Source organism: Pinus tabuliformis, chromosome 1_1, assembly GCF_031772625.1.
Source record: "Pinus tabuliformis cultivar Carrire ecotype Pingquan chromosome 1_1, CPIR1, whole genome shotgun sequence".
In the NCBI taxonomy this organism is placed as follows: Eukaryota; Viridiplantae; Streptophyta; class Pinopsida; order Pinales; family Pinaceae; genus Pinus; species Pinus tabuliformis.
Window position 1 is genome coordinate 541,026,165 of NC_142297.1, and position 72,089 is coordinate 541,098,253.

The following is a 72,089-nucleotide window of genomic DNA, read 5'->3' on the forward strand; positions in this document are numbered from 1 at the left end:
ACACTCCTCCACGTGAGTTATGTCTTACAACCATCTCTAACACTATGATCTCATCTCTTGCATCGTCAAGATATTTTTGCAAGTTCAAGATATCTGCCAGACTTTGATCCCTCACTTCTCCAATCTCCTTGACTTCATCTTCAAGTTGTGTACACTTAAGATCATTTTACTCGTGTCGAGTCTGGAGTTCATTGAGCTCTTCCCTCATCTACACATTAGCCTCTAGTTCCTTCGTGACAAGAGTCATCTTTGTAGTCCAGTAAGATTCCAATTCCTCCATTCTCTCTAGTATCCTTTCTATGAAAGCCTCAGTCGCACTATGGCTAGATTCACCCGATACATCATGAATTTCACCTGCCATCTCTAATTCCTCTTTCCTTCTTTGCGATCTAGTATAGATCATCCACCAGCTTCACCAGTTCCCTACAAACCGAACCAGTTCTTGTTTCACTTGTATGTGAAACCAACTTCCTTCACCTGCAAGTACCTATTTCCACTATCACTTCATCACGACCAACCCTACTCTTGATCACTGGCTTCAACTGTCAGTTCTGATACCAACTACACTTTATAGCGTAGTTGTGTAGCAGCTTCAACCTTCAATGCTCGAATCAGCTGCTCTGATACCAATTGTCATGCCCCTACACTTGCTGTAGTCTTTCAACCAATTATAGCGAGGTCCGACACCACTGAACATTTTCTTTTCACCAATAATTACGTTCATGGACTATGCCCTAACATTCGATATTTAGTTTTATTTTTCTTCACCAAGTATTATTATTAGCCTTTATACTAATGAACACCCATACACATTCATTATCCACAACAATTATAAATATACGACACAATTGCAACAATATAAAGGGAGGGGCAACTCCCTGAATATTAGTCTTGCCCGAATTCAATATATTTTCAATCCTTCATAAAATACAAGTATACCTTGGAAACCCCAAGTTTTATACTTAGCCAAAATTTCGACTTCGTGTCTTGCCAATGAGTTGCCCACCTTGTGCACGCCTTGCACGGTGGTCACTCTTGTATTCCAAACTTAGCCAAATTTTCCAACTGGCAACACCTCTGTGCAACCTCACACGAAACTCCAACTGTGGGCGAGCGTCTTCATTTCACCTGTACCCGAGTTCACTGTCTCACCTTCACACTATCGGGTGGGCTCCTTCATTCACCCTCCACCTGAGTTTGCCAATCGATAGGCGGGTACCTTCGTCCAGCCCTCCACCCATCTACACAATGGACTGGAAGTGGGTGCCTTCATGCAGCCCTCCACCCACACTCTTAACCAACGGGTGGGAACCTTCGTGCACCCTCCACCTGTGTCACAACCGATGGGTGGGTGCACCTTCATGCAGCCCTCCACCTGTGCTGTCAACCAAACCGTTCAACCTTGTGCAGCTCATGCAGTCTGCCTAGCGGGCAGGCGCATGTGCCTCCATGCGACCTATGCCTCAAGCCTCCTCCTCCTCGATCAAACTTACACCTTCGCACCTCGAGCGCGTCCCTTGACTCGTCCAAATGATTGTTGATTGATTTGCTTGATCGTTTTTGCTCCCCAACCGTGCCATCCATATATATGGCAGGTGGGTGAGTCGTGCCACCCAACCGACTCATCCAACTCTTCCAAGCAACGCCCTCCATACTCGCAAACTCATCTAGCTTTGTTGGTTGGCTCACCTATCACCCGGGACCACCCACCAACCTTTGCCCACAACACAAGTTTATGAGGTTGGCCCGTGAGTGACTCGCCAACATGTCCCCACGGTATAAACTCGCCCAGCCAAGACTCTCCACGCTCATTATCACATGCTCGCTCTTTTGCCTTAGCCATAGCTCACCTCTTCACACTGGATGTGCATCCTGCCCATTGCATGGACTGCAGGTCCATACATCCTCCTCCACCTGAAGTCATTGTCGTCCTAGAAAATAAGCCATCTCTGTAACCATCCTACCACCAAGATCATCATCTCATCAAGATAATCATCTCATCCTCGGTCCATGATATCAGCCAGTCGATACACTACAAACATCCCTACAACATATGTAAAACAACTGTCTCCTTATGTCATCCCATTTTGTGAACTGTCGTCAGATACTCCAACATAATGACAACTTCTCTCTGCACACTTCCCGACCTCATGATTCGAACTAGTCGGGTGATAAGTCCAACTGTCATGCTCAAACCATAAGAATGCACATCCTTATGCCTACACCAGTCTTTCTCAGACTCTGCCACATCCTGGACTCACCAAGAATCTCTGCCATGCTCAGGTCCATGGAAGCTCCATCCCATTTACAACATGTCATGATGCTAATGCCAAACCATTCCTACACCATCTAGCATACCTGCTCAACTTGTTTTAAGGACTCACTACCATGAGCAGCTAACAATGAGCCCCATCTTCTATGTCATCTAAGAAGATGTAGAGGGAGTAGAGCCTGCAGGCTCACCCTCACTAATGAGCTCAATCCATCTGTGAGGATCCTCTATCCCCATCCTCTGCAGATATACCACCCGATCCTCCTCATAGACATTCGGTCTCACATAAACATCCTCGTCATCATCATCCTCGACCTCCTCTGGCCTTCTTGACAAATCCAAGATACTATCAGATAGTGTCTTGATAACCAATGACTGCTCAGTAAGCTTTGCCTCAGCAGTAGACAACTGGTTACATACATCATCCAATCACTTCTCATCCTCCATCTACATCACTGCTAGTTTACATTCTGGCCTTGTCACACCAACGGTTGGAACACCAATGGGTACATCTTCCCTTCCATCGTAAATGTACAACTTCTTCAAATGTGGAACAATCATAGCATCATATTGCTTCAAGAATTCCATCCCCAGCACAACCTCATAGTCATCAATCCACACTATAGTGATGTTGACTTTCCCGGTCCACTCACCTAGTGTTGTGTCCACCCTTTCAGCTACACCAAGTATAGAATCAGGAGGAGAATTCACCATCTTCATTTGTGCCTTCACCGGTACAAATTTCAGCCTAATCCTTCTCGCAACATCTTCACTCATGAAGTTATGAGTAGCTCCACTATCTACCATAGTGAGTACCTCCATACCTCCAATCTTCATCAGAACATACTCCAAACTGTTCCTTTCAGGATCTCTCCGAGAGACCACTTTTGTAGCAGTAGCAGCTCCAAGAATCTACATCATCCCCACAAAAGGTTCTTCTTTCTTCGTATTAGATTGTGCAATAGCAGCCACTTTCGGTCTAGAAGGGCAATTCTTCACCGTATGTGGTTCAACACAAATCCAACACTTCAATGGTTTCTTTGTCTTCGTCTTCTCATCCGATTTCGAAGCATCATATTTCTTATTCTCTTTCGGGTTATCGAACTTCTTCTTTTTCTCATCAGAAGCTTCGTTATAATGCTCCACCAATCGATCCACAACAACAAAATCTTCTTCAAGCCTCTTTATTTTCTGCCTCTTCACTTCATTGCATGCCCAAGGTTTCAATCCAATAATGAAGTTGAACACCTTGTCCCTCTCCGCCATGTCAGGAAGTTCCAGAACCACACTTGCAAACTCCCACTGATATGTCTGTAGGTTCCCTATCTACTTAATAAATCTAATCTTCATCCTTGCTTCGCACATTTCATCCTGAGGACTGAAATGAGCCTCCAAAGCTTTCTTCATATCATCCCAAGAAGTAATGTCATCAACACTACCATTAGCAATTTTATCCATTCTCCTTCTCCACCATAGCTTGGCATCCTTCGTCAAGAATTGAGCAGCCACTTTCACCTTTGTCTCATCATCGGATAGACCCAAGCATTCCAAGTATTGCTCCATATCCCAGAGAAAGTTACCAAGAGTCTTCGCACTTCTTGTACCATCATAAGATTCTGGTTCATTGACTTTCACATGAGACACTCCTCCACCTCAGTTATGTCTCACGACCTTCTTCAACACCACGATCTCATCTCTTGCATCGTCAAGAGATTTCTGCAAGTTTAAGAGCCATACCAGACCTCGATCCCTCGCTTCTCTAATCTCCTTGACTTCATCTTCAAGTTGTGTACACTTAAGATCAATGTACTCATGCCGAGTCCGGAGTTCATCGAATTCTTCCCTCATCTTCTCATTAGCCTCTAGTTCCTTCATGACCAGAGTCATCTTTGTAGACCAGTAAGATTCCAATTCCTCCATTCTCTCTAGTAACCTTTCTATGAAAGCCTCGGTCGCATTGTGGCTAGATTCACCTGATACATCATGAGTTTCACCTGCCATCTCTACTTCCTCTTTCCTTCCTTATGATCAAGTATAGACCATCCACCAGCTTCACTAGTTCCCTACAAACCGAACCAGTTCTTGTTTCACTTGTATGTGAAACCAACTTCCTTCACCTGCAAGTACCTGTTTCCACTATCACTTCGTCATGAGCAACCCTGCTCTCGATCATTAGCTTCAACCATGAGATCTGATACCAACTGCACTTTATAGTGTAGTTGTGTAGCAGCTTCAACCTTCAATGCCTGAATCAGCTGCTCTAATACCAACTGTCACGCCACTACACCTGTGGTAGCCTTTCAACCACTTACAGCGAGGTGTGTCACCACCGAGCACTTTCTTTTCACCAATACTTATGTTCATGGACTACGCCTTAACATTCGATACTTAGTTTTATTTTTCTTCACCAAGTATTATTATTAGCCTTTATACTAATGAACACCTATACACATTCATTATCCACATCAATTATAAATATACAACACAATTGAAACTGTATAAAGTGAGGGGAAACTCCCTGAATATGAATCTTGCCCGAATTCAATATATTTTCAATCTTTCATAAAATACAAGTATACCTTGGAAACCCCAAGTTTTATACTTAGCCAAAATTCTGACTTCGTGTCTTGACTACGAGTTGCCCACCTCGGGCATGCTTTGCATGATGGTTAGTCTTACATTCCACACTTAGCCAAATTTTCCAACCTGCAACACCTCCGTGCAACCTCACACAAAACTCCAACCGCGGGCGGGCGTCTTCATTTCACCCCTACCCAAGTTCACTGTCTCCCCTTCGCACTATCGGGTGGGCGTCTTCGTTCACCCTCCACCCGATTTCGCCAACCGACGGGCGGGTGCTTTCGTGCAGCCATCCACCCGTGCACACAACCGATCGGCGAGCAAACGCCTTCGTGCAGCCCTCCATCCACGCTCTTAATCGATGGGCGGGCGCCTTGGTGCACCCTCTACTCGTGTCACAACCGACGGGCGAGTGCACTTCGTGCAACCTTCTACTCGTGCTGTCAACCGAACCATTCAACCTCGTGCAGTCTGCGCGGCAGGTGGGCGCATGTGCCTCCATGCCTGCACCTCAAGCCTGCTCCTCCATGCTCAAACTTGCACCTTTGCACCTTTGATCGTTTTTGCTCCTCAACTCTGCCATCCATATATATGCCGGGTGGGCGAGTCGTGCTACCCGGCCGACTTGTCCAACTCGTTCGGCCGACGCCCTCCATACTTGCAAACTTGTCTAGCTTTGTTGGTCGGCCCGCCTCTCACCCGGGACCACCCAGCAATCTTCGCCCACATGGAAAATTTATGAGGTCGGCCTGTGGGTGACTTGCCAACTCATCCCCATGGTATAAACTCGCCCAGCCAAGACTCTCCATGCGCATTATCACATGCTCGCTCGTTTGCCTTAGCCGTAACTTGCCTCTTCGCACGGATGTGCGTCCTGCCCGTCGCATAGACCGCAAGTCCTTACACAAGGGGTGGAGGGGAAGGATTGAAGAGGGACGAGAGTCGATTTCGAGGGAGGAAGGCCAATTAACCACGGATGCAATAGCAGGTCCATCTGACAGCGGATTAGAGAAATCTCCACTAGTTAGAATGCTCTTATCAATGCGAGATACCGCCCTACAGATTTCTGATTCCAAGGAATTTTCAATGAGAGATCCACGGACAGAGAAGTTTGCTACTGGGGATGAGGGAGAGATGAAATCTGATGGAGCTTTTGACAAGTTCTAAAGAAATAAATAAATTAGGAAAGTTTGAGATCATTATTCACTAGGATTTCACTCACATTGTTTTAGCAAGAAAGCGTTGTTGCACAGTTGCATAGATGTACCACTTGGTAGACATTATTCTACTATATAAACAACTCAGGAACAATACGTATCTATAATCAAAGTGTTCTCGCTGTTCACAAATCACCCAAAGTTTGTATTTTTGCCATGAGCTTAAGTAGATTGCAGATTCTTCGAATATTTGGGAATTGGACGGACATAGACGTAGTAAAAAAATTGATAGTTCCCATGTCTATCCGATTCCAAAATATTTGGAGAATCTGCAATCAACCTAAAAATACCCGTATTTTTGTAATTGTATTGGAAATGATCAACGTATTTTTCAAAGTCAAAATCTCATAAGTCCTCATATTCCTTTTTAGATCTAGTATTTGACATCATGCATCTCCCTTCATGCTCGTGACATGAAATTCTTCGATGGCAAAATCTATATCTATATCTATCTATACTATGTTCTCTCCGCACATCAACAATTTTATGATTTAAATGAGAGCATGTTAAACTTTTCTTGATAAAGGAAGCTCCATTCTGAAATTCTCAAATATCTCCCTTCCTTCCTAAATTCACTAAAAATAAGTGGAAAGAAGGAAACCTTCTATCTCATGATTGTTAAAATACCAATTAAAATTTCAACATGAAATTTAGAGAATAGATCCTCTATTTAAATTATTAACTGAATTGAGCAAGCAAGTGCGATAGTAATAAGATTTCCATGAAAACTCCCAAAGTTGAAATTCCCCGAAAATAATGTGGCAAAGTTTCCCCTCATAGCAGCAAATCAAGAAACTGTCCCCTTCTTGCTTTTTTTTTTCCTTTCGAAAACTGCTTCAAAATCATGCTTATTATTTGTTTAAATATATTTTATCTACTCATTTATACCACTAAATACTATTTTGAATTATTTTGTTAATGTTTTTTTATATTTATATATGTGTTTATTTTGAAATAAGATTTTCAGAATTTTAATTTGAATTTATTTTTCTTATATTTATATATGCATTTATTTTGAAATAATATTTTAAGAATTTTTTTTAATTATTAATTAGATGGTACAGATTTAATATTCATAAAATATTATAAAATATTTTGAATAATAGTCTTAAATTAATAGTTTATATTTATTTATAAAGTATTTATAATTTTTTTGTTTTTTAATCAAATTAAATAATTAAAAATATATCATAATAAACCATGGTATTATAACAGAATTTATTTACAAGTTAAAAATTTCCATAATAATGTGATTACTAATATGATTATAATAGAAATTTTATTACAAATTTTAAAATATATATATACTTAACTTATATATTAATTTTTTTTAATAATAATGATAAAAATTTAAAAAAAAAGAAAATTTAACTTACTATTTTTTAAAATTTGATAAAGTGTGATAATTAGATAAGTGTTTTGAGATATGTTGACATAATAATTTAATTTATAGGGCTGATGTACTATAAACTAAATGAAACACTCATTAATGAGTTAAATGTCTTTTAACTTTTAACTAAAAACTTTGTTTATTGTATGTATTTGCTGAATTACGTGATAATCTGAAAAGAAATACGATTTGTTTCCACATATGATCCAGATGCAATAACCGCCTGCGATTTTTAGAAATTTTAAATTATAAGATGATTTAAATGGTCACGGATACAATGAACAACGGTGAAGTAACAAGAGTGTAAACGTGCAAAATGGTAATATTAAATAAATTAACGGGATTAAATGATAATCGAAAATGAGTTAGGTTGAGTAAACGTTAGGATATTTAGGAATACAAGGAAGTTAAATAAGCCGCACTTGCGCACGCCGGACTAAACCGAATGATCTCCCATCAAACTATTTGTCCAATTACATGACAGAGATGGCACGCCAAATTTTCTGGAAACCTTCAATGAGGATGAGAAAATTCCTAATATTTCGTTGAAGCCAGGAATTTGCATTCAATTTAGGATCGGAAAATCACAGAGAATTCTTATGCTTATGCGACCATGTCAAATTTTCCAAATTCAAAATCAAACGTGCGTGTTTCTGCAAATTATCATATCCACACAGCACCACGATCTAATCTATGTTATATATAGCCACATGATCTGTGTATACATACCTACTTGCACATAAGATTGCAAATCTCTCTAGTATGTAAAACTGATGAAGCTAAGCCCTCGTTAGGCCCCCTGGTCTTCACTTGATCACGACATTGCAATTCAGAAATCTTATAACTGTGGTTGAAACTCAGAAATTGTTAGAATGTTATATCAGATGATGCACCCGTATAGGATGAGGGTAATTCCTTCATGTTTGACAACTTCAAGCTTCGATGGTACTCTTCTGCATGAAGAATTCCGGGCACCAAAACCAATCAAAATCAATTCGAGTGGGATTCATCAAACCGGACTACTTGCCGATATGTGGAATGGGTTATTAAATCCAATCAATGGGAAACACGAGATACTTAGATATGGTGATGCATTCGATAGTAAAGTTTGCATGAGTTCTTATGGTGGGTGTAAATACAGCCCTGATGAAATATTTTATAGTAATTATAACGTGGCCGGTAATTGGCAAGCTTACTACGGGTATCGAGTCACCAAGTATTTGTATACTGAGACTGATATTATATTGGGGAGGCAGACAGAGCAATCTATTTGGATTGGCTTTATTGCGGTCTGCACAGATGCTCAACAAATACGAAGAGCCGGCCGGAGAGATATTATAATAGCGTGGAGAGGAACCCAAACATCTCAAGAATGGATACAAGATCTCACAGATTTTTTAGTTCCTGCTCGATTATCAACTACTAAATGTCTCAAGGAGAAGGGCGTCCGAGTAGAGAAGAGATTTCTAAATTGTTATAATTCTACAGGAGAAACTGCTCGTTCAGAAGTTATAAGACTCTTAGATAAATACAAGGACGAGGCCTTGAGTGTTACTTTAACTGGGCACAGTTTAGGAGCTGCTCTCGCAACCTTATGCTCATATGATGTTAAACAAATTCTGAACTTACATTCACCAGCACGCCCTATACCTGTTACTGTGTTTGCATTCGCCTCTCCACGCGTAGGGAATAGAGCATTCGCCCAAAGAATGGAAGAACTTGGTGTTAAGGCGCTTCGTTTGGTGAATAAGAACGATATTGTTCCCAAATTTCCTGGACTTGTTGTGAATGAGAACTCATGGGGATGGTTCAGAAATTTGTTGAGTTGGCTTCCCTGGACATATTTTCATGTTGGGGTCGAAGTTGTTGTTGAAAATGTAATTTCAACGCATCTGGAAACATTGCCAGAAACCGGTCAACAAACCCGCCGGAGAGTTCTCGGGTCGCTTTCCGTCAAATGGATTTTCCGTATGTTTGAACCCAAGAAATTTTGGAGCTGACTCGTGGTTCACCCCTGACGTAAGCCAGCCAACGTAATTTTCTCGGGTGGTAAAGCTCTGCAACAAAGTGCCTTCCGATATCGTTATCCACCGTCGGATCTGCTCCACCTTTTTCATCGGTTGATTGTCCGAAGCTGCTCCAAACCTGCATACGGAAAATATTAATTTCATTGCGTGGAGTAAATCTAAGTTTTGGTTGACCATGCGTTTTAAATTAATGAAACGCCATAGTGGTAGGTAGAAAATTGAAGTTTCTTATGTAAAGCACGTAAGTTTTTTTTTTTTATGTCAAGGTATGGTGCATTTAAACATAGGTATGGGCACGTTTTAATAGATGTCTATGTTGTTTTTACGGCATGTATTAAAAAATACAAAAATCGTATGTAATATGTTCATGTTTGTGTGTTGACTTATTATTATGTGTATGGCACACGGGAGGAAATATAGAGATGTATTCACAGCAGCGTAAAAGGATGATGGTGCAGTAAAAGGAAAAACACACAGCAGTGTGTAAAAAGACAAGAACAGGTTTGCAATGTTTTGTATGGCATTTTTGTAAAACAGAGGTGTAAGAAAAACCATGTGTGGTTTTGCACAGCAGTGCATAAAGAAAATGGTGGAGCGCATTTTTGAATGCATATGTAAATTTTTATTACAACAGTAAGTTGTTTTTCACAGCGGTGAATATAAAAAGGATTTTACAGTGGTAAATCCCTCTCAGAAAAAGAGGATGAAGTTTGTAAATGGTGGAGCGCATTTTTGAATGCATATGTAAATTTTTATTACAGCAGTAAGTTGTTTTTCACAACGGTGAATATAAAAAGGATTTTACAGTGGTAAATCCCTCTCAGAAAAAGAGGATGAAGTTTGTATCAATTTTTTTTAATAGAAATGTTTTTATGGTGGTGAAATACTCTGTTACTCAGTGAATTTTTTTAAAAAGGCTTCCCTGTGCAAAGATCCTGGAGTAAAAGAAACAGAACATTGCCTCTGTGTGTTTGAACATTTGGTTTTTGGTATTTTCCCCATTAAAAATACCCAACAGTGGTATCGGAGCCAGTCCAGGCTCTTTAAAGAAGTTAAAGAAGCTGAAGGGAGAAGGTTGTTGCTGCAGCAAAACTTCTCAGGCAGATAGAAGACTCAGACAACGAAGGATTCAGGTATTCTTCATAGCTATCTTGTTTGTTATTGAAGAGAGTCAGTGTTTTAAATACACAGTCAAGGAATGGCTAGCACAAGCACTGGTATGGGTATGTTTAATACCCAGCTCCCACAGTTTAATGCGAAGAACTATGACTACTGGTCAATAACTATGAAAGCCTTGCTTGCTTCCCAAGACTTATGGGAAATAGTTGAAGATGGTTTTGAAGAACCAGCAGATGAAACTGAGTTCAATGCATTAACTCAGGGAGAGAAGGATCTGTTGAAGAGCAATAGGAAGAAGGATTCAAAAGCCCGTGTGTTGTTGTATCTAGCAGTAGACCAGAGTATATTTCCAAGGTTAGCAGCAGCTAAGACAGCAAATGAATCATGGGAAACCCTTAAGACAGCCTATCAAGGCATGGAGAGAGTGAAGACAGCAAAACTACAATTGCTGAGAAAGGATTTTGAGAATCTGTGCATGAAGGAGTCAGATAACATTGACTCATTCTTCACTCATGTGATTGGTGTAATCACACAAATGAGAACTCATGGAGAAACCATTGAAGACAGAAGGATTGTGGAGAAAATATTGAGGGTCTTACCCTCAAAGTTTGATGCCATAGTCACCACCATTGAAGAGACAAAGGATCTCTCAAACTATTCAGTTGATGAGCTACATGCATCACTAATAACACATGAGCAGAGGTTGAGTAGAAATGAAAACTCATCTCTTGAGCAAGCCTTCAAGACCCAGATGTCCTTTGGAAGAGGAAGAGGTCAAGGCAGAGGAAACAGAAGAGGAAGAGGCAGAAGCCAGAACAGAGGTGGAAGGAACAACCCATCAAATGCACAAGGAAGAGGCAGCAATTAAAATCAGAACCAAGGCCAAGGCAGCAGCCAACAAGGAGGACAACATCATGCTCAAGGACAAAGGTATGATAAATCTAATGTTCAATGCTATTATTGCAAAAAGTATGGACATTATGCAAGTGATTGTAGAAAGAAACAGCATGATATGAACAGTAGACAAAATGAAAATGTTACAAGAGAAAACAACAGTCAAAATAATGTCCTGTTAGCTTGTAACATGGCTGAAACACATAGTGAAGACATATGGTTTTTAGACTCAGGTTGCAGCAACCATATGACAGGAAACATTGCCCTCTTCTCAGCCTTAAATCAAAACTTGAAGTCAGAGGTCACACTAGGAACTGATAGTAAAGTGTCTGTTATGGGAAAAGGAGAGGTAAAAATATTTACAAAACAAGGAGAAAGGAAAACCATAGCAGATGTCTACTATGTCCCCGGAATGAGATGTAACCTCTTGAGTGTTGGACATCTTGTCCAAAAGGGTTACAATGTTTACTTTGTAAACGATGTGTGCACCATCATTGATATACCACCCAGCAAAAGATGCATTGCTGAAGTGAAGATTACAAGGAACAGGATGTTCCCTCTCCGGATCCGAGCAGACTTGAAGAACAAGAAGGAAATGGCAGCAGTTACCCAAGAGGCCTTCCAAAGTGTGCCAAAGGATGAAAATTGGTTATGGCACTTGAGATTCGGGCATCTAAATTTTGGAGGTCTAAAATTATTGAGCAGAAAATGAATGGTAAAGGGATTACCATTAATAGAGAAGCCGGACAGCCTTTGTGAAGGTTGTATATTGGGCAAACAACATAGAGAAAGTTTTCCATCAGGGAAAAGCATAAGGGCAAAGACACCCTTAGAGATTATCCACTCAGATTTGTGTGGACCAATGCAAGCTCCATCATTAGCTGGAAGCCTATATTTCTTGACATTCATTGATGATTTTACAAGAAAGACTTGGATATATTTCCTCAAGAACAAAAGTGAAGTCTTTGAGAAATTCCAAAATTTCAAAGCACTTGTGGAGAACCAAAGCGGGCTGCACATTAAAGTTTTGAGAACTGATAGAGGAGGTGAGTATATCTCCAAGGAATTCCTAAGATTTTGCAGAGAAAATGGAATTCACAAACAGTTTACAGCAAGGTACACTCCGCAGCAAAATGGAGTTGCTGAAAGGAAGAACAGAACCATCATGGATATGGCGAGGAGCATGCTGAAGGCAAAGCATTTGCCGAATGAGTATTGGGCTGAAGCTGTAAATTGTGCAGTGTATATTTTGAACAGGTGTCCTACAAAAGCAGTGATGAACAAAGTGCCGGAAGAAGCATGGAGTGGGAGAAAGCAAGGTGTCACCCACTTGAGAGTTTTTGGATGTGTGGCCTATGCACACATTCCAGATCAGCTAAGGAGGAAGTTGGACAGCAAAGGGGAGAAATGTCTATTCATTGGATACAGTGAGGAATCCAAAGCCTACATGTTGTATATCCCATCTACCAAGAAGTTTTTTGTCAGCAGAGATGTTCAATTCATTGAGGAGGAAGCTTGGGATGGAAGCATAGAGAAAACAGTAAATGTCAAGAACTGTTTGTCTCATGATGAAGATGAAGAGGAAGTGGCTGAAATGCATCCCCAAACAGCAGCGCCAACACAAGGACAGCAAGGGACACCATTGAGGATAAATGAGAGTGCTTCTCCAAGCACACCACAAGGAGGAAATTCAAGTGCATCTTCAAGCACTTGCACACCAAATGAAAGAGGTAAGAAATTTAGAAATCTAAGTGAAATTTATGAAGAAGGAATGAATTCCTTATTTGCCTTGTTTTGTCATGTTGATGATCCTATCCATTTTGAAGAAGCAATTAAAGATAGGAAATGGATAGAAGCTATGGATGAGGAGATCAATGCCATAGAGAGAAACAAAACATGGGATTTGGTTGAACTACCAAAAGGCAAAGAAGTCATTGGTGTGAAATGGGTTTACAAGACCAAGAGCAATGCTAAAGGCAAGATTGAAAGACATAAGGCAAGGCTGGTTGTCAAAGGCTACAAGCAGCAGTATGGAAGAGATTATGAGGAGACTTTCGCACCGGTTGCAAGAATGGAAACCGTGAGAGTAGTGCTGTCCATAGCAGCTCAAAACAAATGGAAAGTCTACCAAATGGACGTGAAGTCAACATTCCTAAATGGAGTGTTAAAAGAAGAGGTGTACATTGAACAGCCTCTTGGCTATGAGAAGAAAGGTGAAGAGCACAAAGTGTGCAAATTGAAGAAGGCTCTTTATGGGCTGAAGCAAGCGCCAAGCGCATGGTACAGCAGGATAGATTCATATCTATTGGATAATGAATTTGACAATTGTGAAGGAGAACCCACCGTCTACATCAAAGAAAAATATGGTAAAATTTTAATTGTTGTCTTGTATGTTGATGATGTGATTTTCACAGGTAATGATGATCAGCTCATTAAGAATTTTAAATCAGTCATGAAGGATGAATTTGAAATGACTGACATGGGTTTGTTGAGATACTTCTTAGGCATAGAAGTAGATCAAAATGAAAAAGGAATTTTTATATCTCAAGCAAGATATGTAAATCAAGTTTTGGACAGATTTAACATGCAAGAATGCAAGGCAGCAATCACTCCCACAGTGATGGGATTAAAGCTCAGCAGAGAGGACAACAACAAGGATTTTGATCCTAGTTTGTATAAAAGCATTGTGGGCAGCCTTATGTATTTAACAGCAACTAGGCCTGATATTATGTATGCTGTTAGTTTAATTTCCAGATTTATGGAGAGGCCAAAGGAGGCACATTGGCAGGCAACAAAGAGAATTTTGAGGTATGTCAAAGGTACCAAAATGTTTGGAATTCTATATCATGCCTCAGAACATTCAGATTTGGTTGGATACACTGATAGCGATTGGGCTGGAAGTGTAGATGATCGGAAAAGCACTTCCAGTTATGTCTTTCATATGGGTTCAGGAACCATTTCATGGGCTTCTAAGAAGTAGTCCATTGTAGCATTGTCTACAACAGAGGTTGAATATGTGGCAGCTACAGCAGCAGCATGTCAAGCAGTGTGGATGAGAAGAATGTTGAGAAGCTTAGGCCAAGAGCAGGCAAAAGCGGCAATGATCTTTTGTGACAATAGCTCAACTATTGCGTTGTCAAAGAATTCAGTGTTTCATAAGAGAATGAAACACATTGATACAAGGTTTCACTACATCAGAGAATTGGTGAACAATGGAGAAATTGTCCTAGAACATTGCAGGACTCAAGAACAGGTTGCAGACATCTTGACAAAACCACTTGATCAGAAGAGCTTTGAATTTTTGAGAAAGTGTCTTGGTATGACCGAATGCCCAGCTGTTGAAATTAAAGGGGAGTGTTGAAAATGTAATTTCAACGCAGCTGGAAACATTGCCAGAAACCGGTCAACAAACCCGCCGGAGAGTTCTCGGGTCGCTTTCCGTCAAAGGGATTTTCCGTATGTTTGAACCCGAGAAATTTTGGAGCTGACGCGTGGTTCACCCCTGACGTAAGCCAACGTAATTTTCTCGGGTGGTAAAGCTCTGCAACAAAGTGCCTTCCGATATCGTTATCCACCGTTGGATCTGCTCCACCTTTTTCATCCGTTGATTGTCCGAAGCTGCTCCAAACCTGCATACGGCAAATATTAATTTCATTGCGTGGAGTAAATCTAAGTTTTGGTTGACCATGCGTTTTAAATTAATGAAACGTCATAGTGGTAGGTAGAAAATTGAAGTTTCTTATGTAGAGCACGTAAGTTTTTTTTTATGTCAAGGTATGGTGCATTTAAACATAGGTATGGGCACGTTTTAATAGATGTCTATGTTGTTTTTACGGCATGTATTAAAAAATACAAAAATCGTATGTAATATGTTCATGTTTTTGTGTTGACTTATTATTATGTGTATGGCACACGGGAGGAAATATAGAGATGTATTCACAGCAGCGTAAAAGGATGATGGTGCAGTAAAAGGAAAAACACACAGCAGTGTGTAAAAAGACAAGAACAGGTTTGCAATGTTTTGTGTGGCATTTTTGTAAAACAGAGGTGTAAGAAAAACCATGTGTGGTTTTGCACAGCAGTGCATAAAGAAAATGGTGGAGTGCATTTTTGAATGCATATGTAAATTTTTATTACAGCAGTAAGTTGTTTTTCACAGCGGTGAATATAAAAAGGATTTTACAGTGGTAAATCCCTCTCAGAAAAAGAGGATGAAGTTTGTATCAGTTTTTTTTAATAGAAATGTTTTTATGGTGGTGAAATACTCTGTTACTCAGTGAATTTTTTTTAAAAGGCTTCCCTGTGCAAAGATCCTGGAGTAAAAGAAACAGAGCATTGCCTCTGTGTGTTTGAACATTTGGTTTCTGGTATTTTCCCCATTAAAAATACCCAACAGTTGTTTTGGACAACAATAACTCCCCCTTTCTGAAACATACGTGCAATCTTGTTAACGCGCACAATTTAGAGGTGTATCTTCATCTGATCGACGGTTATGTGGGAGAGGGTAAACCTTTAAAATCTTCTGGAAGAGACCCTGCTCTTGTCAATAAGAGCTGCGACTTACTGATCGAAAACCTTGGCAGGTTCCAGCAGCAACAGGAAGATCGAATTTGCAAGGCTGAATATGGCTACTCTAGCTGTATTCCCGAAACCCCATGAAGAAATTGTATCGGGCTGTTTCCAAGATGTATATGGCCTTTGGTAGCTAGCTACATATTATCATAGAATGAGGTTGTCAGCCAATCAGTGATCTGTTACCGAAAAAGTGGTTAGTTGATCATGCAATCCAATGCATTCCAATCATAAGTGATCATAAAATAGAAAATGCATTAACATAGACACGATTGTTAAATTTCTATATAAATATAAAATTTATATATATACATTTAAAAAATAATTTATGATTATGGAAATTTATTCTCACTTTATTATGAAGGTTATTAATATATAAATAGGATTTGTCAAAATACCATTGACCAATACCATAGGTTATCAATATCTTATGACTAAAAAATCAAAACTCATTTCATATAATAATCATGTATATGACATTTTTGTTTCAATTAATTAATTTTATTTCAATTAATGAATTTAAATAAAAAAGCACTAAAGAGGTAACTATTTCGAAATTATTTATTATTTCAATTAATGAATTTAAATAAAAAAGCACTAAAGAGGTAACTATTTTGAAATTATTTATTAGCCTTTCATATATGTATACTATTAAGTATATTCTTGAAAATTTTATGGAGGTTAAATCACTAGCATCCATATAATAATTATTGATAACTAAATTAGAATTCTGGAAGCCCAATTCCAAAATATACATACCTATTAGCATAAGAATATCCTTACCATAAAAAAAATGGGAGAGATATATAATTATATAAAAATCATTTCTCCTTGCATATTGATGTATATTTTAAACATTAATCTTGATAATATAATATTTATGTAATGTTTTTTTCCATACCTAGTAGTTTTACATTTTCTAAGTAAAGCAACCTAGATCAAATTTTCCTCTACCTACAATAACTTAGAACAACATATTTAAAGTTTAGAAACGATGGTGGTAGGCTTTTGTTACGACACTTTAATGCTAGAAATGAAAGTAATCAATCTATTCGTTTGACTAATGATTCTAAACCTACTCGTATAGTTAAATGGGGACTTTTTTAAGCTAACATATAGAAAACAAAGCTAATAAAGCTTTACAATTGTCATGATCTAGAAGTTTGCAATGGTCTTATGATGTGGACAACATCCAACCAAATTACATGTATTCATGGGCTATATAAAAGGTAGATATGTGATATATGATATCCCTATCTAAAATCAAATAATAAATTTTAATCTTTTAAATCACAATTATCCTAATGTTCATAATAAATATTTTACACTAACTCTTTATTTTATGGGAAAAAGAAAAAACAAAAGACCAATTAAATAAAATTATAAATTAAGATAATTTCCTTCTTAAAGAAAATTACAAATTTTTTAAGGATTTTAAAATTCAATACATATCCTATATTATAAGAACAATATTTGAAACATCTTTGATGTATTTGCAATAATCCTTTGGATTATGTTAACAAGTTATATGAGGCATTGTGATGTGAAAAGAGAAATAGAAAAATCAACCCTTGATATGATAATAAGTAGGATACTAAGTGTGAAATTGTTAGAAAATTCATTAGGGATGTCTCTAATGAGTTATTAAAATTTGATATCATAGATAGGTACAAAGCACCAATTATTGCTAAGTAATTTTTGTATAAGTAGGAAGAAATATAAACATTTGTAGCTAACTAAACTAGATCATTAGAAATTTGGGATGTAAATTATGACAAAAAAAATAAAAAAATGATATGTTTAGGACTTGGAAATCGTAATTTGAAAACATTTATAAATTCTTAACACCAAGGAGAAAACTCCAAATTTGGGGACAAAACCTTTCTATAGAAATCATCAATATAAAGGATAAAAAGATCACAAAAGGGAAATCTAAGGACATCAAATTCCCCAAGTTTACATTTTTAAATTGGAGGGCCCATTCACTCACTCCACAGACATAATATTTTCAATTTAGTATCCAAGTAAGGTTTCCCCAAACCTTGGATACAAAGCCTCATTGTACTTATTTTTCAAATTGGGGACAAAAGTAATCCCTCTAAGTACAACAAGGTTATGATTAGTCTAACTTTAGAAAAAGCTATGTGGAATTCTTTTTTAAAAAGAATATTAGTGTATGAATATAAACATTAGAGTAAAATTCATCCTAAAAGTGCCAATGAAATTTTCATATACATAACATGTAAACCAATCAAAATACCTTCAATTTTAAAAGAGGTACATGTAAATATTTTGGAGAGAAAATAAAAAATTTAATTGTATTTTTGACGTATCGTCTTATAGGTTTACTTAAATTTCAAGTGTACGCACTTTTTCTTCATTCCACATCCAATGAGTACCCATTAAGCATACTTCTCAAAACTATCAATGTGGGCCTTTTGAGAAGTATACATGATGGGTACTCGTTGGATGCTAGTGTCTACAATTGAAATTTGAATAAAACAATAAGCAAATAAGCGAAAAATACAAATGAAAAAAGTAGTTTTCATTTTTCGCTCCAAAATTCATAATTATTATTTTATTATTTTAACTATTATTTTATTATTTTTCCTTAGAAGGCTACTTTTAGGCTGAAATTTCCTCTAATTTCCATGCAAAAAAACTAAAGCCTAGGCCAAATTGAGGGTTAGAATTCAAGTATAGAACACCTTGTTACACTTAGATCATTACGAAGAGGTGTCACAATAATAAAGTTGATCCTCTTTGTTGTTTCATTGAATTTAGAAAAGTTTTTGACATAATGCCCATAATGAAACTTTGGAATAGGTTAGAAGAGATGAAAGTTTTTTTCAAGTTGAGAGTTTTTACACTAAGGCTATATGAGAAAATTATTTCCATGTTTAGGAACACCAAGGGTTAGTAAAATGAAATAATTACAATATAGGAGTTAATAGAGGTTCACCCCTATCCCCTACCTTTTGTTATATATACATTAATAGGTCACCTAATAATGCTGTGAGGAAATAGATTATGTCAAAAAATCATTGGTTTAGTCATCATCCTTCTTCTTTATATTGTTTATAATGTTCTTTTGGTGAGAAGTCCTTGTGATCATAGAAAGAAACCAATAATCCCAAATTATGTGTACTCTAGTATGGTTTTACTTTTTCAAACTAACAAAGTAAATATTATGATAATTAAATTGAAAAGGACCAATTATGGTGCACTCATATAGAACAAAAACAACTTATATTGATTTTGCATAGATATTTTGAAATATATATTTATCATAAACTAAATTAGATCTGCAACATTAAAATAAGAATAAATGGAGGGTAGAAAGCTTATCATGGTCTTGAAAATAATTATAAACTAGTTGAAATTCAAATATTTACGATGAAAATCCTCTTTTGTTACCTTATATGGATATGAAATTTAGGGATGCAATATCTCTATAGAATCACGGATTTAAAAAAAAGAATCAAAAGGATTTTATAAATTAAACACCAAAGTTAAAGGAAATACACCTCTCCTACCCTCCCCATAAATGAGAATATTTCATCTAAGGATACAAATATGACAAGGTATCTAATGTACAAGAACAAATTATCCACATGCTTCCAAATGTTTCTTCAAAGTCTAGCCAAATCCAACTATGACTAAAAAGGGATGACATGCAACTACTAAATCTTGGTTAAGCCATTAAGAATAAAGGAAGATCTACAAAATAAAGATAACGTTAGAAATATTATAACATCAAAATTTAAGAAGAAATTGGGATGTGATAAAGAATTAAAGGATAAAAGAAAATTAAGATACTATAAATAGGTGATTAACCCTGATCTATAAAATAAAAAAATATCTCCTTATTTTGACTATTGTAAATAAGAGTATTGACATTATTAAAATAAAAATAGACTCTCACAAGCTCCATATCCAAACTAGAAATTACACAAATTCTAAAGCACAATGGGTTGGAAAGATATATCATCTTTGTTGCACTATAAAAGTTGAAAAGGAAAAAACACTCTCTCTTCAAATGTGTTCCAAATTCCATTATTAGACCTCAATTTCAAAATATTTTTCACAATATCAACCTCATAACCTTTTAATCCATAAAAACTGTAATAATCCTTGAAAATTTACCCTGATGCTTTTTGAGCACATAAACAAGAAATCTAAATAATATTATAAACTAAATCTAACCTCAATGAACATTATCCATCATCATTATCATTATCATTATTCTTAATCAATCATTATAATTGAAAACTAACCATCACAAATGTAAAGTTACTAATTCACTAACTACATTATTTTTTCCTATATAAATATGAACATATTCAAAACAAAACCATCTCTCTCATTCTACCTACTAAAAAATAATGGTTTTAAGGTATGCCCTTGTATGCGTAAATACTAACATATGTATCTATAAGTAAGTAGGCTTTCAAATACATACAAAGATAGATCTAAGACTTTTGTCATCCATAATGTAGAGGAAAGCCTTTCGGATTAAACACATTGGAAGGATTTCGTTGATGTTTCGAACCAACTAATGTGGTTCATCCTCAGAACTAGGTGAAATCCATCAATCAGAACGAATAAATTGTAAGAATGCAACATTGCCCAGGGTTAGCCATAAAAAACTAGTTGTTGGTGAATTGGTTAATAGGTAAAGAAATAAATTATTAGGGAGTTAGTGGTAAAGGGAAATAGTTGTTAAGGAATAAATAAAAATAAAATATTGAGTTTTAATATTATCAAATTAATGTAAGTTAGTCATTTAATAATAAATTATTTCATTTTATTTGTTATAGGTTGACTAATAAGAAAACTAGACATTATGAATAAAAAATTATTAAATTCAGGTTTATAATATTTTAGAAAGGGATGAATAAGTTCTTCAAAGAGGAAGCCATGCAAAATATATCAAATTAGAGTTAAAGGATAGAAAGAAGAAATATAATACTATAAATTTTATATTGTTACACAAAAAATAAAAATTAAATTAAATAAATAAATAAGTACATGAATAATTAATTGATAATAATAATAATAATAATTAATAAATAAAAATCAAAATAGGGGATCAAGGAAGAAAATAATAAAATAAAACTAAAACTAAATAAATAAATAAATATAAAAATAGGGGATCAAGGCAAAAACCAAATAAAATAAATAGAATTAATAAACAAATAAAACAAATCAATCAATAAAAATAAGGGATCAACGAAAAAAACAAATAAAACAAATAAATCAATAAATAAATAAAAAAGGAGGAGAGGGGAGAAGAAAGGAATGATGAGTTACGATGAGAGAGTTGGAATCCAACTCTTACTCAGTTTCCAACCATCATCCCTATTGAGATTATTGGCATGCCTCTCGATCTCAATCGCCTCCCTAAGCTTCCTGTGGTGGAAGTGATCTACCTTAGCGATGACTTTGGATTCTTCAATGTTGACATGGTGTTTTGATTTTTCTTCATGCTCAGCTAAGGCAGATGAGTGGGAGCATTTGTGTCTAATTTCTGTAGCATGCTCATTGATTATCTATTTAATAGATCTACCTATTTCTCCAATCTAGGGAATACCATAGGAGCAGGGAACAAGGTAGACCCATTTCGAGTCCTTAGGATCATAGGGTCTTTAACAAATCTAAGAGAGTTCTTAATGGTCTTGAGTGGTTTGAATGAAGAAGCGATATTAATCTTCTTGAGGATATGGACAATCCTATCTGTGGTTCCTTGGATATACGGGAGATGAACCTTAGAGATAGGATCATCACGAGAATGCTTAACTCTAGACTCTTTGCAGGCTCTGTGAAAGGCCTTGAGACTTTGAGATCTACTATACCCATTATTTCTAAACACTTCAAGAAGATGAGATTTCTCCTTCTCAAGGTGGCTATCGTCAAATATTCTTAGAGAAGGGGTAGCAAGAGTGTTAATAGCGCCGAATTTCTCAGTCAGGAAATGATGAGAACTTGCATGGAGATAATGTTCAGTGTGAGTCTTTTTCTAATAGACTTGCTGACAAATGGAACCATCACTCATCCTCGAAAGGAGAATGTCGAAAAAGGGAAGGCGACCATCCACCTTAACTTTCGTCGTGAACTTGATGGAGTCAGATTTGGAATTAACATGGTTAAGGAACATGTTAAGATTCTCCCAACCATGAGGCCAGATGACACAGGTATTATCAACAAACCTATTCCATTTTTTAGGACGAAATTAAGCGGTGGCTAAGGCGTTGGTCTCAACATCTTCCATAAACAATTTTGCGAAATAGGGGAAAGAGAGGAGCCCATCGCAACGCCACAAATTTGCTCATATAAATCACCTTGGAAACTAAAGAAGGTCGAGGTGAGGCAGAGGCCGACTAACTTGACAGTGCCTTTGTTAGTGACACGATTTATGATATCAATGGCTTCTTGGATGGGGATTTTAGTGTATAAGGAGACAATGTCAAAACTAACCAGCAAATCAACCGGTTCTATTTTGATATCTCTCCACTCTTCAATAAAGGTGGCAGAGCCTTTACAGAAAGGATCAGTGCCCCCAACAAGAGGATAAGCTTCTGAGCTAAGAATTTAGTAACAAGATAGGTGGGTCCGCCTATTGTGTTAATAATAGGTCTTAGTGGAGCCCTGGATTTATGAATCTTTGGGAGGCCATAGATCCTCGGGGTGAGGGGATTGCTTTCAAAGAGCATACAGGAAGAAGGACTAAGGGACAGGTCCGACTTAATAGTAGTGGCTACCTCCTTTGAGAAGGACTTAATGGGATTCTTCTTAAGCTTGATGTAACTACCATTGTTAGATAGATGGTCTAACATTTTGTGGACATAATCTGACTTATTAAGAATGAAAATAGCTCCACATTTATCTACTCTAAGGACAACAATGTCGGGGTCATCCATTATGGATTTAAGGTGAAGAAATTCAACCTTGCTGAGGTTTTTCCTAGGGGGTTTAGCCTTCCTAAAAACAATAGCGCAATCTTCCCTAATAATTTCCTTAACATTATCCAGAAGGTCCTTAATACAGTACTCAATGCTACAGATAATGTCATCAATAGGAATCTTATTCGGGGCAAGGGAAAAATTGAGACCTTTATTAAGAAGACTAAAGAATCAAAGATTTTGCTCAAAAAATTAATCACATTCTTAAAACGTAAAATAGATATTATTTTTATTTTTATTATTATCATTATTATCGTTGTTGTCGTCATCGTTCTGATTATTGTTGTTATTATTATTATTATTATTTTTATTATTATCTAAATCCAAAACATATTTAATAATAATAATAATATTATTATTATTATAAAATAATAATAATAATAATAATAATAATAATAATAATAATATATTAAAAAAGATCTATATTATATCTATTACTAATTAAGTTCTTATCCTTAAATTTAATCAAGTTAAAAGAATATTTATTAAATCTATTATTATTAAAATTGTTCTTCTCATAAAGTCCATTATTTTTATTATGAAGAGATTTATTAAAATTAGAGGTGCTATTGTTATTCATACTATTGATACTCTTAATGTTAAAAGTCATATTATTCAAGTGATTATCAAACCTAGAATAAGGTGTTCCACTAAAACCACAAAGGCCAATGGACTCAAAGCGATAGAGGGAATAGGATTTTGAAGAGAGGGAGCTCGAATGAAGAGGGTCAGGGATAACGAAATTTGGTGATGAAAGGGAGTTGGAATGTAGAGGGTGAGAGATAACGGAAGAGCAAGAAGGGTTCGGGATGGGAGAGTGAGGGGAGGGTGACAAACTCGAAGAGGGGGGAAGGGTTTCTTACTACGTTGATGCCAACGGACCCAAAACATGGTCCAAAAAAAGTGACGAGGGGAATCAAGAGGAGGGTGCGGAGCGCAGAGTGTCACGCCCCTACACTTGCAGTAGTCTTTCAACTGCTTATAGCGAGGTGCAACACCATTGAACACTTTCTTTTCACTAATACTTATGTTCATGGACTATGCCTTAGCATTCGATACTTAGTTTTATTTTTATTCACCAAGTATTATTATTAGCCTTTATACTAATGAACACCCATACACATTCATTAGCCACAACAATTATAAATATACAACACAATTGCAACATTATAACGGGAGGGGAAACTCCCTGAATATGAGTCTTGCCCGAATTCAATATATTTTCATTCTTTCATAAAATACAAGTATACCTTGGAAACCCCAAGTTTTATACTTAGCCAAAATTCCAACTTTGTGTCTTGCCAATGAGTTGCCCACCTCGTGGATGCCTTACACGATGTTGACTATTACATTCCACACTTAGCCAAATTTTCCAATAGGCAACACCTCTGTGCAGCCTCACACGAAACTCCAACCGCGGGTGGGCATCTTCGTTTCACCCCTACCCAAGTTCACTGTCTAGCCTTTGGACTATCGGGCGAGTGCCTTCGTTCACCCTCCACCCGAGTTCGCCAATCGATGGTCGGGCGCCTTCATGCAGCCCTCCACCCCCGCTCTTAACCGACGAGCAGGCGCCTTCATGCACCCTCCACTTGTGTCACAACCGACGGGTGGGTGAGCCTTATTGCAGACCTCCACTTGTGCTGTCAACTGAACCATTCAACCTTGTGCAACTCGTGTAGTCTGCCCGGTGGACGAGTGCATGTGCCTCTGTGTGACCTGCACCTCAAGCTTGCTCCTCCACGCTCAAAATTGCACCTCGAGCTTGTCCCTTGACTCATCCGAATGCTTGTTGATCAATTTGCTTGATCGTTTTTGCTCCCAAACTACGCCATCCATATATATGGTGGGTGGGCGAGTCGTGCCACCCGGCAGACTCATCACACTTTGTTGGTCGACCCCCCTATCACCCGGGACCACTCACCAACCTTCGCCACATCGCAAGTTTATGAGTTCGGCTTGTGGATGACTCGCCAACTCGTCCCCACAGTATAAACTTGCGTAGCCAAGACTCTACATGCGCACTATCACATGCTCGCTCGTCTGCCTTAGCCGCAGGTCGCTTCTGCGCACCGGATGTGCGTCCTACCCATCACATGGACCGCAGGTCCTTACATCCTCCCCCACCTGAAGTCATTTTTGTCCTCGATAATAAGCCATCCTGGTAACCATCCTGCCACCAAGATCATCATCTTATCAAGATAATCATCTCATCCTTGGTCCATGATATCAACCAGTCCATACACTCCAAACATCCCTGCAATATATGTAAAACAACTATCTCCATCATGTGTCGTCCCATTCTATGAACTGTCATCAAATACTCCAACATAATGCCAAAATCTCTCTGCACACTTCCGTACCTCGTGATTCGAACTAGTCGGGTGATCAGTCCAACTGTCACGCTCAAACCATAAGAATGCACATCCTTATACCTACACCAGTATTTCTCAGATTCTGCCACATCTTGGACTCACCAAGAATATCTCCCATGCTGAGGTCCATGGAAACTCCATCCCATCTGCAACATGTCATGATGCTAATGCCAAACCATTCCTCCACCATCTATCATACCTGCTCAACTTGTTTTAAGGACTCACTACCATGAGCAGCTAACAATGAGCCCCATCTTCTATGTCATCTAAGAAGATGTAGAGGGAGTAGAGCCTGAAGGCTCACCCTCACTAATAAGCTTAATCCATCTGTGAGGATCCTCTATCTCCATCCTCTATAGATATGCCACCTGATCCTCCTCATGGACATTCAGTCTCACATAAACATCCTTATCATCATCATCCTCGACCTCCTATAGCTTTCTTGACAAATCCAAGATACTATCAGATAGTGAACTGATAACCAATGACTGCTTGGTAAGCTTTGCCTCAGCAGTAGACAGCTGCTTACATACATCATCCAATCTCTTCTCATCCTCCATCTGCATCACTACTAGTTTAAAATCAGGCCTTGTCACACTAATGGTTGGAACACCAATGGGTACATCTTCCCTTCCATCGTAAATGTACAACTTCTTCAAATATAGAACAATCATAGCATCATATTGTTTCAAGAACTCCATCCCCAGCACAGCCTCATAGTCATCAATCCGCACTATAGTGAAGTTGACTTTCCCTGTCCACTCACCTAGTGTTGTGTCCACCCTTTCGGCTACACCAAGTACAGAATCAGGAGGAGAATTCATTGTCTTCATTTGTGCCTTCACCAGTACAAATTTCAGCCCAATCCTTCTCACAACATCTTCACTCATGAAGTTATGAGTAGCTCCACTATCTACCATAGTGAGTACCTCCATACGTCCAATCTTCATTCGAACATACTCCAAATTGTTCCTTTCAGGATCTCTGTGAGAGACCACTTCTGTAGCAGCAGCAGCTCCAAGAATCTACATCATCCCCACAAAAGGTTCTTCTTTCTTCATATTACATTGTGCAATAGCGGCCACTTTCAGTCTAGAAGGGCAATTCCTCACCGTATGTGGTTCAACACAAATCCAACACTTCAATGGTTTCTTCCTCTTCGTCTTCTCATCCAATTTTGAAGCATCATATTTCTTCTTCTCTTTCATTTTATCGAACTTCTTCTTTTTCTCATCAGAAGCTTCGTCATAATGCTCCACCAATCGATCCACAGCAGCAAAAGCTTCTTCAAGCGTCTTTATTTTCTGCCTCTTCACTTCATTGTGTGCCCAAGGTTTGAATCCCATAATGAAGTTGAACACCTTGTCCGTCTCCGCCATGTCAGGAAGTTCCAGAACCACACTTGCAAACTCCCGCTGATATGTCTGTAGGTTCCCTGTCTACTTAATAAATTTAATCTTCATCCTTGTTTCGCACGTTTCATCTTGAGGACTGAAATGAGCCTCCAAAGCTTTCTTAATATCATCCCAAGAAGTAATGTCATCAGCACTACCATTAGTAATCTGATCCATTCTCCTTCTCCACCACATCTTAGCATTCTTCGTCAAGAAGTGAGAAGCCACTTTCACCTTTGTCTCATCATCGGATAGACCCAAGCATTCCAAGTATTGCTCCATATCCCAGAGAAAGTTACCAAGAGTCTTCGCACTTCTTGTACCATCATAAGGTTCTGGTTCCTTGACTTTCACATTAGCCACTCCTCCACCTAAGTTATGTCTTACGACCTTCTCTAACACCGCGATCTCATCTCTTGCATTGTCAAGAGATTTTTGCAAGTTCAATATATCTGCTAGACCTTGATCCCTCGCTTCTCCAATCTCCTTGACTTCATCTTCAAGTTCTGTACACTTAAGATCAATTTACTCGTGTCGAGTCTGGAGTTCATCGAGCTCTTCCCTCATCTACACATTAGCCTCTAGTTCCTTCGTGACGAGAGTCATCTTTGTAGTCTAGTAAGATTCCAATTCCTCCATTCGCCCTAGTATCCTTTCTATGAAAGCCTCAGTCGCACTATGGCTAGATTCACCCGATACATCATGAGTTTAGCTTCACCAGTTCCCTGCAAACCGAACCAGTTCTTGTTTCACTTGTATGTGAAACCAACTTCCTTCACCTGCAAGTACCTTTTTCCACTGTCACTTCATCACGAGCAACCCTGCTCTCGATCATCGGCTTCAACCATCAGCTCTGATACCAACTACACTTTATAGTGTAGTTGTGTAGTAGCTTCAACCTTCAATGCCCGAATCAGCTGCTCTGATACCAATTGTCATGCCCCTACACCTGCAGTAGTCTTTCAACCGCTTATAGCGAGGTCCGACACCACTGAACATTTTCTTTTCACCAATAATTACGTTCATGGACTATGCCCTAACATTCGATACTTAGTTTTATTTTTCTTCACCGATTATTATTATTAGCCTTTATGCTAATGAACACCCATACACATTCATTATCCAGAGCAATTATAAATATACAACACAATTGCAATAATATAAAGGGAGGGTCAACTCCGTGAATATTAGTCTTGCCCGAATTCAATATATTTTTGCATCTTTCATAAAATACAAGTATACCTTGGAAACCCCAAGTTTTATACTTAGCCAAAATTTCGACTTCGTGTCTTGCCAACGAGTTGCCCACCTTGTGCACGCCTTGCACAGTGGTCACTCTTGCATTCCACACTTAGCCAAATTTTCCAACTGGCAACACCTCTGTGCAGCCTCACACGAAACTCCAACTGCGGGCGAGCGTATTCATTTCACCCCTACCCGAGTTCCCTGTCTCGCCTTCACACTATCGAGCGGGCTCCTTCGTTCACCCTCCACATGAGTTCGCTAATCGATAGATGGGTACCTTCGTGCAGCCCTCCACCCATGTACACAATGGACCGGAATCGGGTGCCTTCATGCAGCCCTCCACCTGCGCTCTTAATCGACGGGTGGGCACCTTCATGCACCCTCCACCTGTGTCACAATCGATGGGCGGGTGCACCTTCATTCAGCCCTCCACCCGTGCTGTCAACCAAACCGTTTAACCTTGTGAAGCTCATGCAGTCTGCCTAGTGGGCGGGCGCATGTGCCTCCGTGCGACCTGTGCCTCAAGCCTGCTCCTCCACACTGAAACTTGCACCTTCGCACGTTGAGCTCATTCCTTGACTCGTCCGAATTCTTGTTGATTGATTTGCTTGATCGTTTTTTCTCCCCAACCGCGCCATCCATATATATGGCAGGTGGACGAGTCGTGCCACCCAGCTGACTCATCAACTCGTCTAGGCAACGCCCTCCATACTCGCAAACTCATCCATCTTTGTTGGTTGGCCCACCTATCACCTGGGACCACCCACCAACCTATGCCCACATCACAAGTTTATGAGGTTGGCCCGTGAGTGACTCGCCAACATGTCCCCACGGGATAAACTCGCCCAGCCAATACTCTCCACGCACATTATCACATGCTCGCTCTTTTTCCTTAGTCATAGCTCGCCTCTTTGCACCGGATGTGCATCTTGCCCAGCACATGCACCGCAGGTCCGTACATCCTCCTTCACCTGAAGTCATTGTCGTCCTAGAAAATAAACCATCTCGGTAACCATCCTGCCACCAAGGTCATCATCTCATCAAGATAATCATCCCATCCTCGGTCCATGATATCAGCGAGTCCATACACTACAAACATCCCTACAACATATGTAAAACAACTGTCTCCATCATGTGTCATCCCATTCTGTGAACTGTCGTCAGATACTCCAACATAATGAAAACTTCTCTCTGCACACTTCTCGACATCATGATTCGAACTAGTCGGGTGATCAGTCCAACCGTCACGCTCAAACCATAAGAATGCACATCCTTATGCCTACACCAGTCTTTCTCAGACTCTGCCACATCCTGGACTCACCATGAATCTCTGCCATGCTTAGGTCCATGGAAGCTCCATCCCATCTACAACATGTAATGATGCTAATGCCAAACCATTCCTACACCATCTATCATACCTGCTCAACTTGTTTTAAGGACTCACTGCCATGAGCAGCTAACAATGAGCCCCATCTTCTATGTCATCTAAGAAGATGTAGAGGGAGTAGAGCCTGAAGGCTCACCCTCACTAATAAGCTCAATCCATCTGTGAGGATCCTCTATCCCCATCCTCTGCAAATATACCACCCGATCCTCCTCATGGACATTCAGTCTCACATAAACATCCTCGTCATCATCATCCTCGACCTCCTCTCGCCTTCTTGACAAATCCAAGATACTATCAGATAGTGTCTTGATAACCAATGACTGCTTAGTAAGCTTTGCCTCAGCAGTAGACAGCTGGTTACATACATCATCCAATCACTTCTCATCCTCCATCTACATCGCTGCTAGTTTACAATCTGGCCTTGTCACACCAATGGTTGGAACACCAATGGGTACATCTTCCCTTCCATCGTAAATGTACAACTTCTTCAAATGTGGAACAATCATAGCATCATATTGTTTCAAGAATTCCATCCCCAGCACAGCCTCATAGTCATCAATCCACACTATAGTGACGTTGACTTTCCCGGTCCACTCACTTAGTGTTGTGTCCACTCGTTCAGCTACACCAAGTATAGAATTAGGAGGAGAATTCACCGTCTTCATTTGTGCCTTCACCGGTACAAATTTCAGCCTAATCCTTCTCGCAACATCTTCACTCATGAAGTTATGAGTAGCTCCACTATCTACCATAGTGAGTACCTCCATACCTCCAATATTCATCTGAACATACTCCAAACTGTTCCTTTCAGGATCTCTCCGAGAGACCACTTTTGTAGCAGTAACAGCTCCAAGAATCTACATCATCCCCAGAAAAGGTTCTTCTTTCTTCGTATTAGATTGTGCAATAGCAGCCACTTTCGGTCTAGAAGGGCAATTCTTCACCGTATGTGGTTCAACACAAATCCAACACTTCAATGGTTTCTTTGTCTTCGTCTTCTCATCCGATTTCAAAGCATAATCTTTTTTCTTCTCTTTCGGGTTATCGAACTTCTTCTTTTTCTCATCAGAAGCTTCGTTATAATGCTCCACCAATCGTTCCACAACAGCAAAATCTTCTTCAGACGTCTTTATTTTCTGCCTCTTCACTTCATTGCATGCCCAAGGTTTCAATCCAATCATGAAGTTGAACACCTTGTCCCTCTCCGCCATGTCAGGAAGTTCCAGAACCACACTTGCAAACTCCCGATGATATGTCTGTAGGTTCCATGTCTACTTAATAAATCTAATCTTCATCCTTGCTTCCCACATTTCATCTTGAGGACTGAAATGAGCCTCCAAAGCTTTCTTCATAACATCCCAAGAAGTAATGTCATCAGCACTATTATTAGCAATCTGATCCATTCTCCTTCTCCACCATAGCTTGGCATCCTTTGTCAAGAATTGAGCAGCCACTTTCACCTTTGTCTCATCATCGGATAGACCCAAGCATTCCAAGTATTGCTCCATATCCTAGAGAAAGTTACCAAGAGTCTTCGCACTTCTTGTACCATCATAAGATTCTGGTTCATTGACTTTCACATGAGACACTCCTCCACTTGAGTTATGTCTCACGACCTTCTTCAACACCACAATCTCATCTCTTGCATCGTCAAGAGATTTCTGCAAGTTTAAGAGCCCTACCAGACCTCGATCCCTCGCTTCTCCAATCTCCATGACTTCATCTTCAAGTCGTGTACACTTAAGATCATTGTACTCATGTCGAGTCCGGAGTTCATCGAGCTCTTCCCTCATCTACACATTAGCCTCTAGTTCCTTCGTGACCAGAGTCATCTTTGTAGACCAGTAAGATTCCAATTCCTCCATTCTCTCTAGTATCCTTTCTATGAAAGCCTTGGTCACATTGTGGCTAGATTCACCTGATACATCATGAGTTTGACCTGCCGTTTCTGCTTCGTCTTTCCTTCTTTGCGATCTAGTATAGACCATCCACCAGCTTCACCAATTCCTTGCAAACCGAACCAGTTATTGTTTCACTTGTATGTGAAACCAACTTCCTTCACCTGCAAGTACCTGTTTCCACTGTCACTTCGTCACGAGCAACCCTGCTCTCGATCAACAACTTAAACCATGAGATCTGATACCAACTGCACTTTATAGTGTAGTTGTGTAGCAGCTTCAACCTTCAATGCCTGAATCAACTGCTCTGATACCAACTATCATGCCACTACACCTTTGGTAGTATTTCAACCACTTACAGCGAGGTGTGGCACCACCGAACACTTTCTTTTCACCAATACTTATGTTCATGGAGTACGCCTTAACATTCGATACTTAGTTTTATTTTTCTTCACCAAGTATTATTATTAGCCTTTATGCTAATGAAAACCTATACACATTCATTATCCACATCAATTATAAATATACAACACAATTGCAACTGTATAAAGGGAGGGGCAACTCCCTGAATATGAATCTTTCCCGAATTCAATATATTTTCAATCTTTCATAAAATACAAGTATACCTTGGAAACCCCAAGTTTTATACTTAGCCAAAATTCTGACTTCGTGTCTTGCCAACGAGTTTCCCACATCGTGCATGCTTTGCATGGTGGTTACTCTTACGTTCCACACTTAGCCAAATTTTCCAACCGGCAACACCTCTGTGCAGCCTCACACAAAACTCCAACCGCAGGCGGGCGTCTTCATTTCACCCCTACCCAAGTTCACCGTCTCCCCTTCGGACTATCGGGTGGGCGTCTTCGTTCACCCTCCACCTGATTTCGCCAACCGATGGGCGGGTGCCTTCGTGCAACCGTCCACCCGTGCACACAACCAACCGGCGAGTGGGCGCCTTCGTGCAGCCCTCCATCCGCGCTCTTAACTGACAGGTGGGCGCCTCGGTGCACCATCCACCCGTGGCATAACCGACGGGCGAGTGCACCTTCGTGCGGCCTTCCACTCGTGCTGTCAACCGAACCGTTCAACCTTGTGCAGTCTGCCCGGCAGGTGGGCGCATGTGCCTCCATGCGACCTACACCTCAAGCCTACTCCTCCATGCTCAAACTTGCACTTTTCCACCTCGAGCTCGTCCTTTGACTCGTCCGAATGCTTGTTGATTGATTTGCTTGATCGTTTTTGCTCCCCAACCATGCCATCCATATATATGGTGGGTGGGCGAGTTGTGCCACCCGGCCGACTTGTCCAACTCGTCCGGCCAACGCCCTCCATACTTGCAAACTCGTCCATCTTTGTTGGTCGGCCCGCCTATCACTCGGGACCACCCAGCAACCTTTCGCCCACATGGCAAATTTATGAGGTCGGCCCGTGGGTGACTTGCCAACTCATCCCCATGGTATAAACTCACCCAGCCAAGACTCTCCACGTGCATTATCACATCCTCGCTCGTTTGCCTTAGCCGTAGCTCGCCTCTTCGCACCGGATGTGCGTCCTACCCGTCGCACAGACCGCAAGTCCTTACACAAGGGGTCAAGGGGAAGGATTGAAGAGGGACCAGAGTCGATTTCGAGGGCGGAAGGCCAGTTAACTGCGGATGCAACAACAGGTCCATCTGACAGTGGATCAGAGAAATCTCCACTGGTTAGAATGCTCTTATCAATGCCAGATACCGCCCTACCGATTTCTGATTCCATGGAATTTTCAATGAGAGATCCACGGACAGAGAAGTTTGCTACTGGGGATGAGGGAGAGATGAAATCTGATGGAGCTTCTGACAAGTTCTAAAGAAATAAATAAATTAGGAAATTTTGACATCATTATTCATTAGGATTTCACTGACATTGTTTTAGCAAGAAAGTGTTGTTGCACAGTTGCATAGATGTACCACTTTGTAGACATTATTCTAATATATAAACAACTCAGGAACAATACGTATCTATAATCAAAGTGTTCTCGCTATTCACAAATCACCCAAAGTTTGTATTTTTGCCATGAGCTTAAGTAGATTGCAGATTCTTCGAATATTTGGGAATTGGACGGACATAGGCGCAGTCAAAAAATTGATAGTGCCCACGTCTATTTGATTCCCAAATATTTGGAGAATCTGCAATCGACCAAAAAATACCCATATTTTTGTAATTGTATTGGAAATGATCAATGTATTTTGCAAACTCAAAATCTCATCAGTCCGCATTTTCCTTTTTAGATCTAGTATTTGACATCATGCATCTCCCTTCATGCTCGTGGTATGAAATTCTTCAATGGCAAAATCTATATCTATATCTATCTATACTATGTTCTCTCCGCAGATCAACAATTTTATGATTTAAATGAGAGCAAGTTAAACTTTTCTTGATAAAAGAAGCTCTGTTGTGAAATTCTCAAATATCTCCCTTCCTTCCTAAATTCACTAAAAATAAGTGGAAAGAAGGAAACCTGCTATCTCATGATTGTTAAAATACCAATTAAGATTTCAACATGAAATTTAGAGAGTAGATCCTCTATTGAAATTATTAACTGAATTGAGCAAGCAAGTACGATAGTAATAAGATTTCCATGAAAACTCCCAAAGTTGAAATTCCCTGCAAATAATGTAGCAAAGTTTCCCCTCATAGCATCAAATCAAGAAACTCTCCCCTTCTTGCTTTTTTTTCCTTTCGAAAGCTGCTTCAAAATCATGCTTATTATTTGTTTAAATATATTTTATCTACTCATTTATACCACTAAATACTATTTTGAATTATTTTTTTAATTTTTTTTATATTTATATATGTGTTTATTTTGGATTATCATAATTTTAAGTTGAATTTATTTTAATATTTTCTTATATTTATATATGCATTTATTTTGAAATAATATTTTAAGAATTTTATTTAATTATTAATCAGATGGTACATATTTGATATTCATAAAATATTATAAAATGTTTTGAATAATAGTCTTAAATTAATAGTTTATATTTATTTATAAAGTATTTATGAATTTTTTTTTGTTTTTTAATCAAATTAAGTAATTAAAAATATGTCATAATAAACCATGATATTATAACAAAACTTATTTACAAGTTAAAAATTTCTATAATAATGTGATTACTAATATCGTTATAATAGAAATCTTATTACAAATTTTAAAAAATATATATATACTTAACTCATATATTTATTTTTTTTAATAATATTGATAATAATTTTTAAAAAATAGAAAAATTAACTTACTATTTTTTAAAATTTGATAAAGTGTGATAATTAGATAAGTGTTTTGAGATATATTGACATAATAATTTAATTTATAGGGCGGATGTACTATAAACTCTATGAAACACTCATTAATGAGTTAAATGTCTTTTAACTTTTAACTAAAAACTTTGTTTACTGTATGTTTTAATGATCATATAACATTTCTTTTACTAATTTCTCCAAAATAGGTAACTTCCAGTACACTAGATATAATATTTTATAGATGTCACTATTGGCTAGATACAACATATTTTTGGGAAACTTAATTTAGTTAACTGAAAAACAAACATATTTCAAAAGACTTAAACGCACACAACTGAAAAACAAATCATTTACCGTTGATAAATTATTGATAAATTACCATCATTATTGTTTAAAATATAATTTTTAATATATAAATTAATTTGAATTCTATAGGCTCCGAAAACCACATATTATACTTCTGAAGCGAAAAGATCTCTATCAAATTTTAATCAAAATTGTTTTAGAAAATTATACCAAACAGTTAAAACTACATTATTTGACACGGTGTTTAAGCGGCCAAGACTGTTATCGTTTTTATTGCGTTCTAAAATTATTGACATCGTTAATCGTGAAAAGTTGGCGGCGACGAATAAAGTTGGCGGTTCTCGCCTCGAATGGTCGAACGGTACGTATAAAGTTGGCGGCGACGACAGGAATTTATTATTACAGAATTCAGAGAAGCAGAAACAATTACTCAAGAAGGATGTTGCAGATGTGTCGTACACGTTTAAGAATCAATAATAAATTATTTGCTGAATTACATGATAATCTGAAAGGAAATACAATTTGTTTCCACATATGATCCAGATGCATCCGCCCGTTAAATGTGTGAAAATCCTGCGATTTTTAGAAATTTTAAATTATAAGATGATTTGAATGGTCACGGATTCAATGAACAACGGTGAAATAACAAGAGTGTAAACGTGCAAAATGGTAATATTAAATAAATTAATGGGATTAAATGGTGATATTAAATTCGGTTGAGGGAAATTTGGGATATTAAATTTTAAAGATAATCATTGCACGTGTAATTGGAGATTTGAGTTATCAATTCGTGTTTGTTGATAACAGTTATTGATGTTGTTTTATTATTGGTTTAATAATTGAGTTATGATTAGTTTTTTTATTTTTTTTTTAGAATATATTAATTTGTTTTTAATAAAAAATAAAAATATTATAGAAAATTATGTGGATAGATTACATTTTTAACAGTATTATTGTTATGTTTTTAATTGAATATGATAAATTGATATTGGTTCAATCTAATTAATAGAAGAAATGATTTTCTCAGCTGGAATTTTTAATACAATTATGAGCAAGATTGTGATTTATGTTGTTTAAAATGCATTTTTGAATGCATAAATGTATTTAGCACTCTAGAAATCTAGTAAATTCTCAAATTAAACCACTTAAACTTAGGGGTTGTATAACTAACCCATAACAGCGAATTTCTGGCTAAAATAAGGTGAGAAAATCTTCCAAAAAACCTACTTTGAATGTCTTTAGATAATTTTTTATTGCAGAAATAAATTCACCTTAATAAAAAAAAATCCCTCCAGCACTCTCAATCTTAAAACTTGATAACTATAAATCGTGAATTTCAAATAATTCTACCATATTTTTACATAATTATATTTATAGTTTAAATTTATAATTAAAAAAAAAAATCTGTAATAAACTTTTAGAAAAATAAAGTAGAAAAAACAACCATAAAAAGCCACAGCGCCAAATTTTCTGGCAACCTTCAACGAGGATGAGAAATATGTAATCGTACGTCCCTAGGTTTGAACAATTCCTAATATTTCGTTTGAAGCCAGGAATTTGCAGTCAATTTAGGATCGTAAAATCACAGAGAATTCTTATGCTTATGCGACCATGTCAAATTTTCAAAATTCAAAATAAAACGTGATTGTTTCTGCAAATTATCATATCCACACAGCACCACGCTCTAATCTATGTTATATATAGCCACATGATCTGTGTATACATACCCACTTGCACATAAGATTGCAAATCTCTCTAGTATGTAAAACTGCTGAAGCTAAGCCCTGGTTAGCCCCCCTGGTCTTCACTTGATCACGACATTGCAATTCAGAAATCTTAGAACTGTGGTCGAAACTCAGAAATCGTTAGAATGTTATATCAGATGATGCACCCGTATAGGATGAAGGTAATTCCTTCATGTTTGACAACTTCAAGCTTCGATGGTACTCTTCTGCATGAAGAATTCCGGGCACCAAAACAAATCAAAATCAATTCGAGTGGGATTCATCAAACCGGACTACTTGCCGATATGTGGCAAAATATCCAAGGAGCAAACTTGTGGAATGGGTTATTAAATCCAATCAATCTACTTTTGAAAGAGGAGATACTTAGATATGGTGATTTCGCACAGTTATGCTATGATGCATTCGATAGTAAAATTTGCATGAGTTCTTATGGTGGGTGTAAATACAGCCCTGATGAAATATTTTATGGTAATTATAACGTGGCCGGTAATTGGCAAGCTTACTACGGGTATCGAGTCACCAAGTATTTGTATATATCGAGTCACCAAGTATTTGGGGATGCAGACAGAGCAATCTATTTGGATTGGCTTTATTGCGGTCTGCACAGATGCTCAACAAATACGAAGAGCGGGCCGGAGAGATATTATAATAGCGTGGAGAGGAACCCAAACATCTCAAGAATGGATACAAGATCTCACAGATTTTTTGGTTCCTGGTCGATTATCAACTACTAATGGTCTCAACGAGAAGGGCGTCCGAGTAGAGAAGGGATTTCTAAATTGTTATAATTCTACTGGACAAACTGCTCGTTCAGAAGTTATAAGACTCTTAGATAAATACAAGGACGAGGCCTTGAGTGTTACTTTAACTGGGCACAGTTTAGGAGCTGCTCTCGCAACCTTATGCTCATATGATGTTAAACAAATTCCGAACTTACATTCACCAGCACGCCCTATACCTGTTACTGTGTTTGCATTCGCCTCTCCACGCGTAGGGAATAGAGCATTCGCCCAAAGGATGGAAGAACTTGGTGTTAAGGTGCTTCGTTTGGTGAATAAGAACGATATTGTTCCCAAATTTCCTGGACTTGTTGTGAATGAGAACTCATGGGGATGGTTCAGAAATTTGTTGAGTTGGCTTCCCTGGACATATTTTCATGTTGGGGTCGAAGTTGTTTTGGACAACAATAACTCCCCCTTTCTGAAACATACGTGCAATCTTGTTAACGCGCACAATTTAGAGGTGTATCTTCATCTGATCGACGGTTATGTGGGAGAGGGTAAACCTTTCAAATCTTCTGGAAGAGACCCTGCTCTTGTCAATAAGAGCTGCGACTTACTGATCGAAAACCTTGGCATTCGTCCTCATTGGTTCCAGCAGCAACAGGAAGATCGAATTTGCAAGGCTGAATATGGCTACTCTAGCTGTATTCCCGAAACCCCATGAAGAAATTGTATCGGGCTGTTTCCAAGATGTATATGGCCTTTGGTAGGTACATATTATCATAGAATGAGGTTGTATATGGCCTTTGGTAGCTACATATTATCATAAAAAGTGGTTAGTTGATCATGCAATCCAATGCATTCCAATCATAAGTGATCATAAAATAGAAAATGCCAATCAAAAGCATTCCATTGTTATTAGGGCACAGGAATATGTTCGATGACCATAATAGTATCTATGTTCATCGAACATATTAACCAATATACATAGAAACGACTAATAACTGACATAGAAACGACTGTTAAATGTCCATATAAATATAACTAACATAGACACGCCTGTTAAATTTCTATATAAATATAAAAATTTTATATATACATTTAAAAAATAATTTTTGACTATGGTAATTTATTTTTACTTTATTATGAAGGTTATTAATATATAAATAGGCTTGATCAAAATACCATGGACCAATACTATAGGTTATAATACCTTATGACCAAAAAATCAAAACTCATTTCATATAATAATCATGGATATGACATTTTTGTTTCAATTAATTAATTTTATTTCAATTAATGAATTTAAATAAAAAGGCACTAAAAGGGTAACTACTTTGAAATTATTTATTAGCCTTTCATATATATATACTACTAAATATATTCTTGAAAATTTATGGAGGTTAAATCACTACCATCCATGTAATAATTATGGATAACTAAATTAGAATTCTAGAAGCCCAACTCCTAAATATACATGCCTATTAGCATAAGAATATCCCTACCATAAAGGGATTGGAAAGATATATTATTATATAAAAATCATTTCTCCTTACATATTAATGTATATTTTAAACATTAATCCTAATAATATAATATTTATGTAATTTTTCTCCATACCTAGTAGTTTTATCTTTTGTAAGGAAAGCAACATAGATCAAATTTTCCTCTACTTACAATAACTTAGAACAATATATTTAAAGTTTAGAAACGATGGTGGTAGGCTTTTGTTATGACACTAACAATATATTTAAAGTAATCAATCTATTCGTTTGACTAATGATTCGAAACCTACTCCTGTATAGTTAAATCGGGACGTTTTTTTAGCTAACATATAGAAACAAAGCTAATAAAGCTTTACAATTGTCATGATCTAGAAGTTTGCATTGGTCTTATGAAGTGGACAACATCCAACCAAATTACATGTATTCATGGGCTATATAAAAGGCAGATATGTGATATATGATATCCCTATCTAAAATCAAATAATAAATTTTAATGTTTTAAATTACAATTATCTTAATATTCATAATAAATATTTTACACTAGTTTTTTATTTTATGAAAAAAAACAAAAGACCAATTAAATAAAATTATAAATTAAGATAATTTCCTTCTTAAAGAAAATTCAATACATATCCTATATTATAAGAACAATATTTGAAACATCTTTGATGTATTTGCAATAATCCTTTGGATTATGTTAACAAGTTATATGAGGCATTGTGATGTGAAAAGAGAAATAGAAAAATCAACCCTTGATAGGATAATAAGTGGGATACTAAGTGTGAAATGGTTAGAAAGTTCATTAGGGATGTCCCTAATGAGTTATTAAAATTTGATATCATAGATAGGTACAAAGCACCAATCATTGCGAAGTAATTTTTGTATAAGTAGGAAGAAATATAAACATTTGTAGCTAACTAAACTAGATCATTAGAAATTTGGGATGTAAATTATGACAAAAAAAATGATATGTTTAGGAATTGGAAATCGTAATTTGAAAACATTTATAAATTCCTAACACCAAGGAGAAAACACCAAATTTGAGGACAAAACCTTTCTATAGAAATCATCAATATAAAGGATAAAAATATCACAAAAGGGAAATCTAAGGACATCAAATTCCCCAAGATTACATTTTTAAATTGGAGGACCCATTCACTCACTCCACAGACATAATATTTTCAATTTAGTATCCAAGAAAGGTTTCCCCAAACCTTGGATACAAAGCCCTTGGATACAAAGCCTCATTGTACTTATTTTTCAAATTGGGGACAAAAATAATCCCTCTAAGTATAACAAGGTTATGATTAGTCTAATTTTAGCAAAAGCTATGTGGAATTCTTTTTTAAAAAGAATATTAGTGTATGAATATAAACATTAGAGGAAAATTCATCCTAAAAGTACCAATGAAATTTTCATATACATAACATGTAAACCAATCAAAATACCTTCAATTTTAAAAGAGGTACATGTAAATATTTTGGAGGGAAAATGAAAAATTCTAATTGTATTTTTGACATATCGTCTTATAGGTTTACTTAAATTTCAAATGTATGCACTTTTTCTTCATTCCACGTCCAACGAGTACCCATTATGCATACTTCTCAAAACTATCAACCCATTATGCATACTTCTCAAAACTATCAATGTGGGCCTTCTGAGAAGTATACATAATGGGTACTCGTTGGATGCTAGTGTCTACAATTGATATTTAAATAAAACAATAAGCATATAAGCGAAAAATACAAATGAAAAAAGTAGTTTTCATTTTTCGCTCCAAAATTCATAATTATTATTTTATTATTTTAACTATTATTTTATTATTTTTCCTTCGAAGACTACTCTTAGGCTGAAATTTCCTCTAATGTCCATGCAAAAAAACTAAAGCCTAGGCCAAATTGAGGGTTAGAATTCAAATATAGAACACCTTGTTACACTTAGATCATTATGAAGAGGTGTTGAAATAATAAAGTTGATCCTCTTTGTTGTTTCATTGACTTTAGAAAAGTTTTTGACATAATGCCCATAATGAAACTTTGGAATAGGTTAGAAGAGATGAAAGTTCTTTTCAAGTTGAGAGTTTTTACACTAAGGCTATATGATAAAATTATTTCCAAGTTTAGGAACACCAAGTGTTAGTAAAAGGAAATAATTACAATATAGGAGTTAATAGAGGTTCACCCCTATCCCCTACCTTTCGTTATATATACATTAACAGGTCACCTAATAATGCTTTGAGGAAACAGATTATGTCAACAAATCATTGGTTTAGTCATCATCCTTCTTCTTTATATTGTTTATAATGTTCTTTTGGTGAGAAGTCCTTGTGATCATAGAAAGAAACCAAGAATCCCAAATTATTTGTACTCTAGTATGGTTTTACTTTTTCAAACTAACAAAGTAAATATTATGATAATTAAATTGAAAAGGACCAATTATGGTGCACTCATATAGAACAAAAACAACTTATAAGGAAGCCATCCAAAATATATCGAATTAGAGTTAAAGGATAGAAAGAAGAAATATAATATTATAAATTTTATATTGTTACACACAAAATAAAAATTAAATAAATAAATACATGAATAATTAATTGATAATAATAATAATAATTAATAAATAAAAATCAAAATAGGGGATCAAGGAGGAAAAAAAATAAAATAAAACTAAAACTAAATAAATAAATAAATATAAAAATAGGGGATCAAGGCAAAAAACAAATAAAATAAATAGAAAAAATAAATAAATAAAACAAATCAATCAATAAAAATAAGGGATCAAGGAAAAAAACAAATAAAATAAATAAATCAATAAATAAAAAAAAAGGAGGAGAGGGGAGAAGAAAGGAATGATGAGTTACGATGAGAGAGCTGGAATCCAACTCTTACTTAGTTTCCAACCATGATCCCTATTGATATTATTGGCATACCTCTTGATCTCAATCGCCTCCCTAAGCTTCCTCTGGTGGAAGTGATCTACCTTAGTGATGACTTTGGATTCTTCAATGCATGCATGGTGTTTTGATTTTTCTGCATGCTCAGCTAAGGCTGATGAGTGGGAGCAGTTGTGTCTAATGTCTGTAGCATGCTCATTGATTATGTATTTAATAGATCTACCTATTTCTCCAATGTAGGGAATACCATAGGAGCAGGGAAAAAGGTATAACCCTTTCAAGTCCTTAGGATCAATAGGGTCTTTAACAGATCTAAGAGAGTTCTTAATGGTATTGAGTGGTTTGAATGAAGAAGCGATATTAATCTTCTTGAGGATATGGACAATCCTATCTTTGGTTCCTTGGATATACGGGAGATGAACCTTAGATATAGGATCATCACGAGAATGCTCAACTCTAGACTCTTTGTGGGCTCTGTGAAAGGCCTTGGGACTTTGAGATCTGCTATACCCATTATTTCTAAACACTTCAAGAAGATGAGATTTCTCCTTCTCAAGGTGGCTATCGTTAGATATTCTTAGAGAACGGGTAGCAAGAGTGTTAATAGCCCCAAATTTCTTAGTTGGGAAATGATGAGAACTTGCATGGAGATAATTTTTAGTGTGATTATTTTTCCAATAGACTTGGTGAAAACTGGAACCATCACTCATCCTCGAAAGGAGAATGTCAAAAAAGGGAAGGCGGCCATCTACCTTAACTTTCGTCGTGAACTTGATGGAGTCAGATTTGGAATTAACATGGTTAAGGAACATGTTAAGCTTCTCCCGACCATGAGGACAGATGACACAGGTATTATCAACAAACCTATTCCATTTTTAGGACGAAATTGAGCGGTGGCTAAGGCCTTGGTCTCAACATCTTCCATAAACAAGTTTGCGACAATAGGGGAAAGAGAGGAGCCCATCACAACGCCACAAATTTGCTCATAGAAATCAAATTGTAAACTAAAGAAGGTCGAGGTGAGGCAGAGGCCGACTAACTCGATAGTGCCTTTTTCAGTGATGCGATTTATGATATCAATGGCTTCCTGGATGGGGATTTTGGTGTATAAGGAGACAACGTCAAAACTAACCAGCAAATCAACCTGTTCTATTTTGATATCTCCCGACTCTTCAATAAAGGTGGCAGAGCCTTTACAAAAAGGATCAGTGCTCCCAACAAGAGGATAAGGTTCTGAGCTAAGAATTTAGCAACAAGATAGGTGGGTCCGCCTATTATGTTAATAATAGGTCTTAGTGGAGCCCTAGATTTATGAATCTTTGGGAGGCCATAGATCCTCGGGGCGAGGGGATTTCTTTCAAATATCATACGGGAAGGAGGACTAAGAGACAGGTCTGACTTAATAGTAGTGGCTACCTCCTTTGAGAAGGACTTAATGGGATTCTTCTTAAGATTGATGTAACTACCATTGTTAGATAGATGGTCTAACATTTTGTGGACATAATATGACTTATTAAGAATGAAAACAAGTCCACCTTTATCTACTCTAAGGGCAACAGTGTCAGGGTCATCCATTATGGATTTAAGGTCAAGAAATTCAACCTTGCTGAGGTTTTTCCTAGGGGGTTTAGCCTTCCTAATAACAATAGCGCAATCTTCCCTAATAATTTCCTTAACATTTTCTAGAAGGTCCTTAATACAGTACTCAATGCTACAGATAATGTCATCAATAGGAATCTTATTCGGGGCAAGGGAAAAATTGAGACCTTTATTAAGAAGACTAAAGAATCAAAGATTTTTCTCAAAAAATTAATCACATTCTTGAAACTTAAAATAGATATTATTATTATTTTTATTATTATATTTATTATTGTTGTTGTCGTCATCGTTGTTATTATTGTTTTTATTATTATTATTATTATCTAAATCCAAAACAGATTTAATAATAATAATAATAATAATATTATTATTATTATAATAAAATAGATCTATATTATTTCTATTACTAATTAAGTTCTTATCCTTAAATTTAATCAAGTTAAGAGAATATTTATTAAATCTATTATTATTAAAATTGTTCTTCTCATAAATTCCATTATTTTTATTATGAAGAGATTTATTAAAATTAGAGGTGCTATTGTTATTCATACTATTGATACTCTTAATGTTAAAAGTCATATTATTAAAGTGATTATCAAACCTAGAAGAAGGTGTTCCACTAAAACAAAAAAGGCCAATGGACTCAAAGCGATAAAGGGAATATGATTTTGAAGAGAGGGAGCTCGAATGGCGAGGGTCAGGGATAACAGAATTTGGTGATGAAAGGGAGTTGGAATGTAGAGGGTGAACGATAACGGAAGAGAAAGAAGGGTTCGGGATGGGAGAGTGAGGGGAGGGTGACAAACTCGAAGAGGGGGGAAGGGTTTCTTACTGAGTTGTTGCTAATGGATCCGAAACATGGCCCAAAACAAGGGATGAGGGGAATCGAGAGGAGGGTGCGGAGGGCAGGGTGTCACGCCCCTGCACTTGCGGTAGTCTTTCAACCGCTTATAGCGAGGTGCGGCACCACTAAACACTTTCTTTTCACTAATACTTATGTTCATGGAATATGCCTTAACATTCGATACTTAGTTTTATTTTTCTTCACCAAATATTATTATTAGCCTTTATACTAATGAACACCCATACACATTCATTAGCCACAACAATTATAAATATACAACACAATTGCAACATTATAAAGGGAGGGGCAACTCCTTGAATATGAGTCTTGCTCGAATTCAATATATTTTTAATCTTTCATAAAATACAAGTATACCTTGGAAACCCCAAGTTTTATACTTAGCCAAAATTCCAACTTTGTGTCTTGCGAATGAGTTGCCCACCTCGTGGATGCCTTACACGGTGGTTAGTCTTACATTCCACACTTAGCCAAATTTTCCAACAGGCAACACCTCTGTGTAGCCTCACACAAAACTCCAACTACGGGTGGGCATATTCATTTCACCCCTACCCAAGTTCACCGTCTAGCCTTCGCACTATCAAGCGAGTGCCTTCGTTCACCCTCCACTCAAGTTCACCAATCGACGGGTGGGTGCCTTCGTGCAGCCCTCCACCCCCGCTCTTAACCGACAAGCAGGCACCTTCGTGCACCCTCCACCTGTGTGACAACCGACAGGTGGGTGAGCCTTAGTGCAGACCTCCACCTGTGCTGTCAACTGAACCATTCAACCTTGTGCAACTCGTGTAGTCTACCCGACGGGTGAGCAAATGTGCCTTTGTGCGACCTGCGGCTCAAGCTTGCTCCTCCATGCTCAAAACTGCACCTCGAGCTCGTCCCTTGACTCATTCGAATGCGTGTTGATCGATTTGCTTGATCGTTTTTGCTCCCCAACTGCGGGTGGGCGAGCCGTGCCACCCGGCCAACTCATCACGCTTTGTTGGTCGACCCGCCTATCACCCGGGACCACCCACCAACCTTTGCCCACATCGTAAGTTTATGAGGTCGGCCTATGGGTGACTCGCCAACTCGTCCCCACGATATAAATTTGCGCAGCCAAGACTCTACACGCGCATTATCACATGCTCGCTCGTCTGCCTTAGCCGCAGCTCACTTCTTCGTACCGGATGTGCGTCCTACCCATCGCATGGACCGCATGTCCTTACATCCTCCCCCACCTTAAGTCATTGTTGTCCTCGACAATAAGCCATACCGGTAACCATCCTGCCACCAAGATCATCATCTCATCAAGATAATCATCTCATCCTTGGTCCATGATATCAACCAATCCATACACTGTAAACATCCCTGCAATATATGTAAAACAACTGTCTCCATCATGTGTCGTCCCATTCTGTGAATTGTCATCAAATACTCCAACATAATGCCAACATCTCTCTACACAATTCCGTACCTCATGATTTGAACTAGTCAGGTGATCAGTCCAACTGTCACGCTCAAACCATAAGAATGCACATCCTTATGTCTACACCAGTCTTTCTCAGACTCTGCCACATCCTGGACTCACTAAGAATCTCTCCCATGCTCAGGTCCATGGAAACTCCATCCCATCTGCAACATGTCATGATGCTAATGCCAAACCATTCCTGCACCATCTATCATACCTGCTCAACTTGTTTTAAGGACTCATTGCCATGAGCAGCTAACAATGAGCCCCATCTTCTATATCATCTAACAAGATGTAGAGGGAGTAGAGCATGAAGGCTCACCCTAACTAATAAGCTTAATCCATCTGTGAGGATCCTCTATCTCCATCCTCTATAGATATGCCACCTGATCCTCCTCATGGACATTCAATCTCACATAAATATCCTTGTCATCATCTTCCTCGACCTCCTCTAGCATTCTTGACAAATCCAAGATCCTATCAGATAGTGAACTGATAACCAATGACTGCTCAGTAAGCTTTGCCTCAGCAGTAGACAACCGCTTATATACATCATCCAATCCCTTCTCATCCTCCATCTACATCACTGCTAGTTTAAAATCAGGCCTTGTCACACCAATGGGTACATCTTCCCTTCCATCGTAAATGTACAACTTCTTCAAATCTGGAATAATCATAGCATCATATTGTTTGAAGAACTCCATCCCCAGCACAGCCTCATAGTCATCAATATGCACTATAGTGAAGTTGACTTTCCCTGTCCACTCACCTAGTGTTGTGTTCACCCTTTCAGCTACACCAAGTACAAAATCAGGAGGAGAATTCACCGTCTTCATTTGTGCCTTCACTGGTACAAATTTTAGCCCAATCCTTCTCACAACATCTTCACTCATGAAGTTATGAGTAGCTCCACTATCTACCATAGTGAGTACCTCCATACCTCCAATCTTCATCCGAACATACTCCAAACTGTTCCTTTCAGGATCTCTCCGAGAGACCACTTCTGTAGCAGCAACAACTCCAAGAATCTACATCATCCCCACTGAAGGTTCTTCTTTCTTCATATTAGATTGTGCAATAGCAGCCACTTTCGGTCTAGAAGGTCAATTCTTCACCATATGTGGTTCAGCACAAATCCAACACTTCAATGGTTTCTTCGTCTTCGTCTTCTCATCCAATTTTGAAGCATCATATTTCTTCTTCTCTTTCGGTTTATCGAACTTCTTCTTTTTCTCATCAGAAGCTTCATTATAATGCTCCACCAATCGATCCACAGTAGCAAAATCTTCTTCAAGCGTCTTTATTTTCTACCTCTTCAATTCATTGCATGCCCAAGGTTTCAATCCAATAATGAAGTTGAACACCTTGTCCCTCTCCGCCATGTTAAGAAGTTCTAGAACCACACCTGCAAACTCCTGTTGATATGTCGGTAGGTTCCCTGTCTACTTAATAAATGTAATCTTCATCCTTGCTTCCCACGTTTCATCCTGAGGACTGAAATGAACCTCCAAAGCTTTCTTCATATCATCCCAATAAGTAATGTCATCAGCACTACCATTAGCAATCTGATCCATTCTCCTTCTCCACCGCATCTTAGCATTATTCGTGGAGAATTGAGCAGCCACTTTCACCTTTCTCTCATCATCGGATAGACCCAAGCATTCCAAGTATTGCTCCATATCCCAGAGAAAGTTACCAAGAGTCTTCTCACTTCTTGTACCATCATAAGATTCTGGTTCCTTGACTTTCACATTAGACACTCCTCCACCTGAGTTATGTCTTACGACCTTCTCTAACACCGCGATCTCATCTCTTGCATCATCAAGAGATTTATGCAAGTTCAAGATCTCTTCTAGACCTTGATTCCTCGCTTCTCCAATCTCTTTGACTTCATCTTCAAGTTGTGTACACTTAAGATCAGTTTACTTGTGTCGAGTCTGGAGTTCATCGAGCTCTACCCTCATCTACACATTAGCCTCTAGTTCCTTCGTGATGAGAGTCATATTTGTAGTCCAGTAAGATTCCAATTCCTCCATTCTATTTAGTATCCTTTCTATGAAAGCCTTAGTCGCACTATGGCTAGATTCACCTGATACATCATGAGTTTCACCTGCCATCTCTGATTCCTCTTTCCTTCTTTTCGATCTAGTATAGATCATCCACCATCTTCACCAGTTCCCTGCAAACCGAACGAGTTCTTGTTTCACTTGTATGTGAAACCAACTTCCTCCACATGCAAGTACCTGTTTCCACTGTCACTTCGTCACAAGTAACCCTGCTCTCGATCACCAGCTTCAACCGTCAGCTCTGATACTAGAAACTACACTTTATAGTGTAGTTGTGTAGCAGCTTCAACCTTCAATGCCCGAATCAGTTGCTCTGATACCAATTGTCATGGCCCTACACCTGCAGTAGTCTTTCAACCGCTTATAGCGAGGTCTGACACCACTGAACATTTTCTTTTCACCAATAATTACGTTCATGGAATATGCCCTAACATTCGATACTTATTTTTACCCGGATGCGAGTGACTGTACGGGTCATTAAACCTCCCCGCACATCAACACATGTTGACAGAGCCGAGGAGATTGCCAAGCATATTGATACCGAGGAAGAAGGATTCGCATTTAATGGTGAAGGACGGCCGCGTTAAGGTAAGGCAGAGTGTTGCAGGGAGGGCATTGAAGCCGAGTGTGTCTGCGATTGTTTCAAGAAATTTGAGAGTAATGGTGGGAGGAATGCCGTATCGAACTGTTGAAGGGGCCGGTTTATTTAACCGACATGCCCTTACCTGCAAACCTTAGAGAATGTTTGGTTCAGTGCGCGGAGAGCAGCACCTTCTGCTGCCAGGGATCCTCTGTGAAATAGAACGTAAGTTGCAGGTGATCCAGCTGGGAAAAGTGATGAGGAGGAGGGGTGTGCCTCGCAGAGGTGGGCAGTCTGGTGTGCGTGCCACAAGGGAAGAGGAGGAGCCGCATCCCATAGCTCCAATGGCGTCTAGCTATCCTTCGTCCACCAGCTCGGATGAAGAATTCTTGTTTGGGCAGAACTCATATCAGTCCTTCCGTCTTCGAATTCCTGGAAGGGACCTGCAGACGGATGTCATTGTAAATCTCTCCGTGTATCTTACTGAAGCGCCTCCGATCGAGCCTGCTAGGTCTTCTCTTGCTCCCGCTGTTGCTGGCCTTCTGGTAAGTGAAATTTTATTAGGAGACATGGATGGCATAGTCCACCGCATGGCTCGTCTGTTGGCTGCAGCCATCCCAGTAATCCCGCCTCCACCGGCTCCGGATCTGGAAGACAATCTCAGGGACGTCTCAGTCCAAGAAATTCTGCCCCTTCGTGACCGTGATCAGTATAGAAATGAAGGCCAGGGCTCGGTTCACCCGGACTCAGACGACCAGCAGCAGGACGTGGAGGATTCGGTCATCTGGCTTGACCCGCCCAGCAATGTGGAGAGGACGTCGCCTGAAGCGCCCAGTCGTCCCATCTGATTTGGTTCAAAGGTTTTTTGAGGTCTTTCTTTTTCTGTTAATGTTTAGAGACTCTGTCTCTGTCTCTCCTGTTCAGTTTTTTGTTATCAAAGCCATAAGGATTGTCTGTAACAAGTCAATGTCAAGAAATTTCCTTTGTCTCTTAGGCAATCTGAAACATTTTGGGATCCTGAAAGTCCACCAGGATAATCTGGATATGTCGGATAGATGTATGAAAGTATGGTTCATTGCTGTCTGGTTTTTTGTTCAGAGGATGGCTTAGTCCTCCTCAGCTGTTGTAATCTATGTACATATTTTCCCTTTATTAATATATAGAAGTAGCCTTTACCCAGAAAAAAAAAACATTTGATACTTAGTTTTATTTTTCTTCACCAAGTATTATTATTAGCCTTTATACTAATGAACACCCATACACATTCATTATCCACAACAATTATAAATACACAACACAATTGCAACAATATAAAGGGAGGGGCAACTCCCTGAATATTAGTCTTGCCCGAATTTAATATATTTTCAATCTTTCATAAAATAAAAGTATACCTTGGAAACCCCAAGTTTTATACTTAGCCAAAACTCTAACTTCGTGTCTTGCCAACGAGTTTCCCACCTTGTGCATGCCTTGCACGGTGGTCACTCTTGCATTCCACACACCCAAATTTTCCAACCGGCAACACCTCTGTGCAACCTCACACAAAACTCCAACTACAGGCGAGCGTCTTCATTTCACCCCTACCCGAGTTCACTGTCTCACCTTCGCACTATCGGGCGGGCTCCTTCGTTCACCCTCCACCCGAGTTCGCCAATCGGTGGGCGGGCACCTTTGTGCAACCCTCCACCCATGTACACAATGGACCAAAAGTGATCGCCTTTGAGCAGCCCTCCACCCGCGCTCTTAACCGACGGGTGGGAACCTTTGTGCACCCTCCACCTATGTCACAACCGATGGGCGGGTGCACCTTCATGCGGCCCTCCACCCGTGCTATCAACCGAACCGTTCAACCTTGTGTAGCTCATGCAGTCTTCCTGGTGGGCGGGCGCATGTGCCTCCGCGTGACCTGTGCCGCAAGCCTACTCCTCCACACTCAAACCTGCACCTTCGCACCTCGAGCTCGTCCCTTGACTCGTTTGAATGATTTTTCATTGATTTGCTTGATTGCTTTTGCTCCCCAACCGCGTCATCCATATATATGGCGGGTGGGCGAGTCGTGCCACCCAACCGACTCATCCAACTCGTCCGGGCGACGCCCTCCATACTGGAAAACTCATCCAACTTTGTTGGTTGGACCACCTATCACCCGGGACCACCCACCAACCTTCGCCCACATCACAAGTTTATGAGGTCGGCCTGTGAGTGACTCGCCAACATGTCCCCACCGTATAAACTCACCCAGCCAAGACTCTCCACGCGCATTATCACATGCTCGCTCTTTTGCCTTAGTCATAGCTCGCCTCTTCGCATCGGATGTGCATCCTGCCCATCGCATGGACCGTAGGTACGTACATCATCCTCCACATGAAGTCATTGTCGTCCTAGAAAATAAGCCATCTCGGTAACCATCCTGCCACCAAGATCATCATCTCATCAAGATAATCATCTCATCCTCGGTCCATGATATCAGCTAGTCCATACACTACAAACATCCCTACAACATATCTAAAAAAATTGTCTCCATCATGTGTCATCCCATTATGTGAACTTTCGTCAAATACTCCAACATAATGACAACTTCTCTCTCCACACTTCCTGACCTCATGATTCGAACTAGTCGGGTGATCAGTCCAACTATGACGCTCAAACCATAAAAATGCACATCCTTATGCCTACACCAGTCTTTCTCAGACTCTGCCACATCCTGGACTCACCAAGAATCTCTACCATGCTCAGGTCCATGGAAGCTCCATCCCATCTACAACATGTCATGATGCTAATGCCAAACCATTCCTACACCATCTATCATATCTGCTCAACTTGTTTTCAGGACTCACTGCCATGAGCAGCTAACAATGAGCCCCATCTTCTATGTCATCTAAGAATATGTAGAGGGAGTAGAGCCTGAAGGCTCACCCTCACTAATAAGCTCAATCCATCTGTGAGGATCCTCTATCCCCATCCTCTGTAGATATACTACCCGATCCTCGTCATGTACATTCGGTCTCAAATAAACACCCTCGTCATCATCATCCTTGACATCCTCTGGCCTTCTTGACAAATCCAAGATACTATCAGATAGTGTCTTGATAACCAATGACTGCTCAATAAGCTTTGCCTCAGCAGTAGACAACTGGTTACATACATCATCCAATCACTTCTCATCCTCCATCTACATCACTACTAGTTTACAATCTGGCCTTGTCACACCAATGGTTGGAACAACAATGGGTACATCTTCCCTCCCATCGTAAATGTACAACTTCTTCAAATGTGGAACAATCATAGCATCATATTGTTTCAAGAATTCCATCCCCAACACAGCCTCACAGTCATCAATCCACACTATAGTGATGTTGACTTTCCTGGTCCACTCACCTATTGTTGTGTCCACCCTTTCAGCTACACCAAGTATAGAATCAAGAGGAGAATTCACCATCTTCATTTGTGCCTTCACCGGTACAAATTTCAGCCTAATACTTCTCGCAACATCTTCACTCATGAAGTTATGAGTAGCTCCACTATCTACCATAGTGAGTACCTCCATACCTCCAATCTTCATCCAAACATACTCCAAACTGTTCTTTTCAGGATCTCTCCGAGTGACCACTTTTCTAGCAGTAGTAGCTCCAAGAATCTACATCATCCCCACAAAAGGTTATTCTTTCTTCGTATTAGATTGTGCAATAGCAGCCACTTTCGGTCTAGAAGGGCAATTCTTCACCGTATGTGGTTCAACACAAATCCAACACTTCAATGGTTTCTTTGTCTTCATCTTCTCATCCAATTTTGAAGCATCATCTTTCTTCTTCTCTTTTTGGTTATCAAACTTCTTCTTTTTCTCATCAAAAGCTTCATTATAATGCTCCACCAATCGATCCACAGTAGCAAAATCTTCTTCAAGCGTCTTTACTTTCTGCCTCTTCACTTCATTGCATGCCCAAGGTTTCAATCCAATAATGAAGTTGAACACCTTGTCCCTCTCCGCCATGTCAAGAAGTTCTAGAACCACACCTGCAAACTCCCGCTGATATGTCTGTAGGTTCCCTGTCTACTTAATAAATTTAATCTTCATCCTTGCTTCCCACATTTCATCCTGAGGACTAAAATGAGCCTCCAAAGCTTTCTTCATATCATCCCAAGAAGTAATGTCATAAGCACTACCATTAGAGATTTGATCCATTCTCCTTCTCCACCATAGCTTGGCATCCTTCGTCAAGAATTGAGTAGCCACTTTCACCTTTGTCTCATCATTGGATAGACCCAAGCATTCCAAGTATTGCTCCATATCGCAGAGAATGTTACCAAGAGTCTTCACACTTCTTGTACCATCATAAGATTCTAGTTCATTGACTTTCACATGAGACACTCCTCCATCTGAGTTATGTCTCATGACCTTCTTCAAGACGACGATCTCATCTCTTGCATCGTAAAGAGATTTCTGCAAGTTTAAGAGCCCTACCAGACCTCGATCCCTTGCTTCGCCAATCTCCTTGACTTCATCTTCAAGTTGTGTACACTTAAGATCAGTGTACTCATGTCGAGTCCAGAGTTCATCGAGCTCTTCCCTCATCTACACATTAGCCTCTAGTTCCTTCATGACCAGAGTCATCTTTATAGACCAGTAAGATTCCAATTCCTCCATTCTCTCTGGTATCCTTTCTATGAAAGCCTCGGTCGCATTGTAGCTAGATTCACCTGATACATCAAGAGTTTCACCTGCCATCTCTGCTTCCTCTTTCCTTCTTTGCGATCTAGTATAGACCATCCACCAGCTTCACCAGTTCCCTACAAACCGAACTAGGTCTTGTTTCACTTGTATGTGAAACCAACTTCCTTCACCTGCAAGTACCTGTTTCCACTGTCACTTTGTCACGAGCAACCCTGCTCTCGATCACCAGCTTCAACCATGAGATCTGATACTAACTGCACTTTATAGTGTAGTTTTGTAGCAGCTTCAACCTTCAATGCCAGAATCAGCTACTCTGATACCAACTGTCACGCCACTACACCTGTGGTTGTCTTTCAACCGCTTACAGCGAGGTGTGGCACCACCGAACACTTTCTTTTCACCAATACTTATGTTCATGGACTACGCCTTAACATTCGATACTTAGTTTTATTTTTCTTCACCAATTATTATTATTAGCCTTTATGCTAATGAACACCTATACACATTCATTATCCACATCAATTATAAATATACAACACAATTGCAATAGTATAGAGGGAGGGGAAACTCCCTGAATATGAGTCTTGCCCGAATTCAATATATTTTCAATCTTTCATAAAATACAAGTGTACCTTGGAAACCCCAAGATTTATACCTAGCCAAAATTCTGACTTCGTGTCTTTCCAATGAGTTGCCCACCTCATGTATGCTTTACATGATGGTTACTCTTACATTCCACACTTAGCCAAATTTTCCAACCGACAACACCTCCGTGTAGCCTCACACAAAACTCCAACCGCGGGCAGGCATCTTCATTTCACCCTTACCCAAGTTCACCGTCTCGCCTTCGCACTATCGGGTGGGTGTCTTCGTTCACCCTCCACCCGATTTCGCCAACCGACGGGCGGGCACCTTCGTGCAGCCGTCCACCCCTGCACACAACCGACCAGCGAGCGGGCACCTTCATGTTGGAAATAATACTGAGAGGGGGGGAGTGAATCAGTATTATCATATCAATAAAACTTTTTCATTTCCATATTCAGATTCATATACGCTACTTCATTTAAGTAAAACCGCGTGTATACGCAACTGTGATTAACGAAACCCGCGTATATCTAGTAACCTTATGTTTCAGTTAATTGATCCTTAATGAGCGCATCAGAATATTATTAACCATAGAAACAGTAAACAGTACCAATAAATAGAACAGATCATCACACACAAGAAGCATACATGAACACCAGATATAAGGTGGAAACCCAATGTGGGTGAAAACCACCTACTGCAATTCGTTTCTATCTTCCTTTATTAAGAAACTTCTTTTACAATATACTGGTGCAGTCCTTTACCAGCACGCAATCTACAACCTGCAGAAGGCTACAACCTTCTTTCATTCTCCAGCCTCTCCTGGAAGGGAGCTCCAACCCCCTTTGCTGTTGTACTGGCTGCGATACTAGTACGTAGGCACCGGCCTACAATATTCTCTCCTCCAGGTACCACGCTTCATACATTTTCAGACTGGATACTCCTGAAGCACAACACATAATCTGAAAGGCCACGTGTCATCCAATTTTCATACTGGACCCATAACTATCATTGAAGCTCAAAACAATCACTACTAGCATCATCAATTTCTGAATCACTGAAACACTGAAACCCTGTCAACAACACAGTCACCAGAACACATAGCAGACACAGAACTCTGCAAAAATCACTCAGACCCAACTGCATCTTCAAACATCAAACTTCAAAATGTATACGCTATTACAATGAATCAAACCCGCGTACATACGCGTTTTTTCCAAGGCCAACCCGCGTACAGATCTAAAAATATTTTCTTATAACTCTGCAGCTGTACTAGACATCAGTCATACTCATAACGTTTATAGTATATTACATGCGTTAGTATGCAGATCTAGAATAGGCATCATAAAGATAGTTCGTTTCAAACAATTTGATCCTGATCTCTCCTTAGATATTGTTCTCCATGAACCGGTGAGATCCCTCCTTAGCTCAGATCAAGCATTGCATCATCAACCAATAACCTGCATACTGGATCTCATCCTTCATCAGATATTCAAGACTTTTCCAATGCCTTTGCCTAATGATCTTCTTCTCCTTTTATAGTCTTAGGCCTTGCTCAATACCATGGTCCAAAACCATAATAAATCAATACCATGGGCCTAATACTTGGGATCAACACTTCTGATGAGACACCATGGTCCAAAACCATAGGTTGAAATACCGAGGACTAACTACAATGGACCAAAAGTAAGTTCTCCGACATCTACGCACTTTTCCGTGCATGAAACTGCGTGTATACCCTACTTGGTATATAGCGAAGCTGCGTATACGCGACTTGGTATACAGTGAATCTGCATGTATACCCTACTTGGTATATAGTGAACCTGCGTATATACTCTTCTTTCTTCATTCTTTGTAGTCTGATGATAAATTCTTTGTTACTGACCTGCTACACTCTAATTTGTCATCTGTGTGATTTGCCATCAAGGACAACACTTGTCTCATAATGCCAACAATCTCCCCCTTTGGACTTGATGGCAAAGCTAACTTGTCACACTTAGAACTATCATCTGATTACTTTGAGTTGTCCTCTATTAGTCACATCTGATATCTCTTCTGAAGATTCATCCAGTTATAAATAAGTGAGATGTCCTTCTATGAGAGGGTTGCCATCAAGTACAACACATGCATCATAATTCCAACATTCTCCCCCTTTGGACTTGATGGCAACAACACCAAATCACTCTCCCCCTTTGACATCAAGGGCAAAGGGTGGACCAAGATATTCTCTTCCTTTGCTGAACATTTCGCTGTCCATAATCCCCCTGAGTACCTGCTGAAATTTCTGAATGAGCTCCCCGTTTGTATATGCCAAGGTGTACCAATCTGTCCATGCTCCCCCTGAGTACATGCTGAGTCTCTGCACTGCTGAAGTGTGTTGTTCATGCTCTTCCTGACTGTAGGCAAGATCTGCAAAAAGGATGTTCTTCAAGAAGAACCATATACATCATAAAAGACCTTCCTATCACCAAAAGACTCAATACATACAACCATCACCCATCCAAGTGGGGATCATCCACCCAACCAAGTGGGGATACATCAGAAATTTACATATGACAACCAATCACATCAATCATCCCAGGCATAGTGGGGAAACCAAAATAGGCCGTTACATGACCTTGATAAAATAATATACATGACATAGAGACGAAATATCAAGACTTATGCAAATGACCAATAACTACTATTAGCAGCTTCTGACAATCACTGTATATATCAGCAACCATGTTCTCCTTCTGTTCTTCTTTCTGCAGCTGATCCACCTGAACCAAAAACAGCTTGAGTACTAGAACCAAGAGCTTCTAAGGTAATGCCAACAATGCATTATTAGAAGATTATCTACTCCCCCTGAACTTGTGCCAGATGGTCTCTGTCAGACCCATATTAGAATCTTCTCATTCTGAGTTTGACCCACTGATTTCCTTCAAATTATCATATACACGACTGTGCGTACACAAATTTCCATATCAGCAACCTGTAAATGTCTTGTAACAAGGTATGTCTGAACATAGATGTCAACTTCTCCTTTTAAAACATCATCATGAAATCATTCTCATTATATGTGAAACCACCATAGCCATTACATCAACGTCAAGATCTACATGATCCAAGTATCATTACTTGGGAACATCTGCATCAATCAACATATGTAAGTACAACCTATCATCGTATAGATAAGAACTCATCATCATGTCTCCAACAAGGCAAGTTTGAGTTGTCATCCATGTATCATCACTATGTATCTTGAGCTCAAGCTCTTTTGACAAAACTTCTTGATATCATCAACAACAACAATCCTTATCCACATGAGTTCCTGCATCATAGTTGTATGATCTTTATGCATATGACAACAGCAGTATATGAGTGACTCATCATCAAGTGAGAAGATGTGTATTCAAACTTTGTACTTCTCCTTATCCTTATGAAGATCACCATGTAAACACCATATATGCATCATCAAAGAATCAACCATAAATCTGATTTGAATATCTACTATGTAACCCCAAGCATCGTATGAGATTTTATCATAGACAACTCACAACCACATCATAGCAAGATATATCATTTAGCCATATAAACATCATCACCAAGGCTATTAACCATAATGCCAACAATGCATTATTAAAGGCATATGCTCCCCCTCAACCTGTGCCATCTGTTAGATGCATATATCAACAATAAGCATCAAGCCATCATCATCATCAAGTTAGGATCAAAACACTTCTAGACATCTTACAAGTATCAAAACATTTCCACACATCCTCAGTAGACTGTAACTATTAACCAATGGAGCAAATAATGGACTGAATCATATCAGATCCTTTTTATGAGCCTGTCCCCACTGCGTTTCCTCAGACTGACACATACGCGACTTTTAAGTGTCTAACTCGCGTATATACACGACTTCCCTTTATTAAACTTGCGTATGAGATTAAGGATACTGAAGTTTTATACTTTGAGCTCCCTCTGAGTCTGTTATGTCTATGCTGTGTTGTGCCTGCGTATATTGTGTTGTGCCACATCTTTCTAACTGTACCTTCTTCTTCTTCCATATCTTCAAGTGTGATGATGTTTTCTCCTTTTGGTGTGATGTCCGTACTTTGTTCCTGCATTCCTTTGCTATATGTCCAAGCTTGTTACATGCATAACACCTTACATGTTTCATGTTCCTCCTGTAACAATCAGCAGCTTTGTGACCAAACATATTGCAAGAAAAACAATATCCATTAAAGTACCTTGAATGTGATGATCTTTCTACATGATGGTCTTGATCCCTTCTTCTTCCACATCTAGCTGCAACATGTCCAAGATTATGACATACATAAAATTCAACATTTTTCATAGGAGGAGTAAAAGATTTTCTTTGAGGAGTCTCTTTCCTTGATTGTTGATGGGGTTGACCTTTCATCTCCTTATTGATCATTTTAGATTTCTCTTTAGAGTTCCTTGCCTCACCTTGTGAATTAGATTCACCTTCAACAAATTCATGAAAACCAAGACCAGTCTTGATAGCAGGAGACCTTTGACTACTAAAAATATCATCCAAGGCTTTAGTACTATCTTGAAATCGTAATAGTTTATCCTTTTCTTCTAATTTACCTTTCAAGATATTTACCTCAACTTGAAGTTGTTCTTCCTTTTCTAGACATTGCTTCTTCATGTCTTCTTCTGCTTTCGTTCCTTCTTCCAACTGATGCCTCAGTTTGAAAATCTCCTTTTCTTGTTCTTCATTCACATTCTACTGCATTTGACGAATTCTGAAGGCACATTCCAGTTGAGATTTTAAGCTGATAACTTCGTTTTCTTGTTTTTCAATAGCTTGGAGTAGATCTTTATTCTGCTTCTTTGTTTCTTCAAGTTCTTGCTTTAGCGAGAGGGTCGTAGCTTCAAGACTTTCATAATAACTGGATCGACCTCTAAGCTCCTTGATTGTTGGGTTCTTTTTAATGACTTCATTTCTTAGAGATGTTACTTCATCCTGTAACTTTTGATATTTGTCCTTGAATAACTCTTGTTGGCCCTTTAGTCTAGTAACAGCTTCTTCGAGGGCACCATCCTTTATGTTCAGAAGTGTCTCTTGTTCACTAATTTTGTTTGTCAGCCTGTTAAATTCTGCCTCTATTTGATATCCTTCTTCCTCACCCATAAGAGCACATTCAGTTGTTTCGTTATCACTTCCATCTTTTCCAAATGGATAGATAGCTGGAGCATCAGAGGATAGCAAATTCATACCTGATAGTTCATCTTCATTCTGAAATGATTCTGAATCTGAATCTGAATCTTAAGAGCTTCTTATACCTAATCCCCAATCGATTCTCCCACTGTCATAGTTCTTCTGAGATGTCTTCTTCTTCTTAGGTGCTTTCTTCTTAAGCTTCTTTCCCATCGTTCCACGAATCTCCTTCAAGCGATCAAGCTTCTATAAAGGACCTGCTCTCATACCAATTGTTGGAAATAATACTGAGAGGGGGGGGTGAATCAGTATTATCAGATCAATAAAACTTTTTCATTTCCATATTTAGATTCATATACGCTACTTCATTTAAGTAAAACCGCGTGTATACGCAACTGTGATTAATGAAACCTGCGTATATCTAGTAACCTTATGTTTCAGTTAATTGATCCTTAATGAGTGCATCAGAACATTATTAACCATAGAAACAATAAACAAGAGTAGTAAACAGAACAAATCATCACACACAAGAAGCATACATGAACACCAGATATAAGGTGGAAACTCAATGTGGGTGAAAACCACCTGCTGCAATTCGTTTCTATCTTTCTTTATTAAGAAACTTCTTTTACAATATACTGGTGCAGTCCTTTACCAGCACGCAGGCTACAACCTGCAGAAGGCTACAACCTTCTTTCATTTGGTTCTTGCCTCGAATGGTCGAACGATACGTAAGAAGTTGGCGGCGACGACGCGACGACACGAATTTATTATTACATAATTCAGAGAAGCAGAAACAATTACTCAAGAAGGATATTGCAGATGTGTTGTACACGTTTGAGAAGCAATAATAAATTATTTGCTGAATTACGTGATAATCTGAAAAGAAATACGATCTGTTTCCACATATGATCCGGATGCATCCGCCTGTTAAATGTGTGAAAATCCTGAAATTTTTAGAAATTTTAAATTATAAGATGATATGAATGGACACTGATTCAATGAAAAACTGCGAAATAACAAGTGTAAACCTGCAAAATGGTAATATTAAATAAATTAATTGGATTAAATGGTAATCGAAAATGAGTTAGGATTAGTAAACGTGGATATTTAAGAATATTGGGAAATTAATTAGGATATTAAATTTTAAAGATAATCTTTGCACGTGTAATTGGAGATTTGAGTTATCAATTTGTGTTTCTTTATAACCGATAACAGTTACTGATGTTGTTCTGTTTATAGTAGTTAGTGATGTTGTTTTATTATTGGTTTAATAATTGAGTTATGATTAGTTTTTTTATTTTTAGAATATGGTATTAGGTAGTTGTTAATTTTTAAGAAAACATTAATTTGTTTTTTAATAACAAATAAAAATTTATGTATATGGATAAATTACATTTTGTTAAAAAATAAGTATTATTGTTATATTTTTAATTGAAAATGATAAATTGATATTGGTTCAGTTTAATTAATAGAAGAAATGACTTTCTTAGGTGGAATTTTTAATACAAGCTTGTGATTTGTGTTGTTTAAAATACATTTTGAATGCATAAATGTATTTAACACTTTAAAAATCTAGTAAATCTCAAATTAAACCACTTAAGATTAGGGGTTGTATAACTAATCGATAACAACCGATTTTTAGCTAAATAGCCTGAGAAAATCTTTCAAAAAACTCCATAACAATGGATTTTTAACTAAAATAAGGTGAGAAAATCTTCCAAAAAACTCACTTTAAATATGTTTAAATAATTTTTTATTGTAGAGTTGACGATTTTGTGATCCATATCAAGTTCATAAAAGATTTTTTGGCTAAAATCACATGAAATACCATTTGTTGACGCGTTTCTAACCAACCAGTGTGGTTCATCGTCACGACAAGTTGAAGAACCAAATCCAGCTTAGCAAGTTAAATAGACAGAGCGGAGCCTCCAAGGGCTAACTTGACCAACAACTACTTTTGACTATTGGATCGGGATCAAAACTTTTTTAATAATTTAAGGGAAATAAGTTATCTTACGGGGACCAATCGCTTAAAATATATAAAAAATAATTTAAATTTATGATAATAGTTAGTTAAAAAGTATTAATAAATAATTAAAAATATAAGTTAAATTAGTATTTAAATGGAAATTAGTTATAAACAGGACCTTTCTTGTATGAATAAATTATATGTATATACAAGTTAGCTAGAAAAATACATAATTAATTAAATGCAAAAAGTAAATAAAATAATAAGAAAGAGAGGGTTAAAATATATATATATATATATATATATAATAATGAAAAAAATAATATAAGTTAACTTAAAAAATAAATAAATAATAATAAAACAAAAAACGGGAAAAATAAAATAAGTCAAAAAAAAAAACAAAAACGAAGAAAAAGAAAGAAAGAAAGATAAGAATAAATAAAATCGAGAAACTAACATTAAGTTAACTTAAAAATCCTTAAAATAAATAAAAATTAAATTAAATAAATAAATAGATAGATAAATAAATATATTAAGTTGATCTAAATAAAAACAAATAAATAAATAAATTAGTTAAGAAAGTAGATGGTTATAACAATAATAAAAATTAATTAAGAAAGTAGATGGAATATTAAAAAAAAGGGGGGGTGAAGGGAGCGGAACAAATAACTAGGAAGAGAGTGCTCAGACCCAACATATACTGATTTTCCAGCCATCTTCTCTATTGAGATTGCTCGCCTTTTTTTCAATCTCAAGTGCTTCCCTAAATTTCCGATGATGGAAGCGCGAAACCTTAGCAATAACACTAGCCTCCTCAATACAAACATGATGATTGGTTAGTTCGCCTATGGTTAAGGTCTGCTGCATGCTCACTAATCCTTTGATTAATGGAGCGACTAGTCTCCCCAACATAGGGGGTCCCACAGGAACAGGGGATCATGTACACACCTTTCATATCTTTAGGGTGGATAGGATCCTTGAGTGATCTGAGGGACATGCGAATGGTGTTCAGGGGCCTAAAAGTCACACGGACACTATGCATCCTGAAAATCCTTCCAATCTTATCAGTAGTCCCCTGAACATACGGAAGATGGACACCTGGAACTCGTTCCTTCGGTTCCCTTTGAGAGAGAGAATTCGGTTCCCTTTGAGACAGAGAATTCATGGAAGCTTTAAGGAAAGCCTTCTGACCCATGTATCTACTATAACCATTCTCAACAAAGACATCAAGGAGATGGGATTTTTCTTTCTCAAAACTCTTCTTATCCGAGATCCTTAGGGCCCGAGTAGCAAGGGTATTGAGAACACTCATCTTTTGAGCTAGGAAATGGTGGGAACTGGCATGAAGATACTGCCCATTATGAGTTTTCTTCCGAAAAACTTGGTGGGCGAGGGGACCATCACTATTCTTAGAAATAAGAATATCCAGGAACGGAAAGCAACCATCAACGTCCTGCCCCATAGTGAACTTAATGGCTGAGAATTGATTGCAAAAATAAATTCAGTTCAATAAAAATCCCTTATAAAAATAAAAATAAAAAATAGAAATCTTAAAACTAGAAACTTGATAGTTATAAATGCTGAATTTCAAATAATTCTACCATATTTTTACAAAATTATATTTATGGCTCAAATTTATAATTAAAAAAATCTGTACTAAATGTTTACCAAAATAAAGCAGAAAAAACAACCATAAAAAGGCATTGCGCCTACTAGTTAAACTTGAGGAGATTCGCTGCTTTGAGAAAATAACATAATTACAGCTTGAGATAAAGATTGGCATGTGTTATTGTGGATAAGATGAACTGACAACGATTAGATTGATGCGATTGACAGAGTCAAACCTGCCGCTATCTGAAATTATTTGTCCAATCACATGAGAGAGATGGCACTCCAAATTTTCTGGCAACCTTACGAAGATAAGAAATATGTAATCGTACGTCCCTAGGTTTGAACAATTCCTAATATTTCGTTGAAGCCAGGAATTTGCAGCCAATTTAGGATCGGAAAATCACAGAGAATTCTTATGCTTATGCGACCATGTCAAATCTTCCAAATTCAAAATCAAACGTGCGTGTTTCTGCAAATTATCATATCCACACAACACCACTTTCGAATCTATGTTATATATACCCACATGATCTGTGTATACATACCTACTTGCACATAAAATTGCAAATTCTCTAGTACGTAAAACTGCTGAACCTAAGCCCTGGCTAGTCCCCCTGGTCTTCACTTGATCACGACATTGCAATTCAGAAATCCTAGAACTGCGGTTGTGATTCAGAAATTGTTAGAATGCTATATCAGATGATGCACCCGTATAGGATGAGGGTAATTCCTTCATGTTTGACAACTTCAAGCTTCGATGGTACTCTTCTGCATCAAGAATGCCGGGCACCAAAACCAATCAAAATCAATTCGAGTGGGATTAATCAAACCGGACTACTTGCCGATATGTGGCAAGATATCCAAGGAGCAAACTTGTGGAATGGGTTATTAAATCCAATCAACCCACTTTTGAAAGCGGAGATACTTAGATATGGTGATTTCGCACAGTTATGCTATGATTCATTTGATAGTAAAGTTTGCATGAGTTCTTACGGTGGGTGTAAATACAGCCCTGATGAAATATTTTATAGTAATTATAACGTGACCGGTAATTGGCAAGCTTACTACGGGTATCGAGTCACCAAGTATTTGTATACTGAGACTGATATTATATTGGGGAGGCAGACAGAGCAATGTATTTGGATTGGCTTTATTGCGGTCTGCACAGATGTTCAACAAATACGAAGAGCGGGCCGGAGAGATATTATAATAGCGTGGAGAGGAACCCAAACATCTGAAGAATGGATACAAGATCTCACAGATTTTTTAGTTCCTGCTCGATTATCAACTACTAATGGTCTCAACGAGAAGGGCGTCCGAGTAGAGAAGGGATTTCTAAATTGTTATAAGTCTACAGGAGAAACTGCTCGTTCAGAAGTTATAAGACTCTTAGATAAATACAAGGACGAGGCCTTGAGTGTTACTTTATCTGGGCACAGTTTAGGAGCTGCTCTCGCAACCTTATGCTCATATGATGTTAAACAAATTCTGAACTTGCATTCATCAGCACGCCCTATACCTGTTACTGTGTTTGCATTCGCCTCTCCACGCGTAGGAAATACAGCCTTCGCCCAAAGAATGGAAGAACTTGGCGTTAAGGTGCTTCGTTTGGTGAACAAGAACGATATTGTTCCCAAATTTCCTGGATTTGTTGTGAATGAGAGTTCATGGGGATGGTTCAGAAAATTGTTGAATTGGCTTCCCTGGACATATTTTCATGTGGGGGTCGAAGTTATTTTGGACAACAATAACTCCCCCTTTCTGAAACATACCCGCAATCTTGTTAACGCGCACAATTTAGAGGTGTATCTTCACCTGATCGACGGTTAAGTAGGAGAGGGTAAACCTTTCATATCTTCTGGAAGAGACCCTGCTCTTGTCAATAAGAGCTGCGACTTACTGATGGAAAACCTTGGCATTCGTCCTCATTGGTTCCAGCAGCAACAGGAAGATGGAATTTGCAAGGCTGAATATGGCTACTCTAGTATTCCCGAAACCCCATGAAGAAATTGTATCGGGCTGTTTCCATGATGTGTATGGCCTTTGTTAGCTGTATTTGTCATAGAATGAGGTTGTCAGCCAATCAGTGATCTGTTAGCGAAAATGTGGTTAGTTGATCATGCAATCCAGTGCATTCCAATCATATGTGATCATAAAATAGATAATGCAAATCAAAAGCAATCCAGTGCATTCCAATCATATGTGATCATAAAATAGATAATGCAAATCAAAAGCATTCCATTGTTATTAGGGCACAGGAATATGTTGGATGACCATAATAGTATCTATTATTTTATCATCATCAATTGAAACGGCTTTGTGGATGCTAAGGCTGTGGGGCAAACAATATGCACTCACGAACAGAGTAATCAATGCTTGTTATATGATAAACGTAAGGCTGCACCGTAAACAATATGTATTTTAACGTAGTGTAATACATGTTATATAAGTTTGGGATATACTCTAGGAAGTATCTAGACCTACATGCCATTATATTGATTGATTGTTAGGTTTTACATTATGTAGCGACAATTATAATTTAAAACTATGAATATTGTGTGTTCGGAAATTAAATATGTATTAATAAATAAAGGATGTTAATCTCATTTAATAAAAAATTATTTAAATTTTAAACAAAATCATTTTCCAGTAAAGTGGAAAAAATATTTATTAATAAATAAAAGAGATTAATTTAATTTAATAGAAAAATATTTAAATTTTAACCAAAATCATTTTCCATTAAAGTGAAAAAATCTATTACAATTAAAGGAGTGATATTTAATTATTAAATCTGAATTAAATAATTAAGAATAAAGCAAAATTTACAAATTAATAAAAATATTAGAAATATTATAACATCAAAATTTAAGAAGAAATTCTGATAAAAATTAAAGGATGAAATATGATTAAAATACTATCAAAAAGTGATTAACCTTGATTTATAAAACCAAAAATATTTATTTATTTTGACAAGCATAAGTAAGACTATCTATCGACATTGTTAAAATAACAATTGATTCTCAAAAGCTTCATAATCAAAGTAGGCATTATACAATTTCCAAAGCACCATGGATTGGAAAAATCCATCTTTATAGTGCTAAGAAGGATGAAGATGAAAACTAATTGTTTTTTTAAATGTCTTCCAAAAGCCCATATTAGACCTCAATTTTAATATATTTGTCATAATATCAACCTTCATAACTTTATAATCCATTAAAACTATGGTGATCATCTAAATAATCTTCTAAATTAAATGTAAACTCAAAGAATATTATTATCATTACCATCAACAATTATACTTTTTATTTATAAGTTTGGCAGGACTACATCTTCAGCATGTCCAATATATCACCCGGATATGGGGGAAATTGAATTGATGACTTCACATAAAAAAGTGTCTTAACTCGTGACATAATCACCGTCTATCCAAAACCCATGGACTTTCCATTGTCAACAATTATACTTTAAAACATAACCATCATACTAATCAACTAACTTATCCATTAACTTTAGATTTTTTTTTAATAAAAATTTCACCATGTTCAAAATATAATCTCTTTTTTATTATTCCTACTAAATAAAAATGTTTTTAAGATATACCCTTTATAGGGTTAAATCCTATTAATAACTAGAATTTGAAATAGATACAATATTCCAAAAGTAAATAGAGTTTAAAAAAATGAAAAATCACTATTCCTTAATTTTCACTAACATTGTATACATCTATAACAAGGAAATGTGGCTACTCAATTTCTCCATGCTTATCGATGTAAAAATTTCTTGATTAATTCAATTAACAGCCCAAAGATCATCAATACCGAATATTTCACAAACAGAACTTAATATGATCTATTGTTTAAGATGACATACCTTGATTAACAGCGGAAGATGTAATGGCTGCCATCTGTTTTCTTCTGACTCCTGACTGTTCCTCTTCTTCAGAATTCGGTTTCTCTCCTGCTGCCATCTGTTTTCTTCTGACTCCTGACTGTTCCTCTTCTTCAGAATTCGATTTCTCTCCTCTTGCCCTCACTTCCTTTATGTGCTTCTTGATGGAGAAGAATGCAACTCTTGTGTGTGGGAGAGAGAGGACCCAATCCTTTATATATTATTTAACTCTAATCTGGTACGTCCATCATATACCAATTCAACGCTTAAGATCTAATACTTTAGATTAGAAAGTGCTTTAGTGCTTTAATGCTTTAATGCTTTTAACGCTTTAATGCTTTAATGCTTTTAACAAGGTCACATTAAGATTTAGAAACTGCAGATTTCTAACATTCTCCCACTTGACCCGATTATTCATAATATTAAGTGTTGAACATCATACTATGATAAATTGCTGAGAGTTATGGCGGTTGTGCACTATTAATTCAATGCATTTCCTTCCATATACTACAATACCAGCAATCCATCAATTCATACTCATAATTTATATAAAACAACATAATGGTCCACATAATATCTTATATCATAATGATTAAACATAATATCTTTATAAGACTCTTTCTTGTTTAAAATTACATAAAATACGTACTACTTCATTAAAACAAGAGACACATAATTGTATATCAGAAACACATAAAAGAGCTCAGAATGTCACACATCAATTATTATTAATACAACCAAGACCCATTCTTTGAACATGTTCCTTAAATTGTTTTGGTTGTAACCCTTTCGCCAAAGGGTCTGCAATCATAAGTTCTGTCCTCATGTGCATGATTGACACTCTTTGTTTCTGAATCTCATCTTTCACAACAAGATACTTCAGATCTATGTGTTTGGCACCTTTAGAGTACTTGTCGTTCTTTGAGAAAAATACTGCTGCAGAGTTATCACAATAAATTTTCAGCGGCTTGCTAATGGTGTCGACAACCGCAAGTCCCGAAATAAAGTTCCGCAACCATAATGCATGAATTGTGGCTTCAAAACATGCCACAAATTCTGCCTCCATAGTGGATGAAGCAACGATAGTCTGTTTCGCACTTTTCCATGATATGGCACCTTGAGAAAACATAAACAGGTAACCAAAAGTCGATTTTCTAGTATCGATGCATCCTGCAAAATCTGAATCGCTATATCCAATCACCTCTGATTCATTGGATCTTCTATACATGAGCATGTAATCTTTCGTGCCTTGTAAGTACCTCAAAACTTTCTTTGCAGCTTGCCAATGTTCCCTTCCTGGATTACTTTGATACCTCCCTAACATACCGACCGCAAAGCTGATATCCGGTCTAGTACAGGTTTGAGCATACATTAGGCTACCTACAACAGATGCATATGGAATTGATTCCATTTCCTTTCGTTCAACATCATTCTTAGGACATTGCATGAGATTGAATTTATCACCTTTCTGTACAGAAACTATTCCAGGTGAACACTTACTCATTCCAAATCTCTTTAGAATCCTTTCGACATATCTTTTCTGAGACAATCCCAATATTCCTTGTGATCGATCACAGAATATTTCTATTCCAATCACATAGGATGCCTCTCCCATATCTTTCATTTCAAAGTTCGTTGAGAGAAATTCGTTAGTCTCATGCAATATACTTAAATTATTTGCAGCAAGCAAGATGTCATCAACATAAAGGACCAGAAAAATAAACTTGCTCCCACTGATCTTTAGGTATATACAGTGATCAACCGTATTTTCCTTAAAGCCAAAAGATGTAATAATGGTATTGAACTTAATATACCATTGTCGGGATGCTTGTTTAAGCCCATATATTGACTTCTTAAGTTTACACACCAATTGTTCTTTACCTTCTATAGAAAAACCCTCAGGTTGATCCATATAAACATCCTCATCAAGATCTCCAGTCAGAAATGCTGTTTTCACATCCATTTGATGTAACTCCAAATCATAATGAGCTACTAATGCCATTATTATTCTTAGTGAGTCCTTTTTCGAAACCGGAGAAAATGTCTCCTTGTAATCAACACCATCTTTCTGAGTGTAACCCTTAGCAACAAGTCTAGCTTTATACCGTTCGATATTACCACTAGAGTCGTGTTTGGTTTTAAAAACCCATTTGCATCCGACTCTTTTACATCCATGTGGTAACTCAACGAGATCCCAAACTTCATTATGTTGCATGGATTTCATTTCTTCTTTCATGGAATTAATCCATTCCTTTGACTCTTTACTTTCTACAGCATGTGAAAACGAAACTGGATCCTTATTGATTCCAATATCATCATCTGATTCTTGCATATAAACCACATAATCATCAGAAATAGCTGACCTACGATTTCTTTGAGGTCTTCTTAATGCTATTTGTTCTGGTTCATGCATATCAGTATTATGTAAGTCATTTCCTTCAGGAAGTACTTATTCATTTATATGTTGTTCATTATCATCATGCTGTTCTACAACAGCTGGAACAACATTTGGAGTAATAGTAGATGGAGGAACTATTCTGGGCAATGTAACATTTACCCTTGTTTCCTTTATTTCTACTATTTCTCTTCTAGTACTCCCACTGACTTCACCATTCTCAATGAATCTTGCATTACCAGTTTCTACAACTCTTGGACTATGATTAGGACAGTAAAACACGTACCCTTTAGATTTCTCAGGGTATCCTAAAAAATACCCACTGATCGTTCGAGAATCTAATTTCTTTTCATGTGGATTATAAATTCTCTCTTCCGCTGGACAACCCCAAACATGCAGGTGTGTTAAGCTAGGTTTCTTATTAGTCCATAACTCAAAAGGAGTCTTTTGAACAGCTTTACTAGGAACCCTATTCAACAAATAATTAGCGGTTTTGAGAGCATACGACCACAAATTCTTAGGTAGTGTAGAATCTGACATCATACTCCGAATCATATCCATTAACGTCCTATTGCGCCTTTCTGCTACACCATTTTTCTGTGGTGTACCTGGCATTGTGTATTGCGCACATATGCCATGACTTTCGAGGAATTTTGCAAATGGACCTGGACACTGACCTGACTCATTATATTTACCATAATATTCACCACCTCTATCAGACCTTATGATTTTCACCTTTTTATCTAATTGCCTCTCAACTTCCTTTACAAACGTCTCAAGGACATTCACAGATTGAGATTTTTCATGAAGCAAATAGACATAACCATAACGGGAAAAATCGTCAATGAAAGTGATGAAATACTTTTCTCCATTAAAGGTTGGAGTGTCCATAGGTCCGCAAATATCAATGTGTATTATTTCAAGAAGTTGGCTGCTTCTAGTGGCTCCTTTCTTATTATGTTTGGTTTGTTTACCTTTAATACAATCCACACATAATTCTAGATCACTAAAGTCCAAATTTGACAAAATTTCCTTACTTACTAATCTCATCATTCTTTCTTTGGATATATGACCTAGTCGTTTATGCCACAAGAAAGTAGAATTTTCATTCAACCTGCTACGTTTACATCCAACATTATTTACTACATTCAATAGGGAATTCGCATAAGTGTCATTCAGTTTCAATTTATATAAACCATCAATTAGAATACCATAACCAACATTATCAGTATTCTTATATAAATCAAAACAGCCAGATCCAAACATACATCTAAAACCAGAATTATCCAACTTACTTACGGAAATAAGGTTTCTAGATAATGAAGGTACATAAAGGGTACTGTATAAGTCTAATACATATTCACTTTCTAGAATTAGACGATAAGTCCCAATGCCTTCAATTGAAGATTTCATTCCGTTTCTCATAAAGAGAAAACGATCTTCATTTGGATTTATGGTTCGGATCGTAAGAAATCCCTGCATATTATCGGAAACATGAGTTGTAGCACCAGTATCAAGCCACCATGTATTAATGGGAACTTCAACTAAATTTGATTCAAAACATACGAAAGATAGATAGCCTGCAAATCAAAATTGAAATAACTATAAGCTCATAACTAACGCGATTCAGATGTAGACATAATAGTATAATATAGCACTCCTTTGGGTAGATACTATCTTATACTTAACATAATTAAATACCAAAACATAAGTAGGTAATAAATATATTCAATTAAATAAAACTGACATCTTTGGATGATCAATATTTATTTAATCAAAATATCTATCAAACCTCATCATGTCAACTAGTTATAGAACCAAACTTTCCTTTGGGTAAGTTCTCAGGTTCTATCATTAGTGACGCCAGTTTTTAATTGGTATTATTATAACTCGCAATTTCTATCAATAATCATTATGTCACTTATGCACTAAATGATTATTCTGATTTTGACCACTTTGGTGATTAACAAAATCATAAATCTTATGTGCACAAATAACTTATAACAAATACCTTATGCAAAACGACATTCTGATTTTGACCACTTTGGTGATTAACAAAATCATAAATCTCATGTGCATAAACAATCATTAATGTATGCAAAACAATCATTCATAGAGCAATTACTTTTATGCCCAAATTTCAAACGTCAATCGAAACTGTAACTTTCCTACAGGAGTTCTTCTCAACTCTGTACTAAAAATGATTGCTTTGTTAGTCTTCTTACAGTGCACAAATTCGACTATCTACCAGGATTCAATAACTTATATTCACCGCATTTTAATACATTCATTCCAACATACACAGCGAACACACAATGATATGGTGAATAAATAAATTGTGAGATTCATATATGCAGGAATTCTATATCACAGGGATCCCAAATTTTATTAAGCCTTATGGATCCATCATTATATGGCACCTGTTCATCATTCAATGGTTGCCCTTTTGTGAAGACAATACGATTCAGCAAAATCCTCCAATTTTCCCTTAAAACGGGACTCGACCATCTCCGTCCTTCGTTCTACACCATTTTCAGTTGCAGAATAAATTTCGACGGTTTCTAATGTATACACTGGGAAATTTTCACTGTAAATTGCAACTTCAAAATAACATAATGGGCTTCGCTTTATGACGCGTCACAATCAGATTTCCAATTGGCGTCTATCTCTGTGCATAAGGGAAGAGTCCCATAAGGATCATAAAGGACCACGGAGGGCTTGGCCGTGGCGAAATGGCTTGACGTAGTGTCTTTTAGGAATCAGAAAGTGGGCTCGATGAGGTTCTTTGGCCGCAGAATTATGTGCACGTGGAGCTCAAAAATAAGCCAATTGTGTGCCTCAAACTTAACAGTTATGCATTATTGACCCAATGCTACAGAATTATGAGTGGGAACGAACAGGTGGATGTTGTGAGGTGACATGACTGAGGTATGTCATCCACGGGTTCGATAAAGAAAAAGAAGAGCCATCCGACAAACCGAGGTATAATTGCAGGTTCAAGCTTCAACCTTTTTCTAGAAACGCAGAACGAAATCCTTCCACCAAAATATTTATAAGATTTTACTAAGCCACAAATGTATTACTGAGCTGCTTCAGAAATTGGAGTGGTAACTTCATGAATCTTGATTAACATCATCATGAATCTTGATTAACATCATGAGTAAAGCAAAGAACAGATCAATTGCAATCATAGGAAATATTCAGTTATTGATTGGTGCTCTGATACCAAATGTAAAAATTTCTTGATTAATTCAATTAACAGCCCAAAGATCATCAATAACGAATATTTCACAAACAGAACTTAATATGATCTATTGTTTAAGATGACATACCTTGATTAACAGCGGAAGATGTAATGGCTGCCATCTGTTTTCTTCTGACTCCTGATTGTTGCTCTTCTTCAGAATTCGGTTTCTCTCCTGCTGCCATCTGTTTTCTTCTGACTCCTGACTGTTCCT

At 37.7% G+C, this 72,089-nt stretch overlaps 1 protein-coding gene and 2 pseudogenes across 1 annotated transcript; all 3 read left to right on the forward strand.

Moving 5' to 3' along the window:
- The first annotated feature begins 8,490 nt into the window (after positions 1 to 8,490).
- Positions 8,491 to 33,177, forward strand: LOC149214227 (galactolipase DONGLE, chloroplastic-like). The gene is made up of 2 exons (XM_089389337.1): positions 8,491 to 9,427; positions 32,852 to 33,177. Exons 1-2 carry the CDS (start codon positions 8,491 to 8,493, stop codon positions 33,175 to 33,177), a joined length of 1,263 nt encoding a protein of 420 aa, XP_089245463.1.
- A 3,913-nt stretch (positions 33,178 to 37,090) lies between these two features.
- Positions 37,091 to 38,107, forward strand: LOC149214228 (phospholipase A1-Igamma2, chloroplastic pseudogene; annotated as a pseudogene).
- Positions 38,108 to 63,065: 24,958 nt separating this feature from the next.
- Positions 63,066 to 64,178, forward strand: LOC149214229 (phospholipase A1-Igamma3, chloroplastic pseudogene; annotated as a pseudogene).
- The last annotated feature ends 7,911 nt before the right edge of the window (positions 64,179 to 72,089 follow it).

Bases quoted from the DNA above. Each gene is read 5' to 3' on its own strand.
- LOC149214227 (XM_089389337.1), top strand. From the start codon at position 8,491: ATGTGGAATGGGTTATTAAATCCAATCAATGGGAAACACGAGATACTT. The intron at 9,428-32,851 runs GTATGTTTGAAC...CGTTTGCCTTAG, and splicing joins TTCCGTCAAATGGATTTTCC to CCGTAGCTCGCCTCTTCGCA.